The 71,712-nt window shown below is 41.9% G+C and overlaps 2 protein-coding genes across 6 annotated transcripts; both read right to left on the minus strand.

Moving 5' to 3' along the window:
- Positions 1-15,954: 15,954 nt before the first annotated feature.
- On the minus strand, positions 15,955-40,354 carry OTOR (otoraplin). Of its 2 annotated transcripts, XM_064572796.1 has the most exons (5): positions 36,593-40,354; positions 35,566-35,705; positions 34,548-34,658; positions 33,694-33,709; positions 15,955-16,485 (listed from the first exon to the last, which is right to left on the minus strand). In XM_064572796.1, coding segments are annotated over exons 1-5 (474 nt in total). In that variant the 5' UTR covers positions 36,798-40,354; the 3' UTR covers positions 15,955-16,483. The 2 variants fall into 2 exon arrangements, with proteins under 2 accessions (XP_064428866.1, XP_045739772.2); XM_045883816.2 differs by lacking the exon at positions 15,955-16,485 and having other exon boundaries at positions 32,419-33,709; positions 36,593-38,253.
- A 4,325-nt stretch (positions 40,355-44,679) lies between these two features.
- Positions 44,680-56,416, minus strand: SNRPB2 (small nuclear ribonucleoprotein polypeptide B2). 4 transcript variants are annotated; one of them, XM_045885377.3, is made up of 8 exons: positions 56,280-56,411; positions 55,379-55,464; positions 54,233-54,322; positions 53,493-53,665; positions 49,158-49,298; positions 47,291-47,341; positions 45,532-45,620; positions 44,680-45,068 (listed from the first exon to the last, which is right to left on the minus strand). In XM_045885377.3, exons 3-8 carry the CDS (start codon positions 54,294-54,296, stop codon positions 44,909-44,911), a joined length of 678 nt encoding a protein of 225 aa, XP_045741333.1. In that variant the 5' UTR covers positions 54,297-54,322; positions 55,379-55,464; positions 56,280-56,411; the 3' UTR covers positions 44,680-44,908. The 4 variants fall into 4 exon arrangements, with proteins under 4 accessions (XP_045741333.1, XP_054365976.1, XP_045741335.1 ...); XM_054510001.2 differs by lacking the exon at positions 56,280-56,411 and adding an exon at positions 55,818-56,085; XM_045885379.2 differs by lacking the exon at positions 55,379-55,464 and having other exon boundaries at positions 56,280-56,416.
- Positions 56,417-71,712: the final 15,296 nt, after the last annotated feature.

A 71,712-nucleotide genomic window follows, 5' to 3' on the forward strand; every position in this document is an offset into this window, starting at 1 on the left:
TCTGTGCTTCCTGGATTTTCATGCCTGTTTCCTTCCCCAAATTAGGGAAGTTCTCTGCTATAATTTGCTCCATTATACCTTCTGCCCCTCTCTCTCTTTCTTCTTCTTCTGGGATCCCAATTATTCTAATGTTGTTTCGTGTTATGGTATCGCTTATCTCTCAAATTCTGCCCTCATGATCCAGTAGTTGTTTATCTCTCTTTTTCTCAGCTTCTTTATTTTCCATCATTTCATCTTCTATATTACTGATTCTCTCTTCTGCCTCATTTATTCTAGCAGTTAGCGCCCCCATTTTTTATTGCACCTCATTAATAGCCTTTTTGATTTCTACTTGGTTGGATTTTAGCTCTTTTACTTCTCCAGAAAGAGTTTCTCTAATAACTTCCATATTTTTTTCAAGCCCAGCTAGTATCTTTAAAGTGATGATTCTGAACTCTAGATCTGACATCGTACTAATGTCCATATTGAGTAGGTCCCTGGCAGTCGGTACTGCCTCTTGTTCTTTTTGTTGAGGTGATTTTTTCCGTCTCGTCATTTTGTGCAGAGGAGAATAGATTAATGAGAGAACAAAATGCTAGCAGAGTAACCACGCCCCCAGAAAATATACTCTAAACAAATCAGAAAAGACCTGAAGCAGTGGGATAAGAAGGGGAAAGAGAGAAAAAAGAAAAAGAAAAAAAAAAGATAAAGATAAAGATAAAAACAAAAACAAACAAAACAAAACAACAACAACAAAAGAAAAACCAGAATGTGATCAAATATGATCTATATGGTATATAGATCAGTGCCACACACTAGATTTGGGGTCTATTTTGGTCTTTTAGAAGAAAGTGTCTCCCAAAATTTTAAAGAAAGAAAAACTTATATATGTACAAAAATAAGGGTTGATATGATGAAGGGATGGAAAATGACTGTAAAAATGGAAATTATAAAAAATTTTATAAAAGGAATTGATAAGAAGTTGTTTGAAAAAAGAAAGAAGAGGATTTAAAAAAAGAAAAAAGAAAAAGAAAAAAAAGGGAGAGGATGTGATCAGGCAGGGGAATAGAAAACACCATATACTAGAGATTTAGGGTATATTTTAATCTGTTAGAAGAAACTATCTCAAAATTTTAAAGAGAGAACAACTTATATATATAAGCCAAAAATACGGGTAACTACTATGAAGGGATAGAATATGAGTCTAAAAATGAAAAATAAAAATGTTTTTTTTTAAAAAAAGGGATTGATAAGATGTTGTTTGAAAAAGGGAAAAAGAAAAATTCAAAAAGAAATAAAAAGACAAAAAGACAGTTAAAAAAAATTATCTTTAAAAGACTAAGGAATCATGGTAAAAAAGCCATGAATTCTATGTGCAGTAGTCCCTTAGCGCTGGAGTTCTGCTGTTCTCATTGATCGGTAAACTTGGTCTTGGCTGGCTGTTCTCGCTGATCTTCTGGGGGAGGGGCCTGTTGCCGTGGTGTCCAAATGTCTCTGCCGGAGGCGGAATTGCCCCGCCCTTGCCCCCTCCCGGCTAAGTCATCTGCTCGGGTTTGCTCTCCGGGGCTTTTGTTCCCTGTGAGCTCTCCGTACAGCTTTGGAGGCGGAGAGTGAAGATGGCGGCCTCCCAATCTCCGCCCCGGAGGAGCCGCGAACTCGGGGCCCCGCTCCTCAGTGTGCCCCCAGAGAAAAGCCGTCAGTCACTCCCGTCTCCCCGGTCTGCAGCTGCACTCAGTGCTCACCCGGCCTGTGACCGCGCGTTTCTATCTCTGGCACCCGACCCGGTCTGGAGTCTCCAAACCCAGCAGATCCCTGCGGTGCACTCCCGCGCAGCTCCTCCCGGGGGAGGAAGGTGAGTCTCCCTGGATCTGCTGCTTGTTGGGTCCCTGCTGGAGGAGCAGTGGCCCAACTGTGCCGGGGATCACAGTTTATGGTAACCCCAAGCTGAGAGCCCGCGCCTGGGCTCCGCCTCTGCAGCTGGCTTCCCTGCTCCATTACATGGGAGCTCTGCCACACTCAGGCACCCCCGGTCTTTCTGTGACCCCGAGGGTCCTGACACCACACTGTCCTGGAGGGTTCCACCCCCCGCTTAGCCACCAGAGTGACGTCCCTCAGCGGAGCCGACTTCTAAAAGTTCCGACTTTATGCTCCGTGGTTCTATCACTTGCCAGAATCGGCCGATGGAGGCCCCTCCCCCGCCGTCTATCCTCCCGAATATCGCCTCGGATTCACTTCTCCGCACGTCCTACCTTCCAGAAAGTGGTCGCTTTTCTGATGAGAGAGTTGTTGCTCTTCTTTTCTTCGATCTCCTGTTGAGTTTGTAGGTGTTCAGAATGGTTTGATCCGTATCCAGCTGAATTCCTGAGAGGAGACGAAATCCAGGTCTCCTACTCCTCCGCCATCTTGCTCCCTCACTCCATCCTATTATTTTTTAACATCATGCCAAATTTCAGCTTCTTGCATACTTGGACCATGACTTTCTTTTACAGTTTTCTGTATATGATTTTTCTAAAATTTCTCAATGCTCTTCTGTCTTTAAGTTGTTCACACACACATTTGATAAGTATTTATTGAGTATATACCAAGTGTCAGGCAAGGAACAAATAGTCAATGGAGCTTACATTCTATAGGGGAAGAAGGCAATAAACAATAAACATAATCAATTGATCAATTAATCAATCATATAACAGGCTAATAGAGCAGAAAAGGAGAGATTGGAAGAGCCGAAGTGAAAGATAATTTGCAAGTTTAAATATGATTATCTGGATAAGCCTCACTTAGATGACATCTGCACAAAAACTTAAAGGAGATGTGGGAGTTAAATGTATGGACACCTGGAGTAAATGCATTTATGTCAGAGGAACAACTGATGCAAAAGCCCTAAGGTGGGGGGGTGTCTGTTTTCTTTTGGGGAATGTTGAGGAAGCCAGGATGATTGGGGCACCTGGGTGGTGCAATCGGTTAAATACCGGACTCTTGATTTTGGCTCAGGTCATGATCTCAGGTTCATGAGATCAAGCCCCAAGTTGGGTTCCATGCTCTGCATGAGTCTGCACAAGTTTCTCTCTCTCTTTTCCCCTCCTCCCTGTATATGCTTTCTCTCTTTCTCTCTCTCAAAGAAATAGATAAATCTTAAAAAAAAGAAAAAGAAGAAGAAGAATTGTGGCTTTTGATGTGAATGAAATGGACAGCTACTGGTAGGTTCTGAGCAGAGGAGTGACATGATATCTCTGAAGCCCTGAGACTAGACTAAGGGAGGAGGAGAGTAAAAACATACATGTCAGGGGGCCACTGAAGTGATCCAGGTGACAGATGATGGTGACTCAGACAAGGGTGGAAGTAGCAGAGGCGATGGGAACTGTTCCAACTCTGGGTATGTTTTGAGGAACAGCAGATGAGATTTCTGGCAGGTTGGATGTGGGGTGAGAAAGAAGACTCAAGGACAACTCCAAGATGTTCAGCCAATCAGAGATATTGGAAGGATGGTGTTGGCAACAACTGAAGTGAAGAAGGCTGGCCACGGAGCAGGTTTCAGGGCAGGTATGGTGGACATCAGACTTCAGTTTGGGACATGTTGCATTTGAGATATCTTATTATACTTCCTAAGGAAAGAATGATTACATGTCCTAAGGAAGAACATTCCTAGAACATTGTAGAATAAATGTCAGAATCTCACTCCTTATTGCTTGAGAAAGGTTTATTAGATCCTTCCACGTTCCTGTTCTATTTCAGACAAATTTCATGCTGGGCCATATAACTATCATCCTGAGATTCATTTTTCTTTTTATTTTTAGAATGAAAGTCTGATTTGTATGTACCACAACCTCCTCTCTTGGTATTTACTGTCTCCTTGAAGTAAATATTCAGGTAACTTTCTCAGAAAAGATACACAAAACTTTCTAAGACTAAACAAGTCTGAAAATGAATTTAACTTGACTTACATTCAGTAATTAGTTTACCTATGAATAGAAGTCTATACTTCTCAGAACTTTAAAGTTTTTGCATCATGCTCTTCTGGAATCCATTGTTGCAGATGAGAAGTCCGCTGACAGTCTAGGTCTTATTCCTTTATTGTGACCCCCACCCCCAAGATTTTATCTTTTTCCTATATGTTCTAACATTTCACAGCAATGTGACTAGGACTGGGACTATAATTATTTATTCTGCTCACTATCCAGTGGAACCCTTCTGTTTGAAGAATGTGTCTCTGATCAGCTCTGAGAAATTTTCTTCCATTCTGTCCCTTCTAGATTGGTCCTCTATACTTTTACATTTCCTTTCATATTTTATTCTCTGGATTCTGAGTGATGCCTTGAATTAACCTTCCAAACTTCTAAATATATTCTTTCTAAAAATATCAACAACCATATGTTTAATCTCCAACAACAATTTATTGTTTTCTGCTCCATTTTCATAGCATTCTATTCCTGTTCTATGGATGAAATGTCAACTCTGAGTTCTCTCACAGTAATAGTTTGTTTTACCATCTCTTCAGTTTTTATAATAATCTTTTTTCTCCTATTAATAGCTCCCCTATTACTCTCCATCCTTCTCTTGCATGCTACAGGTTTTCTTTCAATGTCTATGTTTGGATTTTATTAATATTTTAAAATAAAAGAAAGGTGGCTGGTAACTCAGTGAATATATGTGAGATCCATTATCCACCAAACCCTGGAGTGAAAATAATACATACTTATGTTCGGGCCTCCCCTAGATGCCATAATAAGTATATATTTATTCTGAGACATGAACACCTGTCCCAGATCTCCTAGTTATCTTTACATTTACTGTACAATTCCTTTTGAGGGAAACCTGATTATATGCCTGAGGTGAGGGAGGGTAAACACTGGGATGACTGAACTCTGAAAAGGTGGGAGAGAACGAGGGGAGTGAAGGTGGATTATTTGTGATGCAATTGTTAATTATCCCCACTTCTCACCCTCACATTCTCTGGTGCCCATCATCTCTGAATGTAGAACCTAGCTAGGGTTCTTCTGGGCAACCTCTCTCCACTTATTCTGGCTGTGATTTTGTCCACTCAGTTTTCTCCTCCATCTTCCAGCCAACATATGGAAATTTACATCATTCATCAACTGCTAGCCAAACTTGTATTCTCTTTTATATATGCAGTGGGCATCTCAGATTGAGGAAAGACACAAGAGAGTGCTCAGTCTTCTGTGCTCAAATGGAAACCCTTATACATTGAATTGAAAGTGTCCTGATTCCAGGAAGCTGCTCCTCCTCCAGCTTCCACACTGCCCTACACAGGACTGGAGGGAATGCCCATAGGTCTGTGTACTCCTAGTTAAGAGCATCTGTGTTAGAGTGCCTTAATCAAGTGTCCACAAAATGTGGTAGCTTAACAACATGAGTTTATTTCTTCAGGGCACCTGGGTGCCTCAGTCGTTAAGCATCTGCCTGCAGCTCAGGTCATGATCCCAGGGTCCTGGGATCAAGCCCCGCATCGGGCTCCCCGCTCAGCAGAAAGCCTGCTTCTCCCTCTCCCACTCCCCCTGTTTGTATTCCTTCTCTTGCTGTGTCTCTCTCTGTCAAATAAATAAATAAAATCTTAAAAAAAAAAAAAAAAGTTTATTTCTTTTACACATAAACATCCAGATAAGGGATTCAGGGCTTGTAGTGTATCCCATAATGTCAGAAATCTGGGCCATCCTCAAGTTGCAGTTTTTAGATTGTGGTCCAAGATGCATCTCTGGGTTATGGTATCTCATCCATATTTTTGCCAAAAGGAAAGGAGAAAGGGGAAATGGGATGGAGGATGGAGGGCATGGCCCTTACATTTTAAAAGCAAGACTAAAAAGCTGCACACATCAAATTACTCACATCCTATTGTCTAGGACTTAGTCGTTTAGGCCACACCTAATTGCAAGGGGGCCTGGGAAGTAAGATTCACTGGGTAGTCACGTTTCTAATTTATCCAACTAAAAATTCTATTACTGTGTAAGAAAGTGAATAGACATTAGCCACACCACACCATCATTCCTTCATCCTCTAGACTCTGCTACTACCTTTCCACCAATCTTGGCATTGTCCACAGCACGGTTCAAGGAGTGCAGTCTCCAGAAAACCACTTTCCTCCTCCCCCACGCCCAACAAAAGTAGGTGCTTTACTACCACAAAGTTGTGTAGATTTCAGCCCAAGGAAAAGCTACATTTGAATTGATCATTTCTTTCCTCCTAAGTGACCAAACATAACTGAGACCAAACATAATAATCATATTCATAAATGAAAATGGGCTTAACTCCCAATTAAAATATTTCAGATGAACTATCAAAAAGCAACAATCCCATAATATGTTTAAGAGACACCCTTGGGTGTCTATGTGGCACAGTTGGCTGAGCACCCAACTCTTGGTTTCTGCTTAGGTGTGATCTTAGGGTCGTGAGATTGAGCTCCATGTGGGGATCCGCACTCAGCATGGGGTCTGATTTAGACTCCCTCTCCCTCTCCCTCTACCCCTCCCCTCTACTCTCACTCTCTCTCTCTCTCTCTCTCAAATAAATAAATAAATAAATAAATCTTAAAAAAAAAAAAGACACACACTTAAAATGCAAAGATTCCAAAAGATTCGAAGTAAAATGATAGGCAGATACACCAAGCAAGGAGAAATAAGAAAGAAGGGGATATGAGTGATATCTGATAAAGTAAAATTAAGACCCAAAAACTTCTATGAAAGATATTTCCGGAGGTTACAAATCATGACAGAATACATAAGAGTTATTAATATCTATGCCCCAAAACACCCCATAAGTATCATAAAGGAGAAACTATCAGAGATAAAAGTAAAACTACACAGAAACCTAGGATAATAGGAATGTTAAACAACCTCTCTCTCTTTTTTTTTTTAAGATTTTATTTATTTGAGAGAGAGAGAATGAGAGACAGAGAGCACGAGAGGGAGGAGGGTCAGAGGGAGAAGCAGACTCCCCGCTGAGCAGGGAGCCCGATGCGGGACTCGATCCAGGGACTCCAGGATCATGACCTGAGCCAAAGGCAGTCGCTTAACCAACTGAGCCACCCAGGTGCCCCTAAACAACCTCTCTCTTAATGAGACTGAGCAGGAGAACCAATAAAACTTTAGATGGATCTAGAAGTTCTAAACATCATCTCATCAGTAAGGTAGAAGTGACAGGCATATATTGAACTCTGAACTCCATAATAGAGAATACACCTTTTCAAATGTCATGGAAGACATAAAATTTTACCATCTCTTGAATCACAAGAGAATCTTTAATAAATTCTCCCATACAGAGATAATATAAACAGTGATCTCTGACCGCAATGAAATAAAACTGGAAATTAATAACAAGCCAAAAAAACTCATTCTACCTGAAAAGTTAAAAAAGCTACGCAATGCTTGGGTCAAAGCTGAAGTAATGAGAGAAACTGCAAAGTTTCTCAAATATAAGAATAATTTCTAATGACATATCAGAACCTATACAATATAGCTAAAGCAGCTATCAAAAAAAAATTTATTAAATACATTCAAAAATATGAAAAAAAGTAAAATAAATTAACTAAGCACCCAACACAAAAACCTAGGAAGGGTAAACTAAAGAAGCAGAGGAAATAATTAATAGTTATATAATTATCAAATTAATTAATTAAAAATAAGCAGTAATAAAGATTTTGAGTGGGAGGGGTTTGATTTATGAGTTCTTTTCTCTAATGCTTTAAAAATTATTTTGTTTTAAGAAAACATAAAGAAGGGCGCCTGGGTGGCTCAGTCAGTTAAGCAGCTGACTCTTGATTTCGGCTCAGGTCATGATCTCAGGGTCTTGAGATGGAGCCCCTCGTCAGGCTCTGAGCTCAGTGGGGAGCCTGCTTCTCCCTCTCCCTCCCCTCCCCCACCTGCTCATGCTCTCTCTCTTTCTCTCTCTCAAATAAATAAATAAATAAAATCTTTTTTTTAAAAAAAGATGTGTAAAGATACACAAAAGTAAAAAGAACGATGAACTCTCATTCAATTATCTACATCTGACTATTCTTGTTTCATTCAGACCTCTACCAGATTTTTCCTTCCCATCCTCTCATTGAATTATTTTGAAGCCAATCCCACCTCACACAGAATGAAATCCAGAATTCTTACCATGGTCTACAAGACCCTACATGATCCAGTTCCTGGTTAATAACACATCTCCTTGCCTCTGACTCTCTACCGTCTGCCTTCCTGAACCTCCACTCCAGCCACAGGCAGCAGGAGTGCTCCTCCACGTTTGCCTTTGCTTTGTCTTCTACCTTGAAGGCTCTGTATGCAGATAATTGTGTGACTGATTCCAGTGCTTTTGTTCAAATAACTGTGAAGTTTTTCAGAGACTATTTCTCTGACTACTCACAGGCATTTTCTACTATTTCCTTGTCCTACCTTTTTTTCCCCCCTTCAAATGCTTACTGCTGCCTGACTTGAAATCAAAGATTTTATACTTCTTTATTATCTGTCTCTCCTCATTAGAATGGAAGCTTCATGAGGACAAAGGCTCCCTCTTCTTTGTTGCTATATCCTTGGAGTCTGGACAGTGTTTAGTATGTAATAGGTTCTCAGTAAATATATTCTGAATTTGTCTAATAAGTATTTATTTTTGAAAGATTTTCAAATAAGACCTGGCTATTTAGTTGACAGGTGTACCTATTACACGAACATCTCCATTAACTCAGGCTTTAGCAATAACTGTAGCAAAAATTTTATAAACTAGTGAAAGGAACGAATTATCATACCCCAGTTTCTCAGCAGAAACACCATTAGAGAACAAAATAATTTAGGAGGCATAAGGATCCACTTCAAGATAGCACAAAGGGGATTGTGGGAATGAAAATATTATTAAGTGTTGCTAAAATCATGTCAAAAGTGCTAGAAAATATAAAATAAGATTTTAATATAATCTTTAATAACTAACTTTTAAAAAAATCTTCTACACATGCAATAAAAGTTGAAACAATGCATAAACGCTATTGCTTTTTTCCTGAAGACCTGCTGTTACATGTTAGTAAAAGAGCGAGCAAGTGCCTGGGAGCATCCAAGCACAGTGTGGTAGAGGGTCTAGTATGCACCTTTGCAGCTGGAGACAGATGGTGGCTGCAAAAGTATCTCTCTCCCAGCAGATTCTGTTCTTCTCCTTAATTTTCATTTCTTTTTTTTAATGATTTTATTTATTTGAGAGAGAGAGTGAAAGAGTGCATGAGCAGGTGGGGGGGCAGAGGGAGAGGGAAAAGCAGACTCCCCCCTAAGCGGGGAGCTCAAAGTGGGGCTCCGTCTCAGGACACTGAGAACATGACCTGAGCCAAAGGCAGACGCCTAGACAACTGAGCCACCCAGGCACCTTAACTTTCATTTCTGATGCCCAAAATGATGCTAAAATTAGTTTTTTGTTCAAGATGAATGACAATGAAGATTAAGGCAAAACTTTAAATTGTACCTTGTAAGAAAATGTGTTTATATATTTCATCGTGTAGTTTAAAAGTAATCAAAGAATTAAAAGCCAAAAGAGACCCCGCAGATATCAATGTGTCTACTAAGTTTTCACTAACCCATGTTTGGGGGAATGTTTAGAAGAGAAGGTTTCTCCACCCCTGTCTGAGTGCTACATACTGTCTTCCCACCACCCACAATCTTTCTCCAGTTCCTTTTTCCTGCTCCAATCAGTCCAGGAAAAAGCAACAGATCTGGAGCACATCCAAGCATACAATTGGGAAATCAACAAGGCAACAGAGTGTGCGAATGTATAACATTCTCCACATAGGCTGCAAACCCCCTACTCTAGCCATTTTTTTCTCCACCAACTGTTCTAGACCAATGCTGCCCAACAGAACTTCATGCAATGCAGGAAATAATTCTATGTTTGTGCTGGTCAATGAAATAACACTAACATCATGTGGCTATTAAGCATCCACAATGTAATCAGTGCAACTGAAGAGCTGAACTTGCTAAATTGTACTTAATTTTAATTAATTTACATTTAAGTAGCTGCATGTTACTAATGGCTACCATATTGAACAGCATAGTCCCCAGGTAGGGATGAGATGATGGCCACCCCATAAGGCTGGCTTAGCCACCTCTTGTAGTGGTTCTTTGGGATGTGTCTGGTGGCTCTTGTTAAATGATCCTCAGATATAAGGTTGTTTCTGGTTTTGCTTAATTCAGAGACAAAAAACAAAAACAAAAAAACAAAAAAACTACATCTCCTTCTTAACATCCTGATATCCAACAGATGAAATGCTCATTCTTCAACCTCAGACAATTCTCAACTTGGATGTTGATCTTCTTCCCACTCACTTAACTCACAAACCTCCCTATTGAGTTACCTTCACCATACTAAATGCTCCACTATCATTCATCTTTTAAAACATTTTCTGTTGACCTCATATTTTCCTCTAAGTCCCATTTCTCTGTTCCCTTTTATAGTAAACTACTCCCAAAGAGTGGCCTATGTCTCTCCATTTCCTCAGCTTCCATATGTCCTATAACCCACACTTACTAGGCTTTTACCCCCAGAATTCCACTAACGCCTCCATGTTACCAAACCCAGTGATCAATTCTCACCTCTCATCATCCTCATAGCAGCCTTTGACACAGTTGATCACATTTTTCTTCTTGAAGTACATTTTCTTTTGTTTCTTGTTCACTAACCATTCATTGAACAAATATTTATTGACTGTTACTTGAGAAATAATCCCTCTGAATATATATTAGCACTCCTCTTTTCTCAGCTGCATTAATAGACAAAATCGTACAAAATAAGCATTATAACACTGTATCATTAAGTCTGTAATATTTTATAGATGAATACTTATAATAATAACAGCACAAAAGAAAGCAAGGAGATATAGAGCTATTTAGGGGAAACATTCTATATGTTATACTAACCTAAGTTAGTATAAATCTGAATTATTCTGATAAGTTAAAATGTACATGGTAAACGATAGAACAATTACTAAGAAAATTACTGAAATATAATAGTGAAAAATTCTTGGAGAAATTAGGATGTTATGCTAGAAAGTATTTGCTTAATGCAAAAGAAAGCAGTAAAGAAGAAATAGAAGAACAAAAAAGACATGAGTAATATAGAAAACAAAAAGTAAAATGGCAGACATAAATCCAAATGTATCAATAATAATATTAATTGTGAATGGATTAAACAATCCAATAAAAAAAAAAACAGAGACTAGCAGAATGAATAAAAAGACATGACCTAACTATGTGTTGTCTATAGGAGACATACTGTATTTTTTTATTGAAGCATAATTAACATACAGTGTTATATTAGTTTCAGTGTCAGGAGACCTGCTTTAGAGTCAAAGATACAAATAGGTTGAAAGTAAAAGGATGGAAAAAAATATAAGCAAATAACAGCCATCAGAGAGATGGGATGGCTACACTAACATAAGATAAAAGAGACCTTAAAAGAAAAATATGTTACCACACATATATAGGGACATTTTATATTTATAAAAGGGTCAATCCATAAAGAAGTTACAATAATTACAAACACACATGCACCTAACAACAGAGCTTCAAAATATGTGAAACAAAGGCTGACAAAACTGAGGGGAGAAATAGGAAATTCAACAGTCATAATTGGATGCTTCATGCCCCATTTTCAATAATGGACAGAAAAACCAGACCGAAAATAAACAGGAAATATAAAACTTACCCAACACTTTTAACAACCTAGACCTAACTGACAACCCCAAAACATAAGAACAATAAATTCTTCTCAAGCAATGAAACATTCTCCAGGAAAGACCACAAGTTAGTCCATAAAACAAGCTTCAGTAAATTTAAAAGAATTGATATCATACAAATTATGTTCTTTGATCACAATGGATTGAAATTGGAAATTAGTAACAGAAAGGAACGTGAGAAATTGACAAATACAGAGAAATTAAACAATGCATTCCTAAATAATCCATGAGTCAAAAAAGAAATCACAAGGGAAATTAGAAAATGTTTTGAGATGAATGAAAATGAAGGCATAACACAGCATAAGGGATGCAGTTAAGCAGTTTTTACAGGGAAATTTATAACTGTAAAAGCCTACCTCAAGAAAGAAGAAATACCTCAAATTCACATTCTACCTTAAAAACTAGAAAGGGAAGAGCAAACTAAATTCAAAGAAAACAGAAGGAAGGAAATAAGGAAGATTAGATGAAAGTGAATGACATAGAGAATAGAAAAACTCTAGAGTGAAACAATGAAACCAAAAATTGATTCTTTGAAAAAGATCAAGAGAATTGACAAACCTTTGGTTATACTGACAGAGAGAGAGAGAGAAAGAGAGAGAGAGAGAGAAAGAGAGGAGATTCAAACTACTAAAATCTTAAAAGAAAGTGGGGATGTTATGACCAGCCTGAGAGTAATAAAGAGAATTATTAGAGAATACTATAAACAACTCTGTGCCAACAAATTAAGTAACCTAAATGAAATGGATAAATTCCAAGAAATCCACACTACCAAAACTAACTGAAGAAAGCATGTAAAATCCAAATAGACCGACAACTGGTATGGAGATTGAATCATTTAACAAAACAAAATTTCCAACAAAGAAAATCTCAGGACCAGATGGCTACATTGGTGAATGCTACTAAATATTTAAAGAAGAATGAACATCAATTTTTCTCACAATCTTCTAAAAAATGTAAGAGGAAGAAATACTTCCTAATTCAGTCTATGAAACCAGTATTATTCTGATACCAAAGAAAAAGTCACCACAAATAAAAAAAACTACACACTAATATCCTTTATAAATATAGATGAAAAAATCCTTAACAAAATGCTAGCAAACTGAATTCAGCAGCATATGAAGATAATTATACACCATGCCCAACTGGATTTACTCCAGGAATGCAAGAGTGATTCAACATAACAAAAATCTATCAATAAAATACACCATATTCATAGAATGAAGGAAAATATCACATGATCATACCAATTGAGGCAGAAAAAAAACATTTGGCAGAATACCATACTCTCTCATTATAAAAATAGTCAACAAATTAGGAATAGAAAGGAACCTCTTCAACTAATAAAGAGCATCAGTGAAAAACCCACAGCTAACATCATGCTTAATGGTGAGGAAAACTGAATGCTTTCCTTGCAAGATCAGGAAAAAGACAAAAATGTCTACTCTCCCCACTTCTATTCATTGTACTGGAAGTTCTAGCCAGGGCCAAGTAGGCAAGAAAAAAACAGGGTAGAAAGGAAAAAATAAAACTCTTCTCACAGAGGACAAGATATTACATATAGAAACACTTTTTTAAAAATTCATGAACAAAGTGTTCAAGTTAGTAAATGAGCTTGGCAAAGTTGCAGGATACAAGATCAATTTCTTTATATACTTTCAATGAACAAATCAAAATAAAATTATGAAAATAATTCCATTTATAATAGCATCAAAAAGAATAAAATATTTAGGAATAAATAACTAAGGAATTGCAAAACCTTTACAAATTACAAAATATTGTTTAAAGATTTGTTTTTTAAAGATTTTATTTATTTATTTGACAGAGAGAGAGAGAGTGAAAGCAGGAACACAAGCAGGGGGAGTGGGAGAAGGAGAAGCAGGCTTCCTGCTAAGCAGGGAGCCTGATGCGGGGCTTGATCCCAGGACCCTAGGATCATAACCTGAGCCCAAGGCAGACGCTTAACGACTGAGCCACCCAGGCGCCCCTTGTTTAAAGATTTTAAAGAAGATGTACAAAAAGGGGAAAAAAACTCATGGTCATGGATTGGAAGATTTAATATTCTTAGGACAGCAACTCTACCAAAACTGATCTACATATTTGATTCCTATCAAAATTCCAACTGCATTTTTTAAACAGATTTTATTTTTTATTTGTCAGAGAAAGAGCAGTCACAAGCAGGGGGAGCACCAGGCAGAGGGAGAAGCAGGCTCCCCACTGAGCAAGGAGCCCAACGCGGGACTCGATCCCAGGACCCAGGGATCAGACCCGAGCCAAAGGCAGATGTTTAACCACCTGAGCCACCCAGGTGTCCCTCCAACTGCATTTTTGACAGAAATAGACAAGCTGATCCTAAATTTTTTATGAAATTGTAGGGTAATCCAAATAGCTAAAATCATCTTGAAAAAGGAAAACAAAGTTAGACGACTCAACTTCCGGATTTCAAAACTTACTATAAAGATACAGTGATCAAAACTGTATTAGTGGCATAAAGGTAGACATAGATCAATGGAATAAAACTGAGAGTCCAGAAATAAACTCAAACATCTATAGCCAATTGAATTACAGCAAAGGTGCCAAGATCTTTCAGTGGTGAAAGAATATTATTTTCTTTTTTTTTTTTTAAGATTTTATTTATTTATTTTACAGAGAGACAGTGAAAGAGGGAATACAAGCAGGGAGAGTGGAAGAGAGAGAAGCAGGCTTCCCGCTGAGCAGGGAGCCTGATGTGGGGCTTGATCCCAGGACCCTGGGATCATGACCCCAGCCTAAGGCAGACACTTAACAACTGAGCCACCCAGGTGCCCCAAGAATATTATTTTCAACAAATAATCCTGGGACAAGCGAATACCTACATGCAAAAGAATGAATTTGGACTCCTACCTCACACCATATACAAAAATTAACGTAAATAGATCAAAGATCCAAATAAAAGAGATAAAACTCTTAAAAGGAAATTATGTCGGGGGAGGGCCTATAGATGATGTATTAAATGAAAAATATGCAGATCATGACCTGCTGAATGGGGAGGCACAAGCTATCAACACAAGGTCAGCCAGTAGCTTCCTCAGCATCTGAGTTTCCACTTTGGGGAAGTGAAAACCCGTGGGTCTTTTTGATTGAAGGCAGTTTCAATACACTCAAACGAAGAAAGTAAAGTCACAACATTAATTACTTACATGTCACAGAAGCAGGGCCAGGAGTGTGCAGTGAGCTGGGGAAGGGCAGTCCTCCATCCCAGGTCAGGAGTGAGCAGGAGATAAAGAACAGTGTAGCAAGCACTTATTACTTACAAGGTGGTTGGGGCAGAAGTCACTAACCTTTTGCAGGCTCAACTCTAAGTGGTTGTTTTAAAAGGTGCCCCAGGAAAACAAAGTGGGAACTTGGGGGCACAAATCCTAAACTCAGGTCCTGATCTAAATGTCCAGACTTTGGGTGTGAGCAAGGTTGTCATACTATAAAATACCTATGCAGCAACCCAAACTAGCTGTTTGTTTGTTTTGTTTTGTTTTGTTTTGTTTTGTTTTGTTTTGTTTTGTTTTGTTTTATCAGAGACATAGATCTAAATTTCCATGATCTTGTATTAGGTCACGGTTTCTTAAGTAAGACACCAAAACACAAACAATAACATAGAAAAGAGATAAATTTGACTCATTAAAATGGAAAACTTTGGTGCCTTAAAGGACACTACTAATAAATTTTAAAGACAACCCATCTAATGGGAGAAAATAATTGCAAATCATGTATCTGCTAAGAGTCCAGAAGCCAGAATATAGGGGGGAAAATCCTACAAAACCATAAACCTCTCAATTGAAAACTGAGCACAACCCTTGAATATTTCTCTGGAGAAGACAGACAAATGGCAAATAAGCACATGAAAAGATGCTCAGTGTTGTTAGTTATAAGGGAAATGCAAACCAAACCACAATGAAATCCCACTTCATATATATGAGGATGGCTCTAATACAATAATAATAATAATAAGTGTTGGAAAGAATGTGGAGAAATTGGAACATTAATACATTGCTGGTCAGAAAGTAAAATGGTACAGCCCTGTGAAGAACATTTTGGCTGTTGTCAAAAAGCTAAACATAGTATGATTATAAGACCTATGTAGGTACCCAAGAGAAATGAAAGCATATGTCCACACAAAAACTTGCATGTGAATATTTATATAAGCCCCAAAGTGGAAACAAATTAAATGTCCATTAACTAATCAACAGATAAATAAAATGTGGTAATAGAATACTACACAACACAAAAAAAGACATAAAATACTAATGTATGCTAAAGCATGGACAAACTCTGAAAATATCATGCTAAGTGAAAAATCCAGACAACAAAAAGCCACATATTTCATAATTCCACTGATAGAAAATGTCCAGAATAGGCAAACCCATAAAGACAGAAAGTAGAGTCATGTTTGCCAAAAGCTGGGGGCAGGGCAGAATGGGGAACTACAGAATGGGGTACAGGGATTCTTTTTGGGTGATACACTCCAAAATTAGATCATAATTACAATTGCACAACATTGTGAATGTGCTAAATGCCTCTAAATTATACACTTCAAAATGGTTAAGATGGTGAATTTTAGGTTACATGCATTTTTCTTTCCGTTAAGAAAGAAGCGGAGAAAAATGAATATGGCAGAGAGGAGAAAACAATTAAGAAGACCAGTGCACGGACCCATGTCCACAGCTGCAGCAAGACTGGCTGGACCACGGAGGCGTGGCGTGGCACATCGCATGCACCTGCGGCGGGAATCTTTATTCTGAGTGGTCTATGAGCTGCTCAAATTCAGGAACTTGCTCCTAAAGGAAGAAGGAGAAAACAGATTTGGGGAATCCATTGGTGGTCTTTGCCAAGTATCCCTTGACTTTTATCTTGAATTGTTTCTCAACAAAGCCACCAACAGGGAAAGTAAAACCAGGACCATTTAAAGGTCAGGGCCAGAACCACAGGCAGTATTTCTGCCAATCATCCCCACAGAGTCAGGCCTCATGCCAGATTGAGGCTTTCTGAAGACCCAGAGCTGTGCCTTCTTGTACTCACTTGGATCAGCTAATGCATTGGTAGACTCTGTGCCTTCAGGTACGTTCTCTGTCGTGAGTGATATCTGAGCCACTCTTGTTAGCAGTAGACTCCGAGGCAGGGAAGGAGAACTAGCAATTGCTGCCAGGCAAACCACTCCTAAACTTAGTGTTTTAAAATAAACACTCCTAAACTTAGTGTTTTTGCCAGTGAACCTGCAGTTTGGGTTGTTCTGCGTAGGGACAGCTCATGTCCGCACCACATGGCTCCACCAGAGCCGCTCAAAGGCTCACGGCTGGCATCCTCTGAAGCCTCCCTCCCCCCATGTCTGCTGCTAATGATACTGATGTTAGCTGGTCAGTGCTGACGGTCGGCTAGGTTTGCGGCCAGAACATCGATGGTGGCTTTCCCATGGGGCTGGCAGCACAATCCCCAGCTCAAGGATCCTGTGAGGGCCAAGCGAAAGTTGCATTGCCCTTTATGACCTCCCCCTCCCTCATGGTCACAGGCCCAGCAGGTGCAGAGTCGGGGAGAGAGACCCCCCCACACACACCTCTTGATGGGAGAGGACCTATGTCCATTATAAGAAGAACATGTTGAGCGGACCATCTTTGGAAATTATAATCTGCCACAGCAGGCATGAGATCAGACCGTGTTCCGACCAACTACCCATATCGTGTGTGTGTGTGTGTGTGTGTGTGTTGTGTTGTGTTTCTTCTTTAACCAACTCATATCCGTGCGCTCCCAGCTGCCAACGGTCTGACCTTGGCAAAAGCCCCTTATCTCTCCATAGCCCAGGCTATGGGACACCTTGAGAGGTGCCAAGCTTTATTTAGTACTTTATAATGAAATCCACAGAGCTCTGAGTGCTATAAATCATGTTCCGAGAGCTTCGGCTTTGTGCTTAATGGCAAAGCTAAGACGAAATGCCTTCCTCTTGGGTTTCCAGCAAGTTATTAACTTGGGTTAGAAATATTACCACTCAGCAGTTTCCAAAGTTTTCTCTCTAATAACCCTTTGATCCTCTGAGTACATGTTATGGATCTCTCTCTCTCTTTTTTTTTTTTTCCAAAATGAAGAAATTCAAATTATCCTTCTCAGACTACCCTGAAGTAAGATTCTGCTCTTTATGGTTCTCTCCTCTAATCAAGCCAAGCTTCTAGTCTCATTCGTTTAGACCACATGCCCAAGTTGTTACTCGGATAACTGAGCGTGGGCCTCACACATGACATGGTCCTGGCAATAGCAAGCTTATCAGTTAGGAATTCATTGAGCTGCAAGTAACCCAACTCTCAGCAGCTTAAATGGTGATTTTTTTAAAAAAGATTTTATTTATTTATTTGACAGAGAGAGACACACCGAGAGAGAACACAAGCAGAGGGAGTGGGAGAGGGAGAAGCAGGCTTCCCACCAAGCAGGGAGCCTGATGCGGGGCTCAATCCCAGGACTCTGGGAACATGACCTGAGCCAAAGGCAGACGCTTAACAACTGAGCCACCCAGGCGCCCCTTAAATGGTGATTTATCTGTCTCACATAAAAAGTGCATAGATGGCACCTACTTGCAGTAGTGATAGACTAGCTTACTGAACAACATTACTCTCACCAAGAGCAGCCAGAAGAGCTGGACAAATATTGAAATATGTTTGAGCCATCAGAGAGCTTCTGAGGTGGTGAGAAGTGGAAGAGGCAGATCTCAGGGAGAAGGGAAATGCAGAGAGCCAAGTCCCACTGGATTAATACAACTGAGATTGCATGGGCACCAGCCCATCAGAATGGACCAGAATCCTGAGGATAAATGCTGCTCTGGGCATTAATTAACCTTGTAACTGTGGGAGGTCCTGGTGATCCCAGAGGAGGAGCTTGTGAGATAGGGGTGTCCGTGAAGGGACATTGTGACTATTTACCAACCAATAAAGCAGTTTTTCAAAAATGTAACTAGAACCAATGAATCTTGGAGAAGTTAACTAACTGCCTGCCATAAATCTCGGACAGGCAAAACCATCTTTCAAAGCTAGGTATATTGAAGTGTCATTTTTATACCACGTAGTGAATCCACTGGATTTCTGAGAGGGTTTGATTAGATCGAGTGATGAGCAAAGGTGCTGTGGTTGCTATGGGAGAGCATGGCCAAGGCTTGGGAGAGCACCATACGGCATCCCCACTTCTTCATTCATCTGATTATGAAATAAGGATGCATGGCCTGGAGCCTGGAAATCTCCTGCATGTGGGGCTTTAGGAAAATTGGGGAGCTTCCCAAACCTGGGTGTTCTCCCCAGCAACCTGCCAGACTCTGTAATCCCTCCCTCTGGCAGAAGGGCACTGTACTAATTATGCCTATGCAAGGTCAGGTATCTGGCCCATAACACGTTCAAGAATAGCTACTCTAGGGACGCCTGGGTAGCTCTGTCTTTTGAGCGTCCGACTCCTGATTTGGGCTCACGTCATGATCTCAGGGTCGTGAGATTGAGCCCCGTGTCAGCGTGGAGCCCACTTCAGGTTCTCTCTGCCCCTCTCCCGCTGTCCCTCTCCCCACTGCTCACACTCGCTCACTCTCACTCTCTAAAATTAAAAATTAAAAAATAGCTACTCTAGTCCCCAATCTACCTGTCCCTTTGGGAAATGGGACGCTGGGCCTAGCAATCTGGACAGAGCATGTGGGGAGCTGGTTCCATGAAGGAGCAGAGCACTTGGTTGGGTCATGCTGGAAAGGGGGAGGATGGCACCCCCACGTACTTTGTAATTTTCCTCCCATTTAAATTTGAGCCCGCACTGAAGGTCAGTGCTGCACTTCTTCAATTACACATCTGTTTCAGAGAATAATTGTGTCTAAAACCATGAACTTTTGATACTTTGAAAGCAGAAACAAATCCCCACTTAGAACCAGTCTCCCTTAAAAAAAAAAAGAAAAAAAAAAAAAAAGCCTGTTTCCAACTGTTTTTATCTTTCCCATTTTGGCTTGACCTTTAAGTAAAGACCTTTCTTAACCTGGCAGCCATTTTACTCAGCTTCCGACTTGAGGAAATGTTCCCTGCCGGTTGAGGACCGAGGCGTTCAGCAAATGTTTGCCTAACCTTTGCTTCGAGCATAATCTTACCTTTTAATAAAATACACTCAAAAGGCTGCACTACAAGTTTTTCGGAGCTCTGAGTCGTGTTCCTACCAGGAAGTGGAAGAATTTAAGAACTGTTTTGTTTGAATAGTTAAGTCCTAGCATGATGAATCCCAAAGCGAGGAGGGGTGGCTGGGAATGGCATAAGCAGCTTTGAATATGAACTAGAGGCGAATAACAGTCCATCCTTCCGCAGGAGGTGAGCTTGCGGGGAGTTCTGAGCACGGGCAGCCTGGAATGTTTGCCACAGGGACGTGGGAACAGCCAGGGATAAACCTGAGAGGCAGCAAAGGAGATCTGGTTTTGTTTGTTTGGTTTTTTAAATTTATTTGGCAGTGAGAGAGAGAGAGCACAAGCAGGGGGAGCAGGAGAGGGAGAAGCAGGCTCCCCGCTGAGCAGGGAGCCCAATGTGGGGCTCGATCCCAGGACCCTGGGATCATGACCTGAGCTGAAGGCAGATGCTTAACTGACTGAGCCACCCAGAAGCCCAGAAGGGAATCTTTTTGTTTGGGCTTTTCTTTTTCTTCTCAGTGGTGGGCTGGGCTGGGAACCTGAGGGAAATCTCAAACTTTGTATCACTGTGCCTGCCACCATCTCCTCCCCAGTGAGGAAGGAATTACAAATCGTATGGGTCAGACTCCGGGACACTCAGTGAGCCACGTTCTGAGAGTGGATGGGGACCACTGGGCTTGGACATACAGCCCTGCTCTGTCTGTCCCCTGCTCACCTCTGCATGCCAGGCCTTCTTCCCACCTGGTGCTCTGCATCCAGCTTCCCTACACGGGGCCTGCCTGCTCAGGACAGGACCGGACATGTGTTTTGTCTTGGTTTAGCAACAGGCCTGAAACAAAGATACTCGTGGAAGTAATTCCTTGGGGAGATGATTCCAGAGTTCAGAGTGGGGGCCTGGGAAAGTGAGGTGAGGAAGACAAGACAGGCACAGAGGGGATTCTATCAAGAACGTCACCCCTGTGGGCACGTGGAACTCAGGTTCACTTGGCATGTCTGGGAGACAGTGTACTGTAAGCACCTAAGAGTTAACCCCTCCAAGGATGGGGTGCTGATATATTATACACCAACCCCCATCAGTCATTGGCTACGGGCTCCTCACAGGAGGTGTTAATCCCCTGGCACTTCCAGACTGCCTTGAAAGGGGAGAGCAGAGATGCCTGGGTGGCTCAGTCCGTTAAGTGTCTGCCTTCAGCTCAGGTCATAATCCCTTGAGCCCCACATCAGGCTCCCTGCTCAGTGGAGAGTCTGCTTCGCCCTCTGCCTGCCAGTCCTCCTGCTTGTGTTCTCTCTCTCTCTCTCTGGCAAATAAATAAATAAGAAAAAAGAAAAGAAAAGGAAAGAAAAGAAGAGAGAGAGCAAACTCCAGGGACTATAAAGGCCATCAGGCAGAGATGAAATTGTCTTGGACCAGGTGTCAAGAGCATCTGCTCTTCTTTCTCTCTATTGTGGTAAGTTCTCCATCTACACCGGAGTGGGATCAGCTATTTGTCTCATGGCTAGCTGCATCCTGTGCCACAGACCCCGGTGACTAAGACTCAGAGCAGCAGGAACCAGGAAACCTTACGCAAACCTGCCAATCTGAACCACACTCTCCTTTCAGCCAGTGCCCCAGAAGCCCTAAGTCAGGAGATGGGGGCATCTTCTGAGGCTTGCCTAATGTTAAGTAAGCTGATATTTCACAACTACTTGGTTCTTTCACCTTGTGGGTGTCCTTTCCTGGTCAGGAGCCTCGGGAATGTGGGATCTGGAACACCCAAACCCAAATTCCAACCCCTCATGTATATTTTAGCCATTGTATACCTTCCTGTTGCTCAGAGTGTCCATTTTGAAAAATGGAATTGACAAAAAAAAAAAAAAAAAGCAATACTATGTCACATGAGGGCAGGAGCGTTTGAAGAGAAGGGCAAGAATTTTTTTTTCTTTTAAACTTAAATTCATTAGCAACTTCAGGGCGCCTGGGTGGCTCAGTCGTTAAGCATCTGCCTTCGGCTCAGGTCATGATCCCAGGGTCCTGGGATGGAGCCCCGCATTGGGCTCCCTGCTCAGCGGAAAGCCTGCTTCTCCCTCTCCACACCCCCTGCCTGTGTTCCCTCTCTGGCTGTCTTTCTCTCTGTCAAATAAATAAAAAAACCTTTAAAAAAAATTCATTAGCAACTTCAAAAAGAAAAAAAAGAAGATCACACAAGCCCCATTCAAGGTTGTCCGCCATTAGCAGCAGGGGTTAAATTCAGACTTCCTTCCAAAATCTACATTCTTTTGGGCTTCAGGTATGAGATAAAGTAACACATTTCCAATTAGGCTTTAGGTCTCCAATTACATATCTCTTTTAAACAAACTCACAGTTCTAATAGATGAGTGCACAGCATCTTTCTCCCCTTCTCGGAACTGCAGTATGCACTGAAAAGTACATTACGTGTATAGTTATTAATGTTTAAGTAAATTCTTGCTCCAAGGAATGAGAAATGTCAACATTAGGCTAAACACACGCGTTTAAATTTTAATGGTGTGGGGGAGGAAAACATTGTCCTCCTTACCTTCTAGGTTCTTTGGCTGGCCTAATAACTGAATTGATGTAAATCAGATTAACAGAAGAAAAACAGATTTAATTTTGTACACACAGGAACTCATTGAGGTGTAGGACTCAGAGAAGTGACCAAAGCTGGCAGCTTTTTGCCTTTTAGACAAATAAACAACCATTTGTGAAAATTTGACAAAACCAAGGGGTTTGGGTTTGATGTAGCTAGTTAGTGAGGCGGTAGCCAGCCTTGTTTATGCAGACTTCCCCGCTGAATGCTCTGTTTCTGGTGATCAGTATGCCTCCTCCCCTCCAGGTGCAGGAAAGCTATGCTTCACATGGGGAATTTATTTCCTGCTTTCAGGGGACAGAGGAGGGTCAGAGTGTCCTTCTTGCACTGGCCCTTTTTTAAGTAACTTTAATTTGAGATAATCGATATGCCAAGTGGTACATTTTGGGGTGATATAGTCTTCTCCCCCTCAATTGTATCCACAAATGTAAAGATACTCCATAAATATATCTGTGTGCTTAGGAAGCTCTCTGAAAAAAGGTTAAACAAGATGACAATAGCAAAGGAGGGAATAAAGGGGAAAAGAGATTCATGTCGGGTAAAGATAGCTGATGCTATTGAAATTGACAGTGCATACATTACTGAGGGGTAAGGAAGCACTATTTTTGCTTGAAAAATTATAGGACATTGTAATCATCTTCTGAAAGAAGCTGTAAAGCTAGGAGGACATGATAGCTGTTTGAAAAGCAATTAAGCAATCTCCTAGAGGAGACTGAAAGGGCTGTAGGAAGAAATGCAAAATAGCCTTCAGTCCCCATCATGTGTCAGCCCTTCACTAGCCCTGAGCCTTTCTGGAGCTGATGAAGGGTGTTTGGTGAAATGCTACATCAGGAGGGAGGCCATGCACAGCTAGAGCATGAAGCAAAAGGACCGTGTTTCAAATTATGAAGAAAGGGAATTGCTGATGCTCATTTGTAACAAGCTGATTGCAAAATGGAGGTTCTCTCTGTGCTGTCATAGCTCCAGAAGATGTGGCGTATATGTGTCAGGATAATCCAGCTCTGTCTAATGGTTCGTTACAATTCAGAAAATAGGGTGCTTGGCTGGCTCAGTCCATAGAGCATGTAACTCTTGATCGCTGGGTTGTGAGTTTGAACCCCACATTGATGGTAGAGATTACTTAAAATAAAATTTTTTTTTTAAAGATTAAAAAGAAAAAGAAAACCAAAACACAGCCAGATAATTGCTTAGGCCTTCCTAGCATTTGTCACTCATCCAAAATTCACCTGCTGATTAATATCACCCCTTACAGTAGGCTTTCTCCGCCTAGACATTACTGACATTTAGGTCTGGATCATTCTTGGTTGGGGGCACTCTTGGATAGGAGAGCATGTTTAGCAGCATCACTAGCCTCTACCCACTAGATGCCAGTGGTGTACCCTGCTCCAGTTGTAACAGTCAAAACCGTCTCGGGTGCCTGGGTGGCTCGGTCCGTTAAGCGTCGGACTCTTGATTTCAGCTCAAGTCATGATCTCCGGGATGTGAGATCGAACCCCGCGTTGGACTCTGTCCTGGGTGTGGAACCTGCTTAAGATTCTCTCTCTCTCTCTCCCTCCCTCCCCCTCTGCCCCTCCACCCACCCCCCAAAGGGGGGGTGGTGATAAATGTCTCTAGACATTGCCAAATGTCCTCCGTAGATGGGAAGGGTATGAGGTCAAAATCACCACGGGTAGATAACCACCCTCTTAGAAGAAGTAGAAACCAATTTTTTTTCTTACTCCTATTTCTACATGGTGTCATGGACAGCTTGTGAGCTTGAAGCCAGGTGGTCTAGCTGCAGATCCCTGCTTAACGCTTTGTGAGTGATCTGGAACACCAAGTTCTTTATCTTTCAGCCACTCCATGGTGCCCCTAGAGGCGGCTGGGGGTTGTGTTGTTTCCTAGAGGAGCTTCTGCTCTCCCAGCTCAAGGCGCTATTGCTGCTTCTCTTCAAATGAATTAAGTCAACCAAAACGGTCTATAAGCTCTGCAGAGAAACCTACGAAATGGGTCTGAAAGTGAAATGTCAGCTTCCCCTAATGTGTGAATTTTCAGATCTGTTGAATTTATTATAAGGTCAGCAGTAAAGGTGTATTACTACCCCTATCTATGGCATATGACAAGCAGATTTTAAGACTGTGAGTGTTGGAAGGAAGGTGTGGGGTTGGAGAGTCGGCCCAAGGAGGTGGCCCTGACACTGAGGATTCTGAATGTTAAGAAGTATGTGCGCTCACACGCCGGGGTTGCGGACTCAAGTTTGGAAAGGTCTCTCTGAGTGCCAGATCCAAAGCTCACCACTAGGTGTCACCCTGGTCCCACCAAAGTTCCCCACTACTGCTACCTTGCACATCAGAAAAGTTTCAGGGTCCACGGAAGCTGATCAAGGAGGAAATCCGAGGCTGGATTCGCCCCACCGCAACCCTTAATCAACGATGGGCCAGAAGATAGCTCAGCTTTCTTGACGGGTCCAGACAACCTCTGAGGTGTACCCTACTGCCCTTCGAGGCCCCGGTGGGATCAGGCAGAAGCTGGACACTGCGGGCCTTGCTGGAGGTTACACCCTTGTTGAGCTCATTCCCTACCTCGCTGCCCTTCTCCCTGACCTGTTTCCCTGGAAGTCACGCTTCCATAAATCACTTTACACAAATCCTCATGTCAGCGTGCGCTGACAGAGTCTCATGCAAGAGTCTCAGGCAACACACTGGTGTTCAAGTGGTGCTCAGAAATATCGGTTCTTATCTGCCTGCTTCAGGTAACAGTGGGATTGGGGGACACATCTCACCTCGAGTCGCCTTCTCCTGCAGGACAGACCAGCATTGCTAGACTATGCAGCCCACCCACTCTCCCATCTCTGCCTGCAGTCCCTCATGACCTGAGGCTGGTGCCCAAACCAGTGTGTCTGCTTGAGGCCCCTGGGAGTCAAAGCTCAAGTTTTGTCTGCTAATCTACGTGTGGCTTTAGTAGTAACAGAAGGCTCAGGGAAAGATCTAGGAGCAGGAAAAAAAAAAAGAGAGCCTTAAGTCATTTTGCCACAAGGGGGTGTGGAGAGAAGAAAGAACTGTGAACTCCTGAGTGACGGGGGTCCAGCCAGGTGGGTGGATGGGCAGCCAGGGACGGTTGACACTTCAGGCTTTCTGCCTTTGGTCTGTAGAAATCTCAAAGCCCACATGGGCTCCCCACCCCCGCAGCTTGAAGCAGAATTGTTCAAAGGGATTAACGTTCCCAACTGGACTGAATGAAGCTTTTAGCCAGGATAAATTCCCCTGCTGAAGCAAAGAGGAAGAAGGGAAGGGAGGGTAAGAAAAGATGAGAGGCAGGGACCCGTGGGTCATATCTTCACCTCTCAAACATGCTCACTTGAGTGCAGCGCACATTTGGCCAAGAAATGATTAAAACAATTGCTCACGTGTGACAGAAAAGTCATTTCCACTTAGAAAAATATTTAAATCACAGCTTGGGAAGCATTCTCTGTCTTTGTTAATAATGGGTTAGAGGATGGATTCTCTAAAGCGTGCAGATCGATATGTCCTTTCTCCCGATTAAATTACTGATCTATGATGGTATTTGCCGGTGATGCAGACATTGTAACAGGGGAAGGCCTTTACAGTCCGCAAAATTGTATTTCAAGGATAGAACGTGGAATAGTATTAGCTTATGTAATTTCTCTCTGACTTTTTTTTCCCTCACCATTTCAGATAGATGAGGCTGATTGTTGAAGAAATGAGATTTTTCTTCCTGGTGCTCGCTTTTATTTCTTCTCTCCACTTGGAGCTGAAATACCCACTTCCTCCAGAGATTTGTTTAAATACTACACAAAGGCGCTTAATATTTCCCTGTATTAAATCGGATCTGTGAGGGCACAAGCGTCTCCTCAGCCAATAAACACGAGAAGCAGTAAATGCCATTCATCTAGCGTCAGGAGTGGGGGATGCTAAAGGCAGCGCCACCTTGACTTATCTTTCTTCGAAGCTTATGAAATCCACTGGGGTTTTCTAAAACTTGACTGCACAAAAAACTGCTGCTGAATTTAGTCACACTGCGAACAGTGAACTAAGTCAGCTGTGACTCAAAACTTTTTCACACACACTGTCTTCACAAAAGTAGTTGGGGCACGGGGCGAGGGCCCCAGTAACTTGGATGCTTCTGGTCAAGTCGACTTGAGGCCTGACATTCCAACATCAGGAATGTTACTTCTTATTCCACCACCAACATTCCAACCATCATCCCAGTTACTCCATGTCCCCAAAGCAAGTCTGAAAACCCTCGCTAGGCCTGGTTAGGAAACGGTTTTAGGGGCGCCTGGGTGGCTCAGTCGTTAAGCGTCTGCCTTCGGCTCAGGTCATGATCCCAGGGTCCTGGGATCGAGCCCCGCATCGGGCTCCCTGCTCTGCAGGAAGCCTGCTTCTCCCTCTCCCACTCCCCCTGCTGTGTTCCTGCTCTCGCTATCTCTCTCTCTGTCAAATAAATAAATAAAATCTTTAAAAAAAAAAAAAAAGGAAACGGTCTTAGAAGTTCATGGTCGGGAACGGAAAGGAGAGGTTTCCAATCTTAGTATCTGCTGGGGATTCTGATTTACCTCTCTTACAGGTTTGCAGAAAGGACAAGTAGCATTCCCAACGACTTGCCTCTTGAACAAGAGGTAAGACTTTTAACAAAAAGAATTGCTATTAACAGGAATATGGTGCCTGACTTGCAGGAAGGAGCTCCCAGCACTTTTCCTGGAATAATCAAAGCCCTGCCTTGGGGCGCCTGGGTGGCTCAGATGGTTAAGCGTCTGCCTTCCGCTCAGGTCATGATCCCAGGGTCCTGGGATCGGGCCCCGCATTGGGCTCCCTGCTCCTTGGGAGCCTGCTTCTCCTTCTGCCTCTCTCCCTCTCTCTCTCTCTCTCTGTCTCTCATGAATAAATTAAAAATAAATAAATAAATTAAATTAAAAAAAAAAAAAAAAGCCCTGCCTTCAATTGCCCTTTCTTGCCATTTGCTGATGTTTGTTCTGGGGAAGTGGCCAAGAAAGGGAATTCAAAAGCTTGTACTCTGAAAATGAGGTGTCTTCCAGATCTATAGACTCGATAATTAGGGCAATGTTCATAGTTTCTGCAGGACTGCAATACTCAAAACAACCCCCGGCCACTTATTAGTCATCCCAAGCATTTGTCCCCATCACAAACACTCAGAAGGTGTATCTTCAGTCAAGTCAGTCGCTGTTGGCTGGGCACCAGATAGCGCCGAGAATCCCATGGCCGGCTGCCATTTGCAACATTCTCTGAGGATAGAGGAGGATGTGGGAGGGAAGGGCTGGAAGTCGGAGAGGGCTGGGGCTCTGTCCTGCCAGGTGTTTCTTAAATGTCTCTTTGACAGAGCACCAGAGACATTCCCCTGATAATGAAGGCAGGGGAGCTGTGCCATCCCAGACATCAGATACAGCATTTGTCAAGTTTTGTGTGTGCGTACGTGTGCACGTGTGTTCGTGTATCCATGCTAAGTATTTGCAGTATGCCTTGCATACAACTTCAAGAAAGCCAGGGAGGAAACACAGAAGTATTCTAGAAAGAAGAGATGCTAAAGATATACTTTTGATTCACTTAAAAAAGAACTGAAGTTCTTCAAAAGTTTCAAAAATGCTTTAAAAACCTCTCATTTTGAAGTTAATTTTACTACCATTTATTATACACCCACTGTATACTGTGTATTGTGTACTGGGCTGGGTGATTTTACATACTGCATCTCATTTAATTTAATCCTCATAATTACCCCCCAAAGTTAGTTATTCTTATCCTCAAAGGCATTCTTATTCCCACGTGTAGATGAGTTACACAGGAGGCAAGAGTTTCGGTGACACGAACATGGCCACACAAACAAGAGAAGCCTGAGCCATCAGGCCATGTGACGTGCAAGAGCCCCAAGGAGTCTCAGGGCTACAACAATTCATGTTACGGTTATTCCACTGGCTTTGACATAACATGGGGAACCCACCAAATGTAGCCCATTCAAATTACTTGGATTTATAAAAATCACTTGTATTTATTGTAGGAGTATTTAACATAACAAAGGTGTAGCCAGTAAGAAATCACATACTCTGGGGCCCCTGGGTGGCTCAGCCGGTTGGGCAACCGATTCTTGATTTCGGCTCAGGTCATGATCTCGGGGTGGTGAGATCGAGCCCCGCCCAGGGCTCCGCACTCAGCACGCGGAGCCTGCTCAAGATTCTCTCTCTCGCTCCCTCTGCCCCTCCCCTGCTCCAAAAAAATAATAAATAAATAAATAAATAAAAGAAATCACTCCCCTAGCAATCTATTTGGGATAAACTTCTCATTAGCATGCATTCCACACCCGTGCATACTTTTTTAGAGAAAGTGTAGAAGCCACAGTACCTCAGTCTCAGGCCTTCTCTCCTCCGGGAGCCATGTGCTTTGGATCTCATACAAGGCTCTCATCAGAATGAGGGTCAAAATGTCTGGCCAGACACGTGAACTTCCAGCATCAGGAGAGCAGAGGAACAGTACTCACCCCTGCGGTCAGAGCAAGTGCCATCAAGCTGTGGAAAACCAAGGTGACACGCGCCCCTTCCAAGGCTGCTTTCCTAAGAGGTGTTGTTATTTACACCCTTGCCAGGATGGCTAGATGCACATGAGACAACCCAACTTTGCTGAGCCTAAATATGATGAATTCACACAGTAACATCCATCTGGCCATAGGTCTCAAAGATAAACAAATATATAGAGAACCTACTATATTGATTCTTACAAGGTGTGGGGGCCCTCAGTGGGACGTAAATGACCCTCACATGTTGGTGTTAATGAAGGGCAGTGGCCAGAACTGGGACTTCCAATCAAAATTATACTCATACACTCCACACTATTTCAGGTAATTTCAGGTGTTTTGGGGTTTTTTGTTTTGTTTTGTTTTTTAAGAAATGAAACCACAAAAAAAGTATGCAATCTGGAAATATCTTTGATGTAGAAATACCAGATGGTCTGAAGGGGAAATTACAATTTCTTACCAGTGAAGCATCTAGCTGATTACAGCACAGCTCCTTGAGGGAAGGCCTTTCTCTCTCCAGCCCTCTTGGGTCAGATAATACTAGCTACCACCTAGGGGTCCCACTCTTAGGGGCCTGATATTATATTATATTTAAGCCTCGCAACAACCCAGCAAGGAAGATGCTGTGAACCCCATTGATAGCCAAGGAAACAGAGGTCCAGCAAGGTCAGAACCTTATTCAAGCATGCACACATAGGGAACAACAGCACTGAAAGAAATAGACAGCCTACCTTTTTCCATGCTGCCCTGGGCTCTGTGCTTGCCCGACTTCTCTGAGCCACCAATTACACAGTTCCCTTAAACAAGATTTCATTTCATTTTATTGCCTGCCGGGGTCTTCCATGCCCTGACTGTTCTCACCTCGGATGGGTTTCAGTGCTTCTCTCGTCTTGCACTGGTAACCCCTTTGAATAGCTCTGCTCGAGGCAAAGTCTCACCATTTGCCCTAAATTGGCTTCTGAAAGCTACTTGACTGCACTACCCATATCCACTGCCCTTATTGTTTCCCATGTTCTGTGAGGTCAAGGATGAGGAAACTCTTTTTTTTTTATTAGTTTCAAGTGCACAGTATAGTGATTCAACAATTCTGTACATCACTCAGTGCTCATCACGATGAGTGTACTCTTGATCTCCTTCACCTATTTCCCCCATCCCTCCACCCGCCTCACCTCTGGCAACCACCAGTTTCTTCTCTATAGGTAAGAGTCTGTTCTTTGAAAAAAGAATAAAAAAAAAAAAGAGTCTGTTTTTTGCTTTGTCTCTTTTTTTTCTTTCTTTGTTTTGTTTTGTAAATTCTACATGAATTAAATCATAGGGTATTCATCTTTATGCGACTGACTTATTTCACTGAGCATAATACTCCATCCATGTGGTTGTAAATGTCAAGATTTCATTCTCTTATATGGCTGAGGAATATTCCATTGTATATACACAAGGGATGGTGAAATCCTTAGTTTTCTCCCAAAAGGAAACAGTACAGCTACATGGAAATATTTAAACACTATACACACACACACACACACACACACAGCCTCAACTTGGGAGTATAGAGGAAACCTACAAGTTGGAGTTCCCTCAGGGATCCCTAGGCCCAGTTGTTTGTTTTTTTGTTTTTTTTTTTTTTTAATTTTATTTGTTTATTCATGAGAGACAGAGAGAGAGAAGCAGAGGGAGAAGCAAAGGGAGAAGCAGGCTCCCAAGGAGCAGGGAGCCCGATGCGGGACTCGATCCCAGGACTCTGGGATCATGACCTGAGCCGAAGGCAGATGCTTAACCATCTGAGCCACCCAGGCACCCTGGTTTTTTGTTTTCTTTAATGTCTGTTGGGTGAGGTCATGGAGAGGACGTGGCCACCAGTTGACCCTCGAGCTGGACAGGAATGGTCAGTCGAGGCTCCTCACTCATCTTGCAGCTGCCCACAAGCCTTGCGTGTTAAGTCCCTTGCTTCAGGAAATTGCCACCTGCCCATCTGGAGTGGTCTTCCTCTTTCCCAGTCTCCCCAGGCCAGGGCCTGGTCTCAGACTTCTCAGGAGCTCTCAAGGTTGCAAAGCAACAACGTCAGGGACTGAGAATCTCTTAGAGGTAGAAGATACCCTTGCTCGTAGTGGGAAGGAAGGAAGATTCCCCAAGTGGCCTCATTGCCCCCCAGACTCTCACTTCTCCACCCTATGGCCCCCTTTTCTGGAAGGTAGAGTTCTATAGACACCAAGCCGGTGCCCACAACACGGGGGGATACTGGTTTCAGAATGTGGAAATCCTGCCCTTTCAACCTTGGCAAAGCTGCTTCATCTCCCAGGTGCTCTCACTTTTTTCACTTATTTCTTTCTGTGTCAGAGGAAAGGAGAGAACTAAAATGAGTGTTTCTCATAACCTTTAATGTCCAAGGGGTTCAGAACACGCTACCCCAAAAGATGCTGCTTCGGCATATTGATCATTTTGAGCTGAAGGGGGGAGAGAAAGCGCAGATGCAGGAAGGGCTCTCTGACCTCCCTGCTTTCTACCTAAAAACAGGCCGTAAAATTTCCCACGAGGAAGGTGCTCTCGGTGCGCCGGGAAGAGGACGCTTTTATGGCCAGGCCCTGGGAGTCGGCGCTGGAAGGGACCCGGGCAAACAAGCTGCTGCAATCACCCCTATCTTCCACGGCTCTCCGTGTGCGTTTCCTGGTCACTGTCCCACGATTTACTGCCCCGCGCCCAAGCCACTTTATCTTGTCACGTCCCACATTTTATTGCTCATTGTCGAAAAAGGTATATAAGTACATGGCTCTAGTGGCTTCTCTGGGTCTTCATTTTCCTTTTGAAGATTCCCATCACCACGTAAAAATATGAAATTAAACACACCCGCTTCTCTCCTGGTGATCTGTCTATGTCAGTTTAATTCTTAGGCCCAGCCAGAGACCCGAGGAGGGTAGAAGGAGGTTTCTCTTTCCCTCCAATGCATCCATGAACCTCGAATCTGGGGGTCTTGTGAAAATGCAGATTGTGATTCAGAAAGTCTGCGGTGGGCCCTGGGGTTCTGCCTTCTTAACCCATACCCAACTGAGGCCCACGCTGCCCCCGGGCCAGGGATGGCCTTTGCCTACTGAAAGGCTAGCTCCCTGCAGGTGCTTTCATTCTGTTGATGCGGCTAGGCCCCCAGAAGATGGAAACCAATCAGTGACCCCAAAAGCCCGGATGAGATTGGTTCTGGTGAAGGGAAGGCAGGTGTGGCCAGGAGGGACCGCAGCCTGAAGCCCCATGCTTGGGGAGGGAGGCTGGAAGCATGAGGCCAGACAGATGGGGGCTTTGGCAGTAGGAGAGTGTCATGGGGATGCTGGGTATCTTGAGGGATAATGGGGTACCTGGAATGGGGGAGCCAGCAAGTGAGAGGCAGAGAGAAACAGAGGATAAATGCCTCTTACCTTAAATTGTGTTGACCACCCTAGATTGGCCTGAAACATTTTATGGAATGCAGTAAGTGGGTTTGGGTTTGGGGGGCTTTTGGGGGGTACCATTTCACATGATGGAACCCCATGGGAATTTGGCAAAAATATATTCACCCCAAATCACAATGGACACAGCTGGAAAAATGACCCTGGGGTCCCCATCTCTGACTTATCGTAAATGCCCTCCTCTTCATGCCGGTGGGATGAACAGACCACAGGAAACTGAGGAACCAACCCCATTTCCAAGTGCTTTCCAGACTTTCGATGACCCCAGTTGAAAAATGTTTTAAAACAATTTTTAATTCAGAAATTGTCAAAGTACAGGCATTTTAACTGCATGTAAACAAAGACTCATGACTACATAAAAAGAATTATACTAGGAATACACAATCAAAGCAAATTTCCAATCAAATGTAGAGACACTTGTATATCCTTTGGGACCACCAATCCCCTCACCAGATTTATTCACACATCATCCTTGGCTGGGGGACTTTGCACAGGAAGAGGAAATTCAACGTTGAAAGAGAAGTCGGGAAATAACCCACAGACTTTTTCCCCCTGTCTTTTGACTTGAAGCTCAAATGTTTGCAGTGACAGCACATATGATGGGGAAACTATCCCATTACAAATATTTCATAAGCTGCTCCACCCTTATTACATACACACACACTTACTTAAAATTTGGGGAGCGATAAATTGATCACTAGAAGATAAAATTCCATTGAAATAATTTGTGATTTTTTTTTTTAAGAGAAAGAGGTATAGTCCAAATATCTCTAAGCCCAAACAGCTCGTCCACTCCCACCAGCTTCACACCCAAAGGCAAACAATATTAAAAGTAACAACAATCCTTGAATACTCCTTGGGGATATAGCCCCTTTAGGTATATTATAACACTCCAAATGGCCAGTGAGACAAATAATTAGAAAACAGCATATCCAAAGGGAAGATCTGTGACCTACCAAGTTTGTATAAGAAGCCAAAGAGCTGGTAAGAATTACAATTTAAAAATAATAAAAATGAGCCATTCTCTGTATACATTCTTGTGTAAGAGAGGATTCTCTAGGCTGAAATAGAATTTCTGCTTTCAATTCTCCCTCTTGAGCCAAACGTCGCCCTGCCCCCCCAGGTGGTGGGAAGACCAGGCCAGCAGAAAACTGAATGGAAACCCCTCCTTCATGTGCCACCTCTGGCCACCAAGGCCCAGCCCTCCTGTAAGGATAACAAAGCCTTGAAACAAAAGTCAGGAATTAGGGACACGTATTTTTTTCTTATTTCGCTTCTCCTAGTTTTTAGTGTTTCCTTTTTACTTGCAGGTTTGTCTAATTTCTTACTCACAGAAGAAGTCAATATCCTAGAGAAAAAAAAAAAAAGATTGAACTGAGCACACAAGGGCCAGAAAACAAATATAGTTTCTTTATTTAAAAATTATAGGTCATCAAAGGGAAATCTAGATTTAAAATAAGGTTGAACCCCAAAGAGTATGACATAATTATCACTTTAAGTCAAAAACTACTTAAAATGAAGGTTCTCAAATACACTTTTAATTGGTGGTTATTTGACACATTCAAGCTCAGTGCTCAGAAGCGATGACAAGCAAGTCCCGTTTGTGTGGGTTGGGCAATGTTTTGAAGTTATTTCACGTAGCAATTAGCTCCAGGAGAATCTCTTCAAAACAACCACCCTGCCAAGTAGCTCAAAGGGAATCTTTTATGTCTCTTCTGGGGCTTGCAAGACCCCAGGGCACTGGAAAGAATATAATTTCTTTTTCAAACATAAGTAGAATCTATCTACCACAGAAATAAGGCATCCAAAGATTTTTTTTTCCAGTGTTTTGATTTGATTAAATACAGGTGCTGATTTTTTCCCAGCCCAAGTGTTTTAGTAAATAAATGTAACCATCAGTTAAGAGTCCATGAGTACTATATTCATTTCTTTCTTTGTGACATGGACTCCTTTCTAGGATAACTTGTATCTAAAAACAAAAGGGGGTGGGTGGGGAAAGTTCGGTAACCTTTCAACATTGAGAGTAGGTGTAAATGCTCTCGCAAACCTCCCTGTCTCGGGGAAGCCTCCGCTACAAGTAGGGGGGTTTGCTCCGGTCGTCTTGTAAGTGACACGATGCATCTTTAACACCTGCCTGCATCAGCCCAGGATCTGGGTCCTTCTCCGGCCCGCTCTGAGACACTTACCGTGGTGGGGACTTCCTTGGTGGCTTCTTGGTACACCTGTTGTTCCTCGACCAAGCTGCTGGGGAAATAGCCCAGGGTGCCCATCTCGTCCTCACGGTCATCTCCATAGACCTGAGTGCCCAGAAGAGTAACAGTCAGGGGGCTGCGGCTGGGAGTCCACTTCTAGAAAACCCCTGGCATCACATTTGCTGTGAATGAGAATTACAGAATTGCAATGACTCCATTTTCCCCTCTGGGTTCCGGGGGCCTCAGATCCAACTTTGAAGCTCACTCACAGCAACTGAGTTAACCCACAGAAAGTGTGTCTCTGTTCTCCTGTGGCCGGGTCTTCCCGGTCTCACTGAGCATTTCTTTATTTTATGCAATCTTGTGAGCCGCCCAAAATCTTTTTGGAACCCATAAACAAAGTCGGTGCGTTTCTAAAAAACTAAATAGATACTTTTATTTTAAAGAACTGGCCCTTCTTGGTTGTTAAATATTCGAGTGCACAGATACTTGAGTGAATTTAGGATTTAATTCTTCATTCCTTGAGAAGGTGTCTGTGGGGCTGCAGATGACGACAGCAAATCAGCCCTGCTTCATCCCTCCCTAGGGCCCACCCCTGCGGGTTTTCAATGAAGAAAGCAGATTCTCTGCAACTGAAGAGGGTGTTGATTTCCTTTAAAATATTGAAGCGGAGCCTGACTGCCAACACGCATGCCTTTTCCTTGGCAAATCCGTTCAAACATTTTTGAGTAAGTTTCAAACTCTTTAAGATGTTCAAGCCCCCCACGTGGTTGACTAGTTCTTGCCAACACATCACATAAACCTACATGTGGTTTTGTTATGAAATTTTCTTTGTTTCTTCAAAATGCCACAAAAGCAAATGCATGTGATTTTCTGCACTTGCATCTAAACCTCTCCATTATTCTTGAGAGCTCGTTTCAAACACTAAAATGTACTGGAGGTAGGTCAGAAAGAAAAAATTAAGAGCAACCTATGTCAAGATGTGTGTATATTTGCAAGGATCTCATCTTACACTGCCAGCCCAAAATTCTCCAGCTCCGTTTTCTTGTACCAACTTTGAGTAAACGTAAATCTGCTGTCCTTTTTTAACATTAATGAACCTACAGTCCGGGGCATTGTAATCTTCTTGAGCTCTGGAGAGAGAAATAGTATCTGGAAGAAAAGAAACATTGAAATGACTACATTATTTAGTCTCCTGGATTTTCTAACAGTAAAAAGGCCAAACATATCAGAAATAGGAAATCAGAGAGACTAATAACTCCCAGTTTACAGCTCCTGAATGTTCAGTTCAAGACGAGTAATATAGCCAAGGTATGAAAGCTGAAAATCTCAACCAAGTGAATTCTCGGTAGTTAAGACACCGAATGTACAGACCAAGCAGTGCTAGCGACATACTCGTTAGAGAAGATTCACTTAAAGCCCAATTAGATAGTTGCTGTTAGTGGATTTTTTTTTCTTTTCCTTTTCCTTTTCCTTTTCCTCTTTCTTCTTTCTTTCTTTCTTTCTTTCTTTTTCTTTCTTTCTTTCTTTCTTTCTTTCTTTCTTTCTTTCTTTCTTTCTTTCTTTCTCTCTCTCTCTCTCTCTCTCTTTCTTTCTTTCTTTCTTTCTTTCTTTCTTCTTTCTTTCTTTCACAGAGTGAGAGCACAAGCAGGGGGAGCGGCAGGCAGAGGGAGAAGCAGGCTCCCCGCTGAGCAGGGAGCCAGACGTCCGGCTCGATCCCAGGACTCTGGGATCACGACCCGAGCCGAAGGCAGCTGCTCAACTGACTGATCCACCCAGGAGCCCCATTTTTTTTCAATTATATAATAGAAAGATAATGAAAGGCATAAAAAGGGGCTCCTGGGTGGCTCAGTTGGTTAAGCAACTGCCTTCCGCTCAGGTCATGATCCTGGAGTCACAGGATCAAATCCCGCATCAGGCTCCCTGCTCGGCAGGGAGTCTGTTTCTCCCTCTGACCCTCCCCGCTCTCATGCTCTCTCTCTCTCTCAAATAAATAAATAAAATCTTAGAAAAAAAAAAGGCATAAAAAATGTCCTTACACATGCACTCGTCATCTGCACAGAGCTTCCTGGAAGCCAGTCTGTCCATAAATATTCCGTGCACGGCACATATGGCTAAAAGACCTGGGAGGGAAAGTATTAATAGTCTGGCCATCTTCCTTTTTTTGCTGTTTTGCTGTCGTCCTTTAACTGGAAGTGGGAACTGACTGCAGTGGTTCCTGTCTTTATAGTGGGAGCCAGACATCTGGGTGAGTCCCCCCAGCCAATGGGAAGGTGCCCACCGTTCCTTCCTCTGCTTTCCTAACAGCTCCTGAGCTCCAGGGGCTAATTTGCATCTGGTTTTCCAAAGAGACTCAAACTCGATGTCTTCTTTTATATATATACACAAATGATATCCAAACGGTCCACCATTGGTAAAACTACTTTAGCCGTGGTACACTGAACTAGTAGGGCATTGTGGAAAGAACTAGAATTTTAAATCATTTGAAACAGTTTTTTGGCTCCATTTTCCTATTCTTTCCACTTAGGAGCAGAGATGTACTGACTACAGGAATCTGCTGAAAATGTAGATCTATATCCTTAGAACACATAATGTTCCTTGAAACAAATCCAATTAATAAACATGTGGATTTATAGAATACATAAATCAAGGATGCTTAAGTTTATAAATCATCCATGATAAGATTTTCGGGAGTCGTGTCTGTCCTGAGGCAGACATAGTTTGTAACACATGAGCTGTTACCAGATCTAGACTGTTTCAATGCAGAAAGGGGGACATAGGTGAGTTGGAAAGAATGGAACAATCTTTTTTTCCTCTCTGGGACTTTTGAAATTCAGTCTCAAAATGCTCCTGGAGGGGGACAGGAGAAAGCTAGAGGTTCCTGTTACCGTCCTTCTCCCTGCTTCTGGGAGTCTTTCCCACGGAAAGAGGAGTACTGCTAGAAATCACCAAAGTTGAAGTGCCAATATGCAGCTCCATCTATTCAACAAATATTTACTGAGCACCTACTGTGTGCCAGGCACTGTTCCAGGCACAAGGGATACAGCAGTGAATAAAAAAAATTCCCTGGCCCCAAGGATTTACTTTCTATGAGGAGAGACAAGACAATAGGTTGCTGCTTTTTCTAGTGTTTGGGGCTGGTATCTCTTTCATAAAATTCACACCGCCGCCCCCCCCCCCACTGTTTCTAGAATAGAGGTGCCTGTCCGGATGCCCTGTCCGACTTGGCTGATGATGAGATTTCAGAGCAGAACCTCCTCCTCCCTCCCTCCAACAGGCAGTCACCTCACAAGATGAGGGACAAGCATTCAACTTAACAAAATAATTTTGTACAAAACTGGGGATAAACTGGCAAAGCAAAATATACTTATAGTATTATTTTTAAAAAAGGTTTTATTTGGGGGTGGAGTGTGTTATTTTCAGAGGACAATATTTTAAAGAGCTGGCCCAGATGTGGAAGCTTCTTTAATTCAATATCTCCATTATAGATAAAGAAACTACAGCCCCTACAGTCCAGCAAAGGCCAGAACCACCTTTTTTTTTTTTAAGATTTTATTTATCTGAGAGAGAGAGAATGAGAGACAGAGAGCATGAGAGGGAGGACGGTCAGAGGGAGAAGCAGACTCCCTGCCGAGCAGGGAGCCCGATGTGGGACTCGATCCCGGGACTCCAGGATCATGACCTGAGCCGAAGGCAGTCGCTTAACCAACTGAGCCACCCAGGCGCCCCCCACCTTTTTTTTTTTTAAGGTTTTTTTAATTTATTCATTTGAGGGAGAGAGAGGCAGAGAGAGCACAAGAAGGGAGAGAGGCAGAGAGAGAGGGAGAAGCAGGCTCCCCACGGAGCAAGGGAGTCGATGCGGGACTCCATCCCAGGACCCTGAGATCTTGACCTGAGCCAAAGGCAGACGCCCAACCGACTGAGCCACCCAGCTGCCCCAGAATTGAGATTTTAAATTCCTCATTTCCTGTTTCACTTCAAGGAAAATATGAATTGGAAATCATTTCCGAAAGCAGGCTGCCAGTGCATTTTTCCTTCCTTATAATCTAGGGGTCTCTTGGGTCTCTGGGAAAACTAAAGCATTGATTAAATCTTAATCCTGATCAGGCAGCTCTTTTACAGACTGTGATGGTCTCAAGCCAGCCCTCAACACAGGAGAGCTAAAAGACAATTGCCACTTAAGAGGCACTTAACAGAAACGGGGATTGCAACACCATCCAAGCCCCCCCTTCCCCTGGAGCAGAGTGAAATGTGGAATAAAGCCACAACCGAGCCATCACAACAACTTAGCAAGCTAAGGCCGGTGCTCACACCAAGCCATTATTGGCTATTGGAAGGTGGAGAAGTAAAGAAAAGAGATGTCAAGCCATCTGAGTGCGTCCCCGGGCAGGCCTGGGATGTCCTAGCATTCTGCAGTGGGCGGAGACAGGATGGAAACTAACATTTTGCTTGCAGATTGGAACTTAAACTTATTATTACTCAGCGAGCAGTTGTCCCTGGAGGCAGGCTCCAGACCTGTGGATACTGGGGGTCCGGAGAAGGGCTCTGTCCTGAGCAGGCTCACCTCCTTCAATCTGGATTTTCAGGTGTATTCTCTGCGCCTTTAATCTCCAAATGACATTTTTCTGGTTTTGTTCCTAAATTAGTTCTCGATCTGCAGTTCTTAAAATGGAGGCCGTGGCTCCTTTAAGTTGTAAAAATAGGCTTGGGCAGTGGATGGGGTAGAAGCAGCCTCCTTGCTGTGACCTACAAGGCCCTGCATGATCTGGCCCCTCTGCCCCTCTGAAGTCACCTCCTGTCACTCTCTCCCTCACTCACTCTGCACCTGCCATACCAGCTGATCTGTCTTATGAAACTGTGAGGCTCATTTCTACTTCAGGCCCTCTGGAGCTGATTGCTGGGGAAGCTTTAGTTCCATAGACTGGCCCTCAGGTCTCTGGACAAGATGTCTCCCCAGACAGACAGAAAACTGGTTTCACAAAGTCATTCTTGCACTCCTCCAACTCAATCCATCCATTGTGTGTTCGTGGTACACTGCCTCATCACTTATCACTACCCGACAGGCCTTCTTTATTTACGTGGTAGCGATTTGTCCCCAGACACCACAATGAAAGCTCCAGGAGGTGGGGACCTTGTCAATCTTGCCTTTTGCTCTATCGTTAGCACCCAGAAAAATGGGTATTTGGGGCGCCTGGGTGGCTTAGTCGTTAAGCGTCTGCCTTCTTGCTCGGGTCATGATCCTGGGGTCCTGGGATGGAGCCCCGCATTGGGCTCCCTGCTCCACGGGAAGCCTGCTTCTCCCTCTCCCACTCCCCCTGTTTCAGTTCCCTCTCTCGCTGTCTCTTTCTTTGGCAAATAAATAAAATCTTAAAAAAAAAAAAAAAAAGGAAAAATGAGTATTCATTGAATGAATGCATGGCCTCCCTGAAGTTGTATGCTTAGGTGTATATATGCACATTTTTGTTTTAATTTTGTTTTTCCTGGGGAAAGCCCTTAGGTTTTATCAAGTTTCAAAAGAGGTTCATAACACCCCAAAATCAAGACTCACCGACTAAGTTATCAGGGCAAAGACTCCGGGGTTTTGCCACCAAAGCATGGTCCCCAGATCAGCACATTCAGCATCACTTTATAAAGTCTCTCAAACCCCACCCCTCAGGGCTCCCAGGTGGCTCAGTTGGTTAGGCGACTGCCTTCAGCTCGGGTCACGATCCTGGAGTCCCAGGATGGAGTCTGCATTGGGCTCCCTGCTCAGCAGGGAGTCTGCTTCTCCCTCTCACCCTCCCACCTCTCATGCTCTCTCTCTCTCTATTTTCTCTCTCTCAAATGGATAAATAAAATCTTAAGAAAAAAAAAAAAACCCACCCCTCTCCTCCAGGCCTGCTAGATCAGTTTAATAAGCTACAAAAGTGATTTGGAAGAACATGAAATTTTGAGAAGTACTGCTCAAGGGCAAATCAATTACAGCACAAATTTTAAGCCAGGGCTTCACATTCTGCATTAGATCTTTACTGGATACAATATTTCCAAGGACAAAATGCTTGCTAAATACCCACACAGAAAATACTTTACACCTTAAAGTTCAAAAGCTCAAAAGGGAGATGTGATGCAATCCTTTTCTTTAAAAAAAAAAAAAAAAGATTATTTATTTGAGAGAGAGAGAGAAAGAGTGTGAGAAGGAGGGAGAGGGAGAGAAAATCTAAAACAGACTCTGTGCAGAGCACAGAGCTCGACATGGGGCTCGATCCCACAACCACAAGATAGTGATCTGAGCCGAAACCAAGAGTCAGACATTTAACCAACTGAACCACCCAGGTGCCCCACAGCACTTTGCATTTTTACACCATCTTCTTCTTATCAATATGCTGCCTTGGAAAAATACAATTTGAACTAAAGATCTAATCATTATAACCTATTTCAAAGGGTAGAAATCTGCTTTGTTAGTTTTTTTTTTTTAATTTTTTTATTTATTCGACAGAAGAGAGAGAGCACAAGCAGGGGTAGCAGCAGGCAGAGGGAAAGGGAGACGCAGTCTCCCCGCTGAGCAGGGAGCCCGATGTGGGACTCGAACCCAGGACCCTGGGATCATGATCTGAGCTGAAGGCAGATGCTTAACCATCTGAGCCATCCAGGCGCCCCTGCTTTGTTAGTTCTTAACTCACATTGGAATCACTCAGGGAACTTAAATATATTGCTGATTGGGTTTCACGCCTAGAGATTGGGATTTAATTGATATGGGGTGTACGTTAGGCACGGGCATTTGGAAATGTTTCCCAGATGATTCGAATCCGCAGCAGAAGTTAAACTTGAAGTTGAGAACCACCACATTATATGAGTGCAACATCTACTTCCTCCAAAACTGGCAACTCCCACAGATGGGCCCAAGATCCCAGCATGATCAAATCATTTTCGAAAGGTAGTTAGCTCCCTTTTTCTTCCCCCTCTTCCCTCTTGAAGCCTTGCTTCCCAGAGTTTGATTACATTCCAGGAGATTTAAGCAGTAAGTAAATGCATTGATCACTGGGAGCGGAGGAGTTACAAAGAAGAAAAGAAGGGCTGGGATGCCTGGGTGGCTCAGTTGGTTAAGCGTCTGCCTTTGGCTCAGGTCGTGATCCCGGGGGCCTGGGATCGAGTCCCGCATTGGGCTCCTGCTCAGCGGGGAGCCTGCTTCTCCCTCTCCCTGCTGCTTGTGCACACGGACTTGCTCTCTCTTTAAGATAAATAAAATCTTAAAAAACACAAGGAAAGGGGGAAGCCCAGAATAAACTCAGGGTTGTCAGATTGCAATTAGAGATACTGCTGTAAATTCCTTTTTCATATAACTGTATAGATAACAGCCACAAATACAGACATACGGTATCTCTGTATACCATTAAGAAAGGTAAGGACAGGCTGAGGAATGCACAGGACACTGAAGAGACAACCACATGTGGCATGATCCCAGATTGGAATTCTTGGGCATTTTAGGGACATCAGCAAAATGTGAATCAGACTGGATACTGGATTAATGTTATTTCCTGATTCTGCTGGTCACATGGCAGTTAGGTAGCAGAGTGGTCTTGTACTTAGGAAATACACACTGAAGTATTAAGGGGTAATAAAGGGTCAAGGTGGCACGACTCCTGGATGCTTCAGCATGGGAGCTGTGTACTATTTCTGTATTTTTTATATAAATTGGAAATTTTATCAAAATAAAAAAGCTTTCAGAAGTAATCACATGTTCATAAGCTCTTTATTTCTAACAGCCCCAAATTAAAAAGAACCCAAATGCCCATCCACTGTTAGAACTGCTAATGCATTCAATAGAGATGACCTTCAAAAGCATGCTAATGATTTTTTTTTTAATTTTAAAGTAACCGCTACACCCAACGTGGGGCTCGAACCCACAACCCTGAAATCAAGAGTTGCATGCTCCACCGACTGAGCCAGCCAGGTGGCCCCAAAAGTATTCTGGACTGGGGACAATTATAGTGCTAGAAAGCAGACCATTGGTTGCCTAGAGTCAGGGGTGGGGAATGGATTAACTGCAAAGGGGCAAAGGGAGTCTGTTTTTGAGGGGTGATGGAAGGCTCTGTATCTTGATTATGGTTATTACACAACCGTATACAATTGTCAAAACCCATCAAATTGGGTCACTCACCAAACTCATTAAAAATGGGTGAATTTTATTGCATGTAAATAATTTTTAAAAATCTGAAATAAAATCTTAAAAAAAGGGGGGGTTGCCTGGGTGCTCAGTCGTTAAACATCTACCTTCGGCTCAGGTCATGATCCCAGGGTCCTGAACTCTAGCCCCACATCGGGCTCCCTGCTCAGCAGGGAGCCTGCTTCTCCCTCTCCCACTCCCCCTGCTTGTGTTCCCTCTGTTTCTGTCAAATAAATAAAATCTAAAAAAAAAAATAAAAATTAAAATAAAATCTGAGTTCCCCATTTCAGAATTTAAGCAAGTCCTTAAAAAGGCCTACATAGTCCCATCTTACTCTCCCCTCCCTCCCTCCCTCTCGCCCCACTCCAGCTACACAGCCCTTTCTACTTCCTCTCATACAGACCCTCAAAGCAGGGATGTCTGTGAAACCCTTTTCTCAGAAAAGGTAAGGACAGTCACTGAGAGGAAGGGGTTAGAAAATGTAATAGCAACTGGCATTGCTCTAACATCTCAAGAGTATGGTCCTTTTTCTAGTAATTCATTCTTAATACATTTTACAAGAGTACATAAACTTGAAAACTAAGTTAAGTTATTCAAGTAAGTCAGACTCTAGGGGCACCTGGGTGGCTCAGTCAGTTAAGCGTCTGCCTTTGGCTCAGCTCATGATCTCAGTGACCTAGGATCCAGCCCTGTGTCAGGCTCCCTGCTCAGCGAGGAGTCTGCTTCTCCCTCTCCCTTTGCACCTCCCTCCACTTGTGCTCTCTCTCAAATAAATAAAATCTTTTAAAAAAAAAGAGAGATTCTAAATGTGGCAGCTTTAGGAATAAAAATTATTTTGCTTTTTCCTCATGTGTACATAAGAGTGACCTGACAAAAATCTACATAAGTCTAAAAAGTAGTCTTCCCATTAAGTATACAATAAAAATTCAAACTTTTGTTCAAGGAAATATTCAAAGAAAAACATGAAAAAATGATCAAGTGTCACTTTAATGTGTGCTGTAGGTGCAAAAAATTGTCCACTTCTACAGATGCCCATGGTTTTACTAGCAGGGGACTGAATCACAGCCTCAGGTATAAATCAAAAGCTAAAGAAAACGAGCTTTGGTGTTTAAGAATTAAACATAGGTGTTTGAGAATTACAAAGACATATCAAGGTTAGAATTGGCAATTCTTCACAAGTCAGCCTATTTATCTTAAAAAATTTTTTAGATTGTAAATTCTTTCCCTTGGAGGGAAACCTTCCTAAAGAAAAGGTTAGGTTATTAGACAAGCAGGTATTCCTTAGGAAAAATCCTGCATCAAGAGGATAAGAGCATGAAATACGAAGTTGAAAGACAGCATTCCCTTTCCTTGTTTTCCCAGAAAACATAAGTTACTCCGAAATGGCCTTTATCCAATTAAATGCTGAATGAAAAGCTTTGTGAAATGCCTACTACCACCAAGAAATGATGCTCACTTATTTGAAGAACACAAAGTTCAAATTTGGTTCCTGTCCAGGTCTCATTTTCTTCTAACACTTAGGGCAATTATTTTTACCATTAATGCAACATACACACAGAACTCCAGGATTGGCAGTCCATATGAATAAAAAAAAACTACAAGAAGTCTAATCAAGGACTTGATCTAATTCTCCTTTTGTTAAAATGATTCAATGGTGGCGTCTGAGTGGCTCAGTCGGGTAGGTGGCTGACTTAGGCTCAGGTCATGAGCTCAGGGTCCTGGGATCGAGTTCTGCGTCCCTGCCTCGGGCTCCGTACTCAGCGGGGAGTCTGCTTGAGGAATCTCTCCCCCTCTATCTCTGCCCCTCCCCCTGCTCATGTTCTCGCTCAAATAAATAAATAAAATATTAAAAAAAAGATTCAATGTTTCTCTGCCATTAGCTGCTCCAAAATAATACTAGGAAAGCATCCTATTACAGTTTTATATACCTTAAGAGGTGCTCTAGACTAGCATAAACATTTGATGACAGGACAACGGAATAAATAAAGTATTAGGTAAAGAATACCAGTAAAAGTTTATTATACAAAACTGAGGCCTTCATATTTCATAGTTCACTAAGGCTAAACAAAGCCTAGGTATTTTTTAAAATCATTCACAAAAATCTCACTTCCACTCTCCCTCATCCCAACTATTAAAAAATGGCCTGACCAAATGTTATCAAAACAAACACTATAAATAACACCAAGTGCTTTAAAGACAACTCTCCCATATGTTATTTCTTGGCATAGGTGATCTTCATGGCATGGGACGGTGTGATTTTAAATCCCTGTAAAGCATCCCTGGCAGCTCCAGCCTGTCCATCATTTTCAAATTCAACAAAAGCAATGTCATGCCTCCCAGGTACCAAACGTACTTCCTTGAAGCCAGGAAATCTACAAGAGAAACAATTTATATACATAAATATATAAAGGATATAAAGGATATCAAATACATGAATGCTTATTCTGTGTTTAAATCAGCAACTTCCCAATACTGGTCTAGGAAAAGTATCATATCCTACCAAGAATCCTGAGTAGGCTGAAAGAATCTAAAATACAAATAATAATACAATGAAAGAAGTACAGGTATAATGTAAGCTAGTTCAATTTTGTCACTATATCAAAGCTTTGTTTCCTCTTATACTCATCAATTAAGAGTATTCAAACATTAGAGGTAATTCAGCTTTTTATTTGCTAAATCTGCAGATTGGCTTTAATTCACATCATTAATCCCAGACCAAATCAAGGACGCTATAGGAATTACTGTTGCGATACACAAAAGGATTCAACCCATAGAAGAACTATTTGTCCTGTTGGGAGGCTTTCAGAACACAGACTGGTTTACGATAAAACTTACTGATTAAACAGCATGGACAACATCATCTCATTGGTCTCTTCTGGTAAATTATTGAGGAATAAAATATAGTTTGGAGGGTAATCAGGGACCTATTACAAAGAAAAAAGGCAAAGTTAGCTTTAAGTATAAAAAGTATAGTAAACCATTCGGTTCTTACATTAAAATCTAAACTTCAGAGAGCTACGTTCCAGTTTATTAAGGATTATGAAATTGTAGCACTACAGCGAACACTAATGCTGAAAAACAATGACACCAGAGAAATAAACATAAACCTAACAGCAACTACGCAGACATTCAAGTCACTTAATACAAATTTGGATGATTACAAATCTTAGTTTGTATTTAAAGTTTAAAGTATTTAATAGTATTTAAAACAATGTTTAAGTTTTAAGCATCCAGAGTCAGCTGTACTGGAAGGATTGTCAACTAGATTACATAACTGAAAGACCCTAACAAAACTAGAGAAGACAGCAGTGTCACCCATCTTCAGCTGGTTACCTGAATAATAACTCAGGTTTCAATCCTCGGAGTTATTGTTTACAATCTCCCAGCATTTAAGACAATTTGGAACTACCACTTAGAGCCAATACTTGGTGACTTTTAATGTTTTCTGCAAGTAAATGAGATATACAGACCATCTGGTTACATCCAATAAGTAGAAACAAGTATTATTAGATGTTAAACTAATTATCTGATACCCTAAGCTGGGGTTATGGGGAACTATAGGGACAGGGTCATCCTGTACCTAAGAGCCTCTCTGTCTTCAGGCGGCTACTTTCATGAAGAGAAAAGAGGACATGTAAAGAACTTAAGGCTTAGAGAATTAAGTGCTGGCATTTGTAAGCTGTACTATAATTGCTGAAAGACTCCAAAGGAGGGAGGGAGAGAATATAGGAAAATGCACATAACTTCAAATCAGAGAAGGAAAGCTCTGAGGTGCAAGGAATTCTCCAGACTTAAGGATCTTGTCAGACTCAAGCATCCAAGGAACCAAGAGGAAACCATTAGTACCTAATTGAGACTTTCTCTTTGAGGCCTCCAGCAGGGAGATTTGCTAAGAGGTTTCTAAAACCTATCTATAAAGAGACATATATTTGTTATCGGAAGCCGGAGCAAGAGTAACCATAAAACAACCTTGCTCTATTTAAAAAAGACAGTTCAGTGCTTTGAGCAACTGGTAGGGAAAGAGAGCCCATTCACCTGACCAACTTCCCCAACCTGTGTGTCTGTAAAGTCCTGGGGGCTTTGTACATACTGTAGCGAAAATAGTTCACTCCCAGCCTTTGTAGTTTAAAATCTGTCATTTTGATTCCATCATCGAAACATTATGGAAAGCAAGGAATAAAGTCAGGTTTCATTTCTGCCCCTTAAAAAAATTGCAATGTTTTGAGAAGTGAGTTTCTATGTTAAAGTGTTATATAATTTCATGTCTTTTTTTTTTTTTTTTTAAAGATTTTATTTATTTATTTGACAGAGAGAGACACAGTGCAAGAGAGGGAACACAAGCAGGGGGAATGGGAGGAGAAGCAGGCCTCCTGTGGAGCAGGGAGCCTGATGCAGGGCTCAATCCCAGGACCCTGGGACCATGACCTGAGCCGAAGGCAGACGCTTAACAACTGAGCCACCTAGGCGCCCCTAATTTCATGTCTTGTAAAAGGAATTATTTTCATTTTTTGGAGACAGGCAAGTTGTTGTATATTATTCTTATTGGTTTATAATTTTACTTTAAAAAGCAAGCACCCACGGAAACAAAGATTACCTGAGGATTTGGTGTTGAATTTCCTTGGGTATTTGCTGCATTTGGTGTTCCCTAAACAAAAGAAATAGAAAACAGTTAAAATTTCTGATCGCTCTAAAACAGCAACAGGTGATTATAATTTTAATTACTGCATAAAAATAACATTAATTTTTAAAAGGCCACCTACTAAATGGGAGAAGATATTTGCAAATGACATAACCGATAAAGGGTTAAGTATCCGAAGTATATTAGAAACTGATGAAACACCCAAAAAACAAATAATCCAACTAAAAAATGGGCAGAAGACATGAACAGACATTTCTCCAAAGACAAAGAGATGGCTAACAGACACATGAAAAGATGCTCAATATCACTCATCATCAGGGAAATGCAAGTCAAAACTACAAGGAGATGTCACCCCATACTTGTCAGAATGGCTAAGATCAGAAACACAAGAAACCACAAGTGTTGGTGAGGATGTGGAGAAAAAGGAACCCTCTTGCACTGCTGGTCAGAAGGCAAATGGTGCAGCCACTCTGGAAAACTGTGTGGAGATTCCTCAAAAAATTAAAAATAGAACCACCCCATGATCCAGTGATCGCACTACTGGGTATTTACCCAAAGAATACAAAAACACTAATTCAAAGGGATACATGCACCCCCATTTTTATAGCAGCTTTATTTACAATAGCCACCCAAGTGTCCACTGATAGATAAATGGATAAAGATGTGGTGTATATATCCAATGTGATATTATTCAGCCATAAAAAAGAATGAAATCCTGTGTTTTGCAACAACACGGATGGAACCAGAGGGCATAATGCTAAATGAAATAAGTCAGTCAGAGAAAGACAAATACTGTATGATTTCACTCATATGTGGAATTTAAGAAACAAAACTAACAAACAAAGGAAAAACAAAAAGAGAGACACACAGCAAGAAACAGACCCTTAACTACATAGAACAAACTGATGGTTACCAGAGGGGAGATGGGTAGAGGGATGAGAGAAATAGGGGACAGGGATTAAGGAGGATAATTATCGTGACAAGCACGGAGTCATGTACAGAAGTGTTGAATCACTATACTATACACCTGGAACTAACAACACTTAAGCTAACTCTACTGGAATTAAAACCTTAAAAAAACACATTAATTTAAAAAGATTTCTTATTCTAAGAATTTACATGGTACCTGAGTCAAACTTTAACTTGTCAGTTAATTTTGAAAGATCTAGTCCAAAATTTTAAAGTCAGTTAATTTTGAAAGATCTAGTCCAAAATTTTAAAGACTGTTAATCATAAAATTTAATCTCTAACCTTCAAAATTATGGAGAAATATATACGGAAAAACCAAGAACCAGTCTTTTTTTTAACAATCAGACAGAAGTCAAGCATTGTACTTCTTGAAACTGATTTCTAATGACTTTCAATCCAAAAGTAACTGCATTTTGGACGATAATCTCACTTTTATCTGGCATTTTAAATTAGATTTTTGAATCCTGAACGGTTCAAAGAAAGCAGCTTTGTGTGGAGTACTCAAGATAAAAGATAATATCTATAGCATTATTGACAGGCAGTAGAACTTGAGAAAGATGCCAGCAAATATTAACATATTTTGAAGAATGATGGAACTAAATGTCATACAAATTCAAATAAAACTGTTTAATATAAATCTGCGTTTTTAAGGGTTTAGATTTAATTCAGGGCTTAAATATAAATATCGGAATTCTAGAACTCAACCAATTCCAGCTTCTTGAAATTGCACCTTTTAAACACACACACAGGCACATACAGACACACACACCCCAAAGATCACCCCTTAAGTGGAAAACGGACATCCCTATCAAGTTCTTAACACCAACAAACCTAGGAACTTTGTTCATCTCACCTGACCAGGCTTTTTGTTTGCAGTGGTCGCAGTCTGTTCCACAGTTTTTGCTTTTTTCTTTTCCTTCTTCTTTTCTTTGTCAGCAAAAGTGCCGCGCATTTTAGATATTATATCAGAATCTGTTTTTGCATACTGGATTCGCTGTTTTAATTATTTGGAAACAGGTTACTATTCATTATGCTGAAAGCTGTTTATACTCTTCATTAGTATTTCAAATTTCATTACACAAACACACTACAAGCTGGTTTTAAACACATCCCTAAGGAAATCTGTCAAATACACTGAGCACCAAATGAAAATAAATTGTGGTCTATGATTCACAACTTAGACAAAGTTAGACTCAACTATGCTTATTAGAAGAAAACCCATAGATTTTCATATGGGAAACACAGAACTTTGCAACATCTGCACCATGGCTTCTCTCAATTTCATGAAACAGAAAAAAGCACTGGAAAGTTGTCTACTCCTTGGTAAGGACTCTCAATAAAAGGGTCAAGATGTGTCGATTAGCTGTGGAATGTATTATATGGAATTTGTTATTTCCAAAGGTAAAGTACTCAAGATTGAGAATGATTTCCCTTTGAATCTGATCTAGGATTTTTAAATGAAATGACTAATAGTGGCAACAATTTAAACTTCAAAATGCTTTGAAAAGAAACAAACTAGCATCTCAGCTAGTGCAATCAGGCCACTTGCTGATTCTTCCTATACCACGGCCAGCAAGAACAGTATGCCAGCAAGACAACAGGAGAGCTTTTAAAAACCCTAGTCTAGGAGAGCATTTGGTAAACTTTAACATGCATTCTAACTACATGGAAGACTGCAGATTCTGATGCAGTAGGTCTGAATGAGGCCTGAGATTCTGCACTTCTAAGAGGCACAAAGTGGATGGTGGGGCCCACACTTTGAGTAGCATGGCCTTGGCCTAAAGCATTATCACACAGCTAGATTCAACACCAATCACCCAAATTTTTGCTAGGAGTTAAACCATTTTCTAGGGTGTATCTATTTGCAAAATGCAATTTCCATTTCCAGGAAACATTTCTTCTCTGGAGCTGAATGAGCTGAAACAACCTCTCTGACCATATCAAAACACAAGAGTCCTACAAATTACTATCTAAAATTGCCTTATAGAATAAGAATTTCATCTCAGTCTGAAAGGAAACAAGTGACCTAAAACAGCATGGGTTTGAAAGAAAATTTGTTAAAACCAAAAGCAAGTCTCTCTTTTTCCCCAGCTAGAGATGAGTGTGCTGGGAAAACAAGAGGGGAGCATCCTACCCTCACCTCAGTATGCAAAGCTTTCTCTGACTATTCTGGGCTACAGTACCATAGGGTTTCTAAGCGGACTTATCCCTGTAAGCAACTGCTGGTTTGGCATGTCATCATCTAACCAGAAGGAATGCTTAGACTCTTTTTTTTTAATTTTTAGATTTTATTTATTTGAGAGAGTGAGAGGCAGAGATAGTGAGAGAGAGCACAGTGGGAAGGAAAGGGAGAAGCAGGCTCCCCGCAAAGCAAGGAGCCTGACGCAGGACTTGATCCCAGGACCCCAGGATCATGACCTGAGCTGAAGGCAGACACTTAACGACTGAGCCACCCAGGCACCCGCTTAGACTGACTCTTAGTCCCAAGGACTCCCCTGCCATCTCCCCTGTGTCTTCAACCTTCTCCCTGACCTGAACAGATCTTGGGTGACCTGTCCTTATGACACAGTCACCTGTGAAAAATCCCTGATCTCAGCCATCATTCTCAGCTGGCTGATCTACACTATTGATTCTCAACCAGAGGTGATTTTGTCCACAGGGGACAACTGGTGCTATTGAATGGAGACAGTCTGGGTTGTCATGCTACTGGCATGTCGTAGATCGAGCCCAGGGATGCTGCTAAACACTGCAATGAACACGATAGCCCACCACAACAAGAATTATTCAGGTCAAAATGTCAAAAGTACCAATGCTGAAAAACCTTGGTTGGAGGCCAAAGACCCATAAGGGACAAAAAAAAGTATACCCACAGCTTAGAAAAGGAGCAAGGTTTACATTTATGCCAAAGGTTTCATAACAGAAGCCATTCAGGAAGATGGTTCTACATTACTGAGGTATTTTTGGCATTAAATAACCAAATTTCCTTGAATTTGGGTAATTTTGTTATGAGTTCCAAGTTACAGCAAATTTTGCTTACTTCTGATCTGGTATGTTGGGATTTAAAACAGAAGAGCAACTAAAACCACCTGAATGAACACAAAGCAAGACAGCTCAAAGAACATTCTTCTTCCTCTTCCAGGATGCTGGAAATTTGGCAGTATCTGCTACCTTCCTGAAGGTAGAAATGGAACTCATAAAACACTTTTAGAGCATTATCAGTCTACTGGACTTTTCCCATTGACTTAAAATAATTAGTTGGCAAAGTGAAGCCAGTGCCAAAAATGTCTAGCTTTCCTGTATCTGAGTGACTGGCGCATGCAAACTTGTCATCTCAACTCAATAAAACAAAACCCTGTATAGGAAGAAATCGTTCCTCCATATTAATGTAATTTTCGATTTAAACTAAAACCCAGTCTTATGCTCCTGCCAACTGCGATCTCCATTATACTATTTCTTCATACTTACTAAGACAGACAAACTGGTTTCAGGCAATTCCAACTTATTAAAAAGAGTGTATGAAGGCACAATCCTAGTTTTCTGAGGTGGGCCTTTCCACACAGCTGGTGCCCATCAGGTGAGAAGTGATGGGAAAAGGGGAACTGGATAGAAAAGGAGAAGAAAACTTGCTCTAGTAACAGAGAAAAAAATGCCCACTCCTGAATTAAATAATGAGCTATATAAAGGCCCTTGAACCAATGACCACAGCCAACACTGCCTGTTTTTATAAATCAGGTCTTGCTGGAACACAGCCACATTCGTTCATTTGCATACCATCTACAGCTGCTTTTGCTGCCATAAAGGCAGTTAAACAGCTGCAGGAGAGATCATCTGGCTCACAAGGCCTAAAATACTTACTATGTGGCCCTTTAGGACAGTGTGCCAACTCCTAGTTTGGGGGGAAAAATCGTAATACTGGGTGTCAGGTTAGCTTTCGAGGCCTTGTACTGCCATTGGTTGTATTAATATAACCTAGACTGGCAATTAACCTTTCTGTGCCTGATTCATTCTTTCATTCTATCTCTTTCTTTTTTTTTTCCCGATTCTTCATTTCTAAAATAAAGGGATTAAACCAGTATCTGCGCTAGACTATGGGCCAAATCCAGCCAGCCCATGGCCTGTTTTTGTATGGCCTATAGGTTAAGGACTTCTTTTTTCCCTACAGTTTTAAAGGGTTGTTAAAAAAAACTCACACAGACACAAGAATATGTGACAGAAACTGTGGCCCACAAAGCCTCAAATATTTACTATCCAGTCCTTTATATAAAGTTTTTGCTGACCTCTGAATTAGCCTAAAGGATAACCAATCTGCTTACGTTTTATAGGTACTGAAAATGAACACAGGCACACAGCCAGTTAATGGTAGAGTCAGAATGAGGATCCAGGGCCTGGAAACTCTGGGCCTTGGCTTTCTCCTCAAGGTCTCTTCTCATCCCATTCTAGTCTCAGGAAAAAGCACTAGGAATCCGTACCCAAGGTACTCTGTAGGTACACATGATTCCATTGATTTAAAATATTTAGTTGGCAAAGTGAAGCCAGTGCCAATAATTTCTAGACAGTGGCCTCCTGAGTTCCCTAGTCCCTCTCGGCCCTCCAACAACCCAATCTTCACCCAGCAGCTAAATGTGAATCTCACATCATTCCTGAGGTTAAAACTTTCTATGCATGACTGTTTCACTGTCACTCATTGTTTATTCATCAATAAAACCTATGATTTAAACCTATGAATTTTTCTTAGATCACTGCTTTTTCTAGACTGCATGGCTTCTGATATGTATTTTGCTATGCTATTTTCTGAAACTTCAAATCGATTTCCTCTCTGACCCATGATTTTTGTGTTTTGTATTGTTTTACAAGTTTACAAAAAAGGTTTCTTTTTAATCTTGAGTTAACTTGTAGTTCTTCTGAGATGAGAATATTGCCAATACTGCCACTATTTTTTAAACATTGTACATCTAGGTGTACAATGTTTAAAAAATATTGTATTTTGTTATTGCCCATCTGAACTATCATAAACTAGTGAATTATAAACTCTATTACTGTGTTTCTATAAATACAAATGTGTAAATAAAATAAACCCAAACTTGCTTTAACAATTAAAAACAGAAAGGAACAGCCATAGTTTCAAATGCATATCTACAAACCTAACATACCATTAAGTGATTAAACCCAAAATATAAGATTGCCTTACCATTGGTTTACCATAAAATGGAAATCCTTGTAACTGTCTCAAGGCATTTGTGGATGAGCCCAGTTCCTTAAAAATAACAAAGGCTTGCCCCCTCATCTTCATGGTCTTTAAAGCTACAATATCTACAACGTGGCCAAACTGAGAAAACAGGGCATACAGGGATCTCTTCAACTCTGAGCAAAAGTAGAGGGGAAAACAATTTATTTATTAAAGAAACAGTGGCAAAACTCTTCATAAAATGACACTGCAATGAGTGCCCCCCACCACGCATTTACTTAAAGTTACATATTTTAATAAAATCACATTATACTACTGGCTATCTAATTTTAAAAGTTGTATTTTTTTTTAAGATTTTATTCATTTATTTGACAGAGAGACACACAGCGAGAGAAAGAACACAAGCAGGGGGAGTGGGAGAGGGAGCAGCAGGTTTCCCACAGAGCAGGGAACCGATTCAGGGCTTGATCTCAGAACTCTGGGATCATGACCTGAGCCACCCAGGCGCCCCTAAAAGTTGTTTCAAATCATTTTATCTGAGTGAAAACATATTCACCAAATTTCCAGCCCCTACCTACTTTTGTTTTTAAAAAGCCTTAAAATTCTCACACAAAAGGAACAAGCCATTATTTCAGGTACTGACAAAAATTACTACATGACAAGTTTTGAAGCAGTACAGTTTTTAAGACGCTAGCAATTAAATGCACTTCGGTTGTGAACAAATGGTTTTTAAAAGCACTTACCTTCTTTTTTAATTTTGTCATTCATATTGTTGATGTAAATTGTATGATTTGGTCTGATATCCATGTTTGGAGTTAAACTGTTCAAACTGCCTAAGGAGACAGTAAATATTCTGTTATAAACAGGGAGCATTAACTCACACTGTTGTGTCGTATAAGGACAACCCAGGGATTATTATTATTTTTTTTAAAGATTTTATTTATTTATTTGACAGAGAGAGAGCGAGAGCAGGAACACAAGCAGGGTGAGCGGGAGAGGGAGAAGCAGGCTTCCCGCCAAGCAGGGAGTGCGATGTGGGGCTCGATCCCAGGACCCTGGGATCATGACCTGAGCTGAAGGCAGACGCTTAACGACTGAGCCACCCAGGCTCGCCTAACACAGGGACTATTAACTTCTCAATTTTCTTTCAATCCCAAATGTCAGAAAATATCAGTTTTTGTTAGTAGTCTTTAAAACCTCTCCAGCACTTGCTAGCCCTCCTTTTTAAACAACAACAAAAAATAGTTCTCAGGCACAAAACTTGGTGGAGCACCAGTATCTAGGCAGATTTTAATAACATTATTTCACCCAATACATTTATTTTTTAATTTATCTTTCACTTGCAACAAGTTTTTTCACCTAACAAAATAACCTTTGTTTTTTAATGAAATTATTTTATTTTTTTAAGTAGGCTCCACACCCAGTATGGAGCCCAACGTGGGGCTTGAACTCGCAACCCTGAGATCAAGATCTGAGCTGAGATCAAGAATTGGATGTTTAACCGACTGAGCCACCCAGGTGCCCCACTTAATTATTTTTAAAATAATATTTTAGGTTTTAAGGGAAATGAGAAAGAAACTAGCAAATGTGTGCCCAGTAAAAATCATTAACACATTAACGATGTATGCCAAGCAATACTTAAGGAGTACACTTAAAAAGTGCTTTCCTATCAGTTACTTACTTTATATACACCATCACACAACTCTAAGGGACTTGAAATTATGGAGCTCAGAGAGCAGTATGGCATGATGGTTAAGAGCTCGGATTCTAGTACCAGCCTCCTCTGAATTCAAATCCTATGTATGCTTATTACTAACTGCTTGACTGAAGGCAAGTTCTTTAATCTCAGGTCTACGGCTGTAAAATGGGGCTGGTGTAACAACACTTACCTACTAGAACTCAGAAGACTAGATGACAAAGTTCTGGCACAGCTCTCAGATGGGCAGTGAACACTTCGAGTAGCTGTTATTAATGGCTAAGACAGGTAAAGGACTTGTTACCGTTATCGTTAGACTAATCGTTAGCTAATAAACAGCAGACTTGGGAATTCCACCCTTGTTTCCTCGCCTTTTGCACTTTTCTTTCACAATCACTTGACTATTTCATTTTTTACACCGTTTTTAGTTGCCAACTGTGACCCTGCTTTATTTCCTTGGGTGCCCCCCCCCATATACTTTCATTTCACCAATTTTAAACCCACTGTGTGTGAACAGTATAGGAAGCCTGATAAGGGAAAAGCCTACAGACAAGGACTGCACTTGTGCGGAACAGGTGAAAGGTAACTCAGAGATCTCGCTTCTCAGAGATCTGCGACCCACCCCCCCTTACCTGAAACCTGGAAGGGCTGGGGTCGCGAAAACGACAAGAAGAAGAGAGTGAGACGTCAAACTGAAGGCGGAGCTCTCAAAGGGGAGGCTCTTGCAAGATCTCACGCGAGGTTTGAGAGCGGTCTGGACTAGAGCAAGGGCACCTGGAGTCCAAAGGCAGCCTCCCGCTTCTCTAGCCGTGGCAAGTTCGACCAAAGCCCCAGGAAGCGGCCAAGCGATCGCCGATCCCAACCCTTCCCACTAGAGACAATTCTCCTAAATTCGGAGGCCTAGCAGGACCAGCGCGTTAGTTTCCAACTCCTCCCGCCCTCTCGCCAACCCCTCCGCGAACCCGGGAGCAAACACTCGCCGTTCCCAGCACCGCGCCCCGTCCACTCCCTGCTCGCACAAACGGGCGTCAGGCCGAGAGGCGGCCGACTACCCGGAAAACGGAAACAGCGAACGAGACCGCGTTCCAACTCACCTGAGGCCTACGCTGGTCCCCCACGAACCGAAAGCCGGAAACGGAGCCGCTACCGGAAGTTACGCTACCACGCGCCTCAATCAAGCGCCGACAATTCGAGCAGTCGAGCTTAGAGTCGATCGATGCCCTCCGGCTCCTGCGACCGCAGCTGGACTCTCTCTGCGCATGCGCATACCTGGCTGCGGGAAGCGTGGCTGGGGACCGGGAAGGATCTTGTAGGAACCTCATGGATTAAACTGGATTCCTGGGGTCGTGCAGTGAGGCGATAGGGAAGGTCAGTGTTTCCTTACGCAGCCACGACTTTCTGTGGTTTTACCCCACACGACAGTGCTTTTCATCTTTCCAGACCCTATATAGCTTCATAGGCAGCCCCTCATGCCAACTACCTGGAAGGTTCCTTGGTTTCGTCCTTCTCAGAGCTCTGGTGGCCTCTGGTTTAACATCACCTTGAGGGCACCTGGTACCTACCCCCAAGGGTCCTCTGATTCCTGGTGCTCTTGAGGGAACGCTTCTCACCATTCTGATGAGCTTGAATCCCAGAAGCAACTCAGGTTGAGTCCCCAAAGCAGAGGGAATTGATGTCTCACTTTCGCTCTCACCTGATAAGGCAACCACCTCCAATGATGGCCAAGCAAGCACCCACCCCTAAGATCATCTGCCTAAATTCACTGGGGAAAAAAAAATCCCTACCCCCCCTTCCCATCTTCTCTCCCCACAAAATGCCTAGATTGTTCTAGGATGATAGAAGTTGTTGATGTTGATGCTTAGCTGAATGGGAATCCAAAAAAGTACATGCGGTCATTCTTCTGTTCACCAAATATATGTAAAGTATCATCTGAAATATGAAACGGTTGTTATAAGCCAAGGGAAATCTAATCTTGTATCTTCTAATAACCTTACTTTTTTTTTTTTTTAAGATTTTATTTATTTGACAGAGACAGTGAGAGAGGGAACACAAGCAGGGGGAGCAGAAGAGGGAGAAGCAGGCTCTCCACTGAGCAGGGAGCCCGATGTGGGGCTCGATACCAGGACCCTGGGATCATGACCTGAGCTGAAGGCAGACGCTTAACGACTGAGCCACCCAGGCACCCCTTCTGATAACCTTAAAAAAAAAACTTATTTTACCATCAAAAAAGTGGGTTTACTCGGTAATGGCAGGTAATGTAAAATGCAAGACAAGCAAGTTACAGTCAAACCACTGGCAAACCCCACAAACACAGTAGGGGAATGTTATTTGTATGGAGAAGAAGGAGGAAATTGGGAGGGGTTGTTTTGAAAGATCTCCAGGTAATTAGGGTTTCTCATTGGCTGAGTTGCAGAAGTAATGAATTTCTTAGAGGAGATGCAGTGTACATCTTTTTTCTGTTGGGACCTGTAATTGATGATTGTTTCCTACTGAGAATTCTTTCCTTGAGTCTGTAATTGACACTAATTTTGGAGTTTGTAATTGACAGTCCTTCCTGTAATTGACATTGAGTGGTATTCCCCTTTCTAGCCTCCCCAGTCCACTTTGGTGAGGTTTCCCTTTATTAATTTTCGAACTTCCCCTTAACTAATCTCTCTGAGCCCCTTTTCCTCATCTGTAAACTAAGGATCATAGTAATACCTCATTTTGGAGCTATTGTGAGGATTAAATAAGCTAAATGTAAAGTGGTTAGCACATTGTCAGACACAAAAGAAATGTTTTATAAATGCTATTTCTAAATGCTGGCTATGATTTGTACATATGAAGAGGCCAAATAGGTTGGTTTTATAAGATGGGGATTTTTATTTTTTAAAAGATCACCTGAAGGTAGAACAACTTGAAAATAATGTAAGCTTCTTAAGGGTGGGGATTTTGCCTACTTTGTTCACTCAAGTACCTTTCAAAGGTAAAGTCATCCTTCCATCCTTTCATTCACTCAAGTACCCTCAGTAACTGATACTCAATAAACATATTGAATGAATGGATGAAACTTCATGGAAAATTTAGCAGCACTAAACAAATGTGATATTTTACGAAGATGCACGTAAGTGTAGGACATAATCACAGAAAAGCATTATTTATATATATATAATTTATTAAATATACTAATATATTAATATAAATTATTATTTATATTAAAAGCATTATTTATATATATATTAGAAGAAATGTAACTAGTTCTGTCTCAGTTAAGGGATTATGAGGGAATATAAAGGGCATATCCTTAACACATTAAAAGAGAATATAAACTAACTAAAAATAATTTCTGAATAACAAAGGACGAGGTGCCCTGCACGTTCATAAGGACATCTGTGCCATTAATTGCTTCTGTTTGATGCTGAGGATGGCTAAACTATTTCTCTGAAAATAAGCTATAACCTGGCAGTATTATGCAAGTGCTTCTGGCCAAAAACTCATCATAACTATTAAAAGAGAATGAAGTAGGACTTGGTCAAGATGGGAAAAAAATACCACAGGAAACCCAGAGACCTAAAGACAGACTGCGCATCGTGTTTCATTAACAGCTAAATAATGGCTACTATACCTTACGCTGTGAAAAAGAAATCATCTAATGCCAACTCAGTGACAATGATCTGCATGCTATTTCCCAGATCCTTCTCAAAAGAGCTAGTGCATTTTCCTGTCCTTGGGCAGTTGCTCTGTGCTTTCCAATAGCCCGTTAATTGTCTTCCATAGTTTCCTGAATGATTTTGAGAAACCAGTAATTGAAAGCAGGAGTGAGAAAGGAATGAAGGGGAGAGAGGATCTTTTCTGGTCTTGTGAGAAACCTTGTTATAGAACTATATTCAAGAGCATTATAATATCTAAACCTTGGTCAGATGTATTATAAAGCAGCTGAGGCTGGACACCTGGTTCCTGGACCTACTTTGAAAGCATAAGCAGAACTATAGTTGTGTTAGTTGTTATTAACTTATCTCCATGTTCTGTTTTGTTCCCTACTTAATTATGTTTTATGCACCTCTTACCAACCATTAACTTTGCCTTTTCCGCTCCTGCTCCCTGTTTACCCACTGATTGTAGTAACCTGATGGGGATCCGATGATGCTAACATTTGTATTGAACTTATCTGCTTACCTGATCTCCAGGTTCCAAAGGGTGCCTCATTGTATGAAAGAATGGGTACCTCCAGGTAGTTTCAAGGCACCCCCCCCCCACTCAAGTTTGCAAGAAACCTTTCACCTTCCTCTGTGTATTCACCTCCTTCCCCAAACATATATAAACTGTTCCTAGCCTCAACTGGGCAAGGCAGCTTTGGGAATGATCCCCTGCCTTCTCCTTGGGCTGCCCTTCTGACAACAAAGCTCTCTTTGCTTCTGAGTCATGTCTCAGACATTGGCTGGCTGCGCATTGGATGCACAGACAAGTTTGAGTTCTATAACAGAACTGTCATTCCTTTATAATGAAAGTCACCTCTTGAGGATCAGATCAGGAATCAGTGTCAAAAACTTACATGTTTTTAAAAATAATAGAAGAGCAAATGGGTTTCCTCGGAGTTCTGCTCAGTCCAGTCTCTCACATTTCAGGTAAGCAACATGATTTACTTTCCCGTGGAACAGGATTTTATCAAATAAACCCGGAGGCAGTGCTGTAACACCTTGGCCAGGCTTTACGTGTCTACTCATGATGAAACTCGCTTATTTTAGGGGTAGCAGAAAAATGCCTACAAACAATTGGGAATAAAACAGTGTCAAGACATCTAAATGATAACTGAGGTGTCTCTCAGTGACTTAGAATACATAAATATTTACTTACCTTATCTGCACATGTTTTATGTTTCTCATTAAAGGTTTTCAGTATCTTGCTGCAGTAGTTCTGAGATGGAGCCACGTTTAGAGGAAAATGCATCATAAAACTGGTGGATAAATTTTAGCTTATTTATGTTAGATAGAGCCACAAAATGTACGACCATTTGTTTGTAGCTTCTTTCTCTCCTCAGGTGGCAATTACATTAAGAAATTTATGTAGAGTGAAATTATTTTCACACCAAACATTAAACAAACCTAGGCATGATTGTTGAGCACTAAATTAGGGTTCCTTTTCCTAGCTGTTTGAGATTATGTTTGCTGAAACTTCCTAAAAAGTACCCCCACCCTCGCAATTCAGGGAGGAAATCATTTTGTGCGATTATTTCAGCTTACTTCAGCCCTTCTGTTTTATTCTTTTGGGAAATATTATTGTTTTCAGGGAAGAAAAAAAAAAAACAGAAGTGACTATCACCTCTGATATGTACTACTGTGTTAATGGTAATAATGGGTTGTCATTCACATCCCCAAGAATAATACCCTCTCCCCCAGGCAGGTGAAATCTGAGCTAGGCTGTAATAATATATGTGTTCCTTAAAGTTTGGAAACCGTAGTTTGCCTTTTAAGACCTGATAACTAATCCAAAGAAATGGTGTGTGTGTGTTGGGGGGGGAACCTGAACTTCTTGTTATTTAATATTATGATATGTGCAAGTTGTGCTTGGCATGGTATCATCTGACCTCCCCTGAGGTCTGCGAAAGTAACGTCACAAAGCTGCCATTCTCTTCGAGACTGGAAAAATAAGATGCCAGTCTCATTAGGCCCACCTAACAAGCAAAATATTATGCAGATAACAATTTTTCAGTAGAGCAGGTTTTGCTTCTATGATTTCAAATGTAATTTTTTTAGTCCTAAACCCTATGACAATTGGAAAATCCAAATTTCAAAAAGGAAAGTTCTTTTTTAAACGTCAGACCTCAATTATGGAATTTCATACATGATATATCATTGATTTCAAGGACTTACTCCAGATACCCTAATCCAGCGCTTCTCAAACATTAGTGGGCACATGGGTCACCTAGGGATTTTGTTAAAATCAAATTTTGATTGAGTAGATCTGGGATACAGCCTAAGAATCTGCAGTTATAGCAAGCTTCCAGGTGATGCTGATGCTGCAGGTCCCCCATGATATTTTAGGTAGCAAGATCCAAAGCATTTCCACTTTAAGAGCATTAATGAATCCATAGATTACCCAGTATTCACAATAGTTAGCTCTGAAGCCACAGAGCTATTATCAGATACAAACTACTATCTTCTTAGGCAAACACAAATCAACTCTTTCTTTCAAAGGTGGTACTATTGATCTGAAGCTTTATTTTAACTGCCTTCTACCGGGCATTTGGAAATAAATCTTAGGTGAGAGTGACAAAGTCTGGAATTTATATTCCTTATGACGAGATCGCTTCATTGTTCCTTAGGCCCAGGGTCACCTACTAATTCATGGTGCTCATTATACCTGTGCACAAATGTTCTGGTTCTTATCTCCTTCCAGGCTCATAGCAGGCTTGAACTTCTCCACACCCTTTGAAAATCGTCATAGTAGTGTAACTTGTTTTGGCTAAAGGAGTCTGAGAACATGAGGAGGCAGCAAGGTAGTTCACGATTTGCCAAGTGCCCTCTTTCCTGGCTTTGTGATCTTGGAAACATATCCCAAGATGGAACCTCTGTCAAGCTTAGGTCCCTGAGGGATTTCATTGATTAGACACCTCCCCTACACACACATATGCCGCTTCCAATTGATCATGTAACATAAGCAAGACATAATTAACTGAGATTTAGGGGGTATTTGTTAAGGTGGCATAGCCTAACCAATCCTGACTTATATACTAATTAAAAACATCTCTGAGAAATAATTCTTAGAAAGTTCAAGAGTTTGGGGAGCCCGGCTGGCTCAGTCAGTGGAGCGTGCAACTCTTGATCTCAGGGTTGTGAGTTTGAGCCCAATGTTGGTGGAGAGATTACTTAAAAAAAATAAAATCTCAAAAAATAAAAGAAAGTTCAAGAGTTTTACACAAGTAGTTTCACAATTATGGACTGTTTTTGAGTGCGTAAGAGGTTATGTAGCTGAGGTGGCTCATTTCTTTAGAAGGAAAATCAAAGTAATTAATTTATAACTGCAGTTGGCCCTTGAACAATGCAAGTTTATACTGCGTGGGTCCACTTTGCAGATAATTTTTAATAAATTCAGTACACTACTGTAAATGTATTTTCCTTATGATTTTTTAAAGATTTATTTATTTATTTTAGAGAGAGAGAGAGCATGGCGGGTGGAGGGAGGAAGGGGCAGAGGGAGAGAGAGAATCTCAAGCAGGCTCCACACTGAGCACAGAGCCTGACGCAGGGCTCGATCCCAGGACGCTGAGATCAAAACCAGAGCTGAAACCAAAAGTCAGACACTCAACCAACTGAGGCACCCAGGTGCCCCTTCCTTATGATTTTCTTAGCATTCTCTTTTCTCTAACTTACTTTATTAAAAATACAGTATATCATACATATAACATACAAAATATCTGTTAATCAACTACGTTATCGGTAAGGCTTCTGATCAACAGTAGTAGTTAAATTTGGGGTGAATTTAAAGTTGTATGTGCGTTTTCAACTGCATGGGGGTTCAGCACCCCTAACCTCCACATTAGGGTCAAATGTATATGATCCATGTTTTGAGTGACCTTTCTATAGTAATTTAATCCTAGATCTATTGGGCGCATATGTTGGATGACTATATAAGAAAATATCTTGAAGCCTAGCTGAGAGAAGAATCTGTGGTTGATAGCATTTTCACAGACCTTCAGAGAAGGGTTCTAAAGAAATAAAGAGATGTCATGCTCACAGTCTAATTTTAGAGTGGTCAGAATCATCTTGCAACAGGAGACCAAGATATGTATAAAATATTTCAGGTAAGCTTTAACATCATGAGACAGTTTGGATTCTTATCACAAAGAAGTTGAAAGAAAAAAAAAATGAAGTCTCTAGTTTGAACTGCAGATTATTTTTGGACAAGACAACCCTGGAAATTATTTCTGTCCAAGGAATCCAAAACAATTATGTAAATGAGGCTAGTACTTCCTATTCTATTTTGTTTAAGGTGAATGGGGATCAATTCAACTATTATAAATTTCCTTAATATCCACTGGCAGAAACATCACATAGGTTAATGAGTTTATTAAAATGGATGGTGCAAAAATAAGAATATTTATCTCTTGTTGATAGGGGATAGTCTCTCCTTTATCAGTCTTTTATTTTTCCAGTTTTAATATGAAGCTACTTTCTGACATTAATGTTACCAAATTACTTCAGCTCCTGAGAGATATTAATATAACATAATACATTTTGTCGATTCAGTAGAAGATTCTGAATAAGACCGGTCAGTTGAAATGTCTGAAAGAAATTAGTTCTAAGTTATTTCCTCGTGACTGAAATTGCAAATGTCAAATTCCATTACAGGTGGCTAAGAGTAGAAAAGCTCCTTCCCTGCTTCATTCAGCAGAGGGTATCCCAGAAGTCTCTGTGCAGTGTTAAGCTTTAAATAGCTTAAAACAGGACTAAGACATTGGGACACTCTTATCTTTATTGAACACCTAGAAAATCCCGTGCTAGCTTCCAAAGATGTGATTGTAAGCAGCACAGACATATTAGTTGGTCTCGTGGAGCTTCCCATCTCTTGGAGGTGTCAGACCAATAAGTATATGCTTGTGAACAGCTACTGTGGAGATGTTCCCATTACTCTTGCTGCATAACAAACTACATGAGACTATGCTCATGGACTCTGTGGGTCAAGAATTCAGTCAAGAGTATGGCTGGGTGATTCTTCTACTCCTGGAGCGACTGCAGTCACTTAGTGGGACTCAGCTGATGGATGGACTGATCTAGAGGATCCAAACAGCTTCGCTCACATTTTTGGTGGTAGGAGGATCTAAAGGACTGAGCTCACATGAGACTGGCACCTGGAGCATCCATGCATGGTGCTTCCAGCCTGGTGGTCTCCAGGTAGTTGGATTTCTTACTTAGGGGCCAGGTTCCCCCAGACCATATGTCTCAAGGAAATTAGGAGGAAACTTCATGACATTTTTGGACCTAGCCGGGAAAGTCATACAACAAAACCTTCAGCAATTTCTTGTTGGTTAACAAGGAAGTCATAAGGCCAGCCTAGATACAAGGAGAAAGAAATTGGATTCTATTTCTTGGTGTGGGAATAGCAAATTCACATAGTAGAAAGCTTGTGGGAAGGGAGATACTATTATAGCCATTTTTTTTTTAATGGTGAAAAAATTTGTACTTAGAATTAGCCAGCTGGACTCAGTTTAGATGATCCCACTTTTGTTGGCAACATCCAAAGCACCAGAGTCAGGAGCTAGTTGAAAATAAGCCTTATTCTCTTCATCAGGCTTGATCAGGGTGTTGATCTTGACCACATCAATGTCATAGAGCTTCTTCATAGCCTGTTTGATGTGGCGCTTGTTGGTTTTGACATCTACAACGAATAGAAGTGTGTCATTGTCTTCTGTCTTCTTCATGGCCGACTCGGTGGTCAGGGGGCTTGATGATGGCATGGGGGTCAAACTCATTTCTCCTGGGGGCGCTCTTCTGAGGATACTTGGGCTGCGTTCAGAGCCACAGTGTCTTAGGCTGTCAAAAGGTGGGTGATATGAAGATCTTCTTTATGACTATCTTCAAAAATACAATCTTCTAGAAAAAGAAAGAAAAAACACAGAGGTGGAGGGAAAGACTTTATAGAACTAAAGGTAAGAAAGACAGGCAGAAGGTAGCAAGTAGGAGGAAGACAATGGAGACCTCTGTAGGCAGAGTAAATACTTTTGCAAAGGCCCTGTGGTGAAGAGGAATTTGCCAAGTTTGAGGAACAAAACAAAACAAAAAACAGCTGGAGCTGAAGTGTGCAGAGTGAGGGAAAGGGTGAGTTTCAAAGATAGTATCTTTGAGTTTCAAGGGTAGTATCTTGCAAGCCATGTTAAGTCATCCAAATGCTCTAAGAGCAGTGGGAACAAGATGTTTAAGCAGAGAGTAACATGATCGGAGGCCTTGAATGGATCTTTCTGAATGAGTTGGAGGGGTCAAGTCTGGGCCAGTTAGGAAATGGTTGCAGTGTCCATGCTGATGATGAGGGTGGCCTGAATTAATATGGCAGCAAAGAAGTAGACAGATTCGATTTTCATTTAGGGATGTAATTGAGAGATCTTGCTGTGAATTGAACATGGAGAGGGTAAGGATTGTGAGATGTATTGGTTTCCTACAGCTGTTGTAACAAACGTGGAAATTGAAATAAAATGGAGTCAGTTATGTCAAGGGGTCTTAAGAGCCAGGAGGCAATTAAGGAAATGGGCCCTTTGTACGTTCTCACTGGGTAGAACCATGAACTTTTGAACTGGTCCAAATCCCAAATATTCCAAGGACTCTGCAACTTGCTACAGTAACAGACTTTTGCTTCGTGATGGCCTTAGCAACTATTTATGTCTACCAAGATGTTTTGTGCCACCAACACCAATCAAGATCTTTATAAAGAATCTATAGAAGCATTCCATTTTGTCTTTAAAAACTCCTGGCTTTTGTTCTCTAGTGGGACACAATGTGGGTTACTACCTGAATCTCTGCTCCCCAAACTGTAATTCTGAGACCCAAATAAATGCCTCTGTTTTATTGCAGCTCAGCCTCTTCTCTTGGTTGACACAAACTACCATAAATTAAGTGGCTTAAAATAACAGAAACTTATTCTCTCATAGTTTTGGAGGCTAAACGTCTGAAATCAAGATGTCAGAGAGCCATACTTTCTCTGAATGTTCTAGAGGAGAATCTATTCCATGTCTTTCTCTTGGCTTCTGGTGTTACCAGCAATCCTTGGTGTCCCTTAGTTTGTAGACACATCACTTTTTTTTTTTTAAAGATTTTATTTATTTATTTGACAGAGAGAGACACAACGAGAGAGGGAACAAAAGCAGGGGGAGTGGGAGAGGGAGAAGCAGGCTTTCCGCCTAGCAGGGAGCCCGATGCGGGGCTCGATCCCAGGACCTGAGCTGAAGGCAGACGCTTAACGACTGAGCCACCCAGGCGCCCCTAGACATCACTTTGCCTCAGTCAGCACAAGGGGGACTTCTGTGTGTCCGTCTCTGTGTCTCTTCTTCTTATAAGGATGCCAGTCATGTCGAATAAAGGGCCTACCCTGCTCCAGTGTGACCTCACCTGAACTAATTACATCTGCAAAGACCCTAGTTCCAAACAAGGTCACATTCACAGATACCAGGGGTAAGGACTTCAGCTCACCTTTTTGGGGGCCATAATTGAATCCACAATAAAGAGAAGAAAGGAATAACCAGAGATACCTCTCGGATTCCAGTGTGCATCCTTGGGGGAGTAGCAGTGAATGGTGTTGAGGCAAAAGCAGCTGGGGAATCCAGTGTTTATTTTATTATTTTTTAATTTTTATTTATTTATTTTTTTAAAGATTTTATTTATTTATTTGAGACAGAGAGAATGAGAGAGAGAGCACGAGAGGGGGGAGGGTCAGAGGGAGAAGCAGACTCCCCGCCGAGCAGGGAGCCCGATGCGGGACTCGATCCCGGGACTCCAGGATCATGACCTGAGCCGAAGGCAGTCGCTTAACCAACTGAGCCACCCAGGCGCCCCCAGTGTTTATTTTAAATAGGTTAAATTTCACATGACAGTGAGATGCCCAGGTGAGGAGGTCAAGCAGGTAGCTGGACAGACAAGCTTAGAGATTTCTGAAGGGAAATCTGGACAGGAAGCCCTATGCTGAGGGAACTGTACCCTGCTGAGGGACAAGGAAGGGAATACAGGAGAACTGGCTGGTGAGAACAGAGAGAAAAGTCTAGAGCCCAGAGGACCTCCATTCAAGGTCTCAAGACATAGGAGAGAAAATCAAGGCCAGTGTTGTGCTACTAAATGTTTAAAACTAGCTCTCTAGGGGGAGGAGAGAAAAGGAAAGCCCTGATTTATAGAGTTGGCCGATTCCTGTGGTATAAATACTCCTACCATGATCACAGGCTTGAAAAATTCCTGAAAATTAAAAAACTAATTGCTTACAAGCTGGAACGAGCTGGCTCCAGCACATCCCTGAAGTCAAGGCCCTGGTTCATGCTACTAGTTGTGTAAGCTGAACAGTCAGCTTATCCTTTCAGGGCCTTAGTATCTTTATCTATGAAATGAATGGCTGCTCCTAATGGTTTCTTCAGAGCCCCTTCCTGCTGTCACATAGCATAAACCCCAACAGTAAAACTTGGTTCAGTTTTGATGGCATGGGCCTTTCAGGGCCATGTGTATGGGCAAAGTATGTGGTATTTTCCAATTAAAGAGCTGAACGGGTGAGGCCTAAGTCGTGACACTCCTATCCTGCGCCTGTCAGCTTCTGGCTTTCAGATGTACATGCACACACATAAAGGAGGAAGACTGGAAACTACTCTCTCACTCTCTAGAGTCCTGTTGGCAAGTTTAAGCTCTATTTGTCTCTCCTTAATTTGCCCCTGCCCTCGCCCCAAGAAGTCACCTTGGACAAAGTCTGCGCTTGGATGTGAAGAGGTCCATGGAAGCCCTAAAAGAGGACCCAGGCCATTTATTTATTTTTTTATTTTTTTAAAAGATTTTGTTTTTTATTTATTTGACAGAGAGAGACACAGTGAGAGAGGAAACACAAGCAGGGGGAGTGGGGGAGGGAGAAGCAGGCTTCCCGCTGAGCAGGAAGCCCGATGTGGGGCTCGATCCCAGGACTCTGGGATCATGACCTAAGCCGAAGGCAGACGCTTAACGACTGAGCCACCCAGGTGCCCCAAGGACCCGGGCCATTTAGACAGAGGATTCTGAGGCCCCTGCACCCAGAGCATAATCTAGTAAGGAAAGGGACGTAGGTTCTGGTGGTTATGACCAACTTGGCCCCATAAACTGGGAGGGGCTTCTCTTGCCCCTCCCACCTAAGGAGGATGCTGTCAAAACACATGGAGTATATGAAATAAATACGAAATAACCTACTACATGTTTGACACATAGTAGGTGCTAAAAATGGTGGATTCCATTTCTTCTCATGGTGGTATTTGACCGAAAGGGGTTCTTTCTATAGGAATCAAATATATGTATTAAGGGCAGACACCAGGCGTGTGTAATACACTATCTCTTCTCTCATAGGCAGGACAAACTTGCTGAGGAAAGGAGACACTTCAAAAGTGTAACTGATCCAAAAGGCACTTTATGAAATGTACAAAATGGTACACGCCCTGGCTCTGTGGAACGCAGAGAACTGGGGGGAATTTGAGCTTGGAAGCTCAAAGAAAACCACACAGAAGCAGCTCTGGGAACAGACAACGCATTCATAGGTTGTATTCAGGAACAATGAGTGGACTATAGCAGAATGTTAAGAGTTGGAAAGCAATGCTAAATAAACTGGAATAAATAGTGCTGATTCTATCTTTGATGTTAGAAAGTGAAGCGCCATTGAAGATTTGCTTTCTTTTAATGCTAAAATAAGTCAAAAAAGTTACTCAGAGATTTTTTTAGGTTTCTGGCATGCAAATTGACCCTTTGCCAGGGAGATGATCCAAAGGCTGTTAATGAGCCAAGGCAAAAAAAGAGGATTTATGAAAGAAAGGAGAAAGAAAAGAGAAAAACTGTGGATGGTCTGGAACAGTGAACCTTGGGTTACCTGTTTGGGGCAAACTGATTTGCTGGCAGCTGGCTAAAAGGTCAGCTGGACCACCTGAACTTGAGCAGACCAACTGGGCACTGAATACCATCATTTTATTTCTTTGTGGATGTGCAGAAAGCCCTTGAGAGCTTAAGTGTGGCACACACATGTCTCTGCATAGCTCCTTCATTAGCATCTCCACCTTCCTTAGGCCACAACATACTATGTCGCTCTTTGGAGTTGATTTAGTGACAGTATAGGAAACTGAAAATCGGGCAGAAAAATCACTCTTTTAATACGATTTTTCTATCGGGGGGTATTACTTCATGGTCTATTTCATGTGCTTATTTTGCATAATTATAATTCTTTTTTTTTAAGATTTTATTTATTCATTTGAGACAGAGAAATAGAGAGAGAGAGAGAGCATGAGCAGGGGAGAGGCAGAGGGAGAGGGAGAAGCAGGCTCCCCACCGAGCCAGGAGCCAGATGTGGGGCTCGATCCCAGGACCCTAGGATCATGACCTGAGCCGAAGGCAGATGCTTAACCATCTGAGCCACCCGGGCGCCCCTGCGTAATTATAATTCTGGTGAATACATAATACTCATATAAAATCTTGGTTTTTATCTTCTATTACATCATTGCCCTCTGAAGATTTCTCTACAGCCTCACATCACTTCTTCTCACTCCTAGCGCCTCCGGGGGTTTCCAGCAAGCGGTTAAACACACACCAAAAAGCGGGGGGGGGGGGGAAGAGCAATATTTAGAGAAACAAAAATTCATAAGTATCAAGAAAGAGGTCTTTATATAGTTGAAAGTTAGCTTGTGGAGGAGGAATCTGGCTTGCTCTGAACAGTCCCAGAGCTCTCAGTTGAGACCAAGAGGTAGAAGTCATAGGGAGACACGTTTCATCTTGTAGAGCACAGTGGGAATCAGGCAGGCTGTCCCTGGGTGCTGAGTCCCTGTCCCTGGAGGAGTTCAGGTGAAATAGGAAGGACCACCTACCAGAGATGCTTCTGGGGAGTATCTAAGCCTAGCATGTGGGGCATGAATGAATGGCAGCTCGGAGCCTGACATTCAACTTGTTGGGCTGCTCTGGTTTTCTGTAGTAGTGAACAAATCAGCTTAAAAATTAGTTGAGACTGCAATAATCATTTGATTATTCTTTCTCACAGCTCTGGGGGTTGACTAGGCTCAGCTAGATAGCTCTTGCCAGGGCATCTCATGTCAGACAGTGGCTGGGGTTGGGTTCATCTCGAAGACTCCTCACTCCTATGTCTGTGACCTGGGTTGGCAAGACTCGATCAGCCACAGGACTGGAGTGCCGGGCATTCTTGCGCATCGCTCTCTCCCCTTCTGTGTGATCAGTTCAGCACTGTGACTTCAGGGGAGTGGACCTCTTACATGGCGGCTCAGAACTAGAAATGCACGTGTCAGGAAAAGGATTGAGAGAGAGTGCGCACACTCGTGCACGTGTGCCAGGCAGAAGTTATGCTACCATCGTGATTCAGCCTTCAAAGTCACATAGAATCTCTTCTGCTGTCCTCTGTTAATTGAGACAGTCACAAAGACCTGACCAGTTTCAAAGGAAGAGGATGTAGACTCTATTCTTGAAGAGAGAGTGGAAAATTCCTTTTTTTTAAAAAAGAATTTACTTATTTGAGAGAGAGAGTGCATGAGCAGGGGGAGGAGCAAAGGGAGAGGGATAAGCAGACTCTGTGCTGAGTGCAGAGCCCAATGTGGGGCTCAAACCTATGACCCTGAGATCATGACCTGAACCCAAATCAAGAGATGGACACTTAACTGACAGAGCCACCCAGGAGCCCCAGGACCAGAGGTATTCTTGTGTTCACTTTGGAAAATACGAACAGCCCCCTGAACTTTCTAGAGGAAGAGTTTTCTCACATTTCTCGGTGGGATGTCAAGGTGACATAGTTGTAACACTCTCAAGGTGCCTCAAGCTTCTGGGGCCAGGGATGTCTCTAATATAAAGGTCATCACAGAGGTCTGCAATCTTTATGTGAGAAGAGAATACTTCTTTTTTTCCCCAGTTCCTGAGATCAACCCAGAACTGAAGAAAGGGGAATAAACGGGACTGACGAGATAGTGACATTCATGAGTAGTGCAGGGAGCCAGACATGGGGCTAGGTGCATATCCCTCTCCACTGTGATTCCTTTGGAGAGGGAGATACCATCAAGACCCACTGATCAGTCTTAATCTATAGGTTGGGAAAGATGGAGTGTACATTTCTATCAATCTGCATCAGTGGGGAATCAGGGTCAACTGCTAACAGCAGAGATTCATTTGCAGTAGCTTGAACTCACAAAGGTTTGTTACATAAAACACAACTGAAAATCAGCTGGCTAGGGCAGCTCCACAAAGTCTTCATGGGTCAATCTTCCCTCTATTGTTTTGCTCTATTTTCTTGCTCTATTTTTCCATTTCCATTCAAAAGATCACCTCATGGTTCAAGGTGGCTGCTGGAGTTCCAACTATTATATCCACATTCCTGGCAGCAGGAAGGAAGGAGGAGGAAGCATATCTCACTGTCTTTTAAGTAGGCTTCTCAGAAGTCTCAAACTATATTTCTTTCATATCACTTTGAACAGAACTTAGTTTTATGTGTTCACCTAGATACAAGCAAGCCTGGGAAATGTAGTTTCTCTGTGGGAGATAGTCTGAGGTCTTGTTTCTTAAAGACAAAAGTGAAAATTAGTATTTGCCTTATCTGTCAAATTTCAACTTAAGAGATAAGAAAAGATACCCACCCAGTTAAATGAATCATAGAGACATTTCTAGTCACAGGTAATTGTGCTAACATTTCTTCTTTTTGAGTGCCTTCAAGAAAGGAGAGATTTAATTCAATATTTCAAGATGTGAGATGGGAAATAGATTTTGTGGAATCTATTTCCACTCTGAACAGTTGATGACAGCATACAAATCATGTTTTCAAACGCCGCCCCCCCCCCCCACCGCCACTTCCCCAATTTGCCCTTTGGGTCTA

Source organism: Mirounga angustirostris, unplaced genomic scaffold (assembly GCF_029215605.1).
Source record: "Mirounga angustirostris isolate CCGP_5_RB_7025 unplaced genomic scaffold, mMirAng1.0.hap1 SCAF_10, whole genome shotgun sequence".
Taxonomy (NCBI): Eukaryota; Metazoa; Chordata; class Mammalia; order Carnivora; family Phocidae; genus Mirounga; species Mirounga angustirostris.

What these genes read in the sequence shown, in the direction of transcription:
- OTOR (XM_045883816.2), bottom strand. Translation starts at nt 36,797, where the DNA reads ATGTCTGGCTCCCACTATAAAGACAGGAACCACTGCAGTCAGTTCCCA. An exon ending in GAGAATTTTGGGCTGGCAGT is followed by an intron (nt 34,659 to 35,565) that starts GTAAGATGAGAT and finishes CTGGGCACTCAG; the next exon opens with GTCTATGGAGATGACCGTGA. An exon ending in CCAAGGAAGTCCCCACCACG is followed by an intron (nt 33,710 to 34,547) that starts GTAAGTGTCTCA and finishes TTTTTTCTCTAG; the next exon opens with GATATTGACTTCTTCTGTGA.
- SNRPB2 (XM_045885379.2), bottom strand. Translation starts at nt 54,296, where the DNA reads ATGGATATCAGACCAAATCATACAATTTACATCAACAATATGAATGAC. An exon ending in CAAACAAAAAGCCTGGTCAG is followed by an intron (nt 47,342 to 49,157) that starts GTGAGATGAACA and finishes TCTTTTGTTTAG; the next exon opens with GGAACACCAAATGCAGCAAA. An exon ending in ATTCAACACCAAATCCTCAG is followed by an intron (nt 45,621 to 47,290) that starts GTAATCTTTGTT and finishes TCTTTGTAATAG; the next exon opens with GTCCCTGATTACCCTCCAAA.